We start from the raw sequence: 72,089 nt of genomic DNA on the forward strand, positions 1-72,089 counted from the left end.
GCACCCAGAGCCCATGACTCCTAACTTTCCATCCAGGACATTATCCATTCATGCTGCCAGTCTTGAAACAAACCAAAATGAACCAGTTGTTTAGAAAACAGAGAAAAAGTAAAGGTGGGGGTGGGGAGAGGTTCTCCTGAGCTCTGCTGTTTTGTCTTATAGATAATGGCAGACTACAAAAATAGACTTTGTACTTGACTTTTATAATGTACTAGATCAAGAGCTCAGGGTATATATTTTAGGAGCATAGGAACCTTTTATAGGGTTTCTTCCAGATATCCAGAAAATACTTGAGGACTGAGTATCCTATGAATATCTATTGCAGCAAATGTAATTTATGAAGAGGAGATATTACCTGATCTTATCAGGTCATATCTTACTCCTTAGATTTAGACATAGCACCAATATATTTCCATCCCCTAGCTAGTGGTGTATTCTTAAATAATCAAAGTTTACAATTATATTGTTATACATTCAAATGATCTATTCTCCAATATGCAATGAGGTTTCTCCCAAAATCATTCCTCAGACAAGTAGTCCTTTTGTTCTAATCCTTATAAATTCTCTCAGATCATGGAGGTACTCCTTCAATTGCCTTATTTTTGGGAGAGCTACATTAACCTGAACAATTTCAATAAACGATAGTTAAACTGACTAGAGAAGTTGCCTCATGAAAATTTATTTTTTAAAGGCTATTGATGTATATTGGTCAGTATAGAGTAAGCTATGCTGCAGTAACATTAATCCTAAAATCTCAGATGCTTAAAATATAAAAATGTACTATCATTCACACAAATGCCATGATGGGCCTGGGGTGACATTTCAAGTGGTCCTTCAAATGATGACTTCTCCTTAATCTTGTGGCTCTATCCTCCAACACAGGCTTTCTTAATTGCCAGTGTAGGGGAGAGAAAGTTGGAATGCCATGCAGGGATGTTTCACTGTCTCAGACAAAAGCAACACATGTGTTTCCACTCATATATAATTGGCCAGAATTGCCTGATTGCAGGAGGTTAGGAAGTGTCTTCAGGGAAAATGAATATGAAAAAAAGATCTAGTAAATGCAATGCACTCTTTTTCGCGGGAGATAAATGGTTAATAGATATTTAGTAATTATATGCCCTCACAATTGCAAGAATTGAAGGTCATTATTTAAAAGCTTCCTAAAAATCACTTTAAAAAGCGATACACTGGAGGCTAGAACTAGACATTCATTTGAAGGAGAAAGAAGACAACCTTTGCCTTAAACATATACAAAAATTAAATTGGTATGGGTCATAGATCTAAATTAAAAGCTAAAACTACAAAAGTTTTGGAAGAAAAGTACAAGAAAATCTTCAAACTTATGGTAAAGATTTCTTCAAAAAGTAAAAGTTACAAAAGAAAATATTGATAATTGTACTTTATCAAAATTTAAGTTTTGCTCTATAAAAGACGCTTCTAAGAAAATAATAAGGCACTATGTTGTACCTATACTACAACACTATATGTTAACTGTACTGGAATTAAAAATTAAAGACTTAATAATAAAAATAAAAATAATTTTTAAAGAAAAAATATTCCTTAGATTCAGTAGAATATCTAATATATCTATGTTGAGTATATATTACAAATACGTGTTACAGTTCATTGATAATAACACACACAGTCCAATTTATTTTACGGACAAAAGATTTGAACAGATATTTTCAAAGAAGATAAGCCAAGGGATGCCTGTGTCTGCCTGGGTTGCTCAACGGTTAAGCATCTGTCTTCAGCTCAGGGCATGATTCTGGAGTCCCAGGATCGAGTTCCACATCGGGCTCCCTGCATGGAGCCTGCTTCTCCCTCTGCCTATGTCTCTGCCTCTCTCTCTCTCTCTCTGTGTCTCCCATGAATAAATAAATAAAATCTTAAAAAAAAAAAAAAAGAAGATAAGCCAATAGCCAATATGCAATGAAAAGATGTTCAGTATCATTTTTCATGAGGAAATACAAATCAAAATCCTAATGAACATGAAACCATAAAACTCCTAGAAGAAAACAGAGAGAGAACTCCTAGATGTTGGTCTTGGAATGATACTCAGGGTGTGTAACACCAAAAACGCAGGTAACAAAAACAAACAAGTGAACAGCATCAAAGTAACAAGCTTCTGCACAGCAAAGGAAATAATCAACAAAATGGAGAGGCAACCTACGGAATGGGAAAAAAAATTGCAAACCATGTATCTGACAAGGGATTAATATCTAAAATATATAAGGAACTTTGAAAACTCAGAGTCAAGAAACAAATAACTCAGTTTTTAAAATGAGCAAAGGACATGAATGGACTTTTTTTTAAAAGACATAGAAACAGGTAACAGATATATGAAAAATTGCTCAACTTAACAATCACAGAAATGTAAATCAATGGGATGCCTAGGTGGCTCAGCAGTTGAGTGTCTGCCTTCGGCTCAGGGCGTGATCCCATGATCCCAGATTGAGTCCCACATAAGGCTCCCTGCGAGGAGCCTGCTTCTCCCTCTGCCTATGTCTCTGCCTCTGTGTGTGTGTGTGTCTCTCATGAATAAATAAATAAATCTTTAAAAATGCAAATCAAAATCACAATGAGCTATTACTTCATACCTGTTAGGATGGCTGTTATCAAAGAGACAACAGACAACAAGTGTTGGTGAAGTTATGGAGAAAATACCTTGTACCTGTTGGTGAGAATGTAAATGAGTACAGCCATTTCAGAAAACAGTATGGAAGTCTGTCCAAAAATTAAAAGTAGAACTACCATATGATTCAGTAACCCCACTTCTGGGTATACGTAGATAGGAATCTGGTTGATTTCATGCAAGAAGTTGTTTTGCTGCCCAAACAGAATGGCCGTTGGATTTCTTCAAGGAGCCAACTCAAAGCTGTACATTGCAATTACAATTCCATTTAGCATAGAGTTGATAATACATGCAATCTCACAAAATTATTCTGTGAAACTATTAGTACCCCTTTCATTTGTGCAGCACATTAAAAGAAAAATGGCTTGCTTTTACAAATCACTCCCATATCTGAATTGAGGACAATTTCACTACCCCAAGGAGACATTAAATTCGTCTGTCCAGTTGGCAAGACTAGAAGGCCAAATGAGTAAGTAACTCAGCATCTCTAATGCCACTGAACTAGCTAAAGCGGAATGTGGTTGGCACTTGCTAAAAGTGAACTAATTCATTTATCATGTGGACCATCAAGGTGCTAGGACCCCACCTCCAACCAACTCCTTCAAATCTTTCCTAATTCGATATTGTTAGGGAAAATTCTGCTTGTTAGAATTGAAGAATTGCAGCCTCTACTGGCAACCTACTGAATCATATAACTAAGTATTCTCACATTTAGAGAGACTCATGTTTAGAGAGGCTAAAGTTGTCAGTGGGGTAGAAAAGAAAAATGGACACAGGACAATTTTAAGAAGGTTGAATTTACAAGATTTGGTTTTGAGGGAATATGGGAGACTGTAAAGTCAAAGACAGCATCTGGATTTCTGGCTTGGATGACTGGGTGTCACTCACCAAGACTGGAGACACCAGAGAAGGAACAGAGCTTCTTAAGAGTTCTACTTTTGCTTCCACCCACTCCTCCCATCCCTTAAATGTGTTGTTCCCTGGGGTACTTAATTTGACCTGTGTTGCTTGTCTTTTGACACATCTGATTTCAACGGCGTCAACCCTCCCCCACATATACTAACAACCTACTCGAGGTCCCAAAGACACATCTAACTCAGTTTGTGATCTTTTTCTCAAAATCTACCCTACCTCAATCTTTCAGTTAATGGAATCCAATCTATTATCTACCTGTGCATTAAAAGGAGAGACCTAGAAGTCACCAAAGAGTTTAGCCTCTCTCTTATCCCCATATGAAATTAATCACCAACCCTTAACTCCCTACTCCTCATGTTGCTTATATCTGCCCCCTCCTCCCAACCTCTTGGCTCCTATATTAGGCCATTATTGCTCACCTAAGTTATTGACCCGAGTCCTTATGTTTTCCCTATCACCACTCTTGTTAATCAACCTTGGCCTGCCCCCCATGCCCTCCTCTTCCTATGTGTAAAGTTCTACTTCTAAGACACAAATTTGATTATGTCATTCTCTTGTTTGATACTCTTCAGTGGCTCTTGAGCATTCCATTTGAGGTTTTCCATAGCCCTACCCTGCCTACTTTTCCAATCTCATCTCCTAGTACTGGCCCAACATACTTTGCATTCTTGTTTCCTGCCAACTTTACCAATCTGAATAACAACATGGACCAAACAGTAATCGCAGGCATCCTATACAGCTTTTAGTTCATTGAACCCTTACAGGGCAATTATCTCCCAAATTCAAAGCTTCTTATTGGGTCCCCAGTATATTCAATATTGAAGGAATGAAATTCATTAGTAGAAGTTTGTTGACTACCTTTTTTGTGGGCAGTGTTCCCTAGATGCTCTGGGACATTTATTCTGTAAACTTTATTCTGTAAAATAAACTTTCCTGATTTTTTATTTTTTATCTTATTATTTGAGAGAGAGAGTGTGTGAGCATGTGATCCAGGAGAGGGGCAGAGGGAGAGGGAGAAGCAGATTCCCCGCTGAGCAGGGAGCCCTACATGGGGATCAATGCCAGAATTGCAGTATCATGACCTGAGCCAAAGACAGATCCCTAACCAACTGAGCTATCCACTCGTCCCAAAGTTTCCTTATTTGAAAGCCCAGGAAACACATTTAACTTCTTATTCTTTAAATTACCACCACTTTTTCTCATAGCCCAAAATAGAAAAGATCATTGAATCCTACGTTTGGAGCAATGTTTATCAATATGGTGTTAAGTAGTTCCTATGCATTTAGTTTGCCACTCCTGGAAAATGATGCTCAAATACATGTGTATTGAATGAGCAAATGAATGAATGAAGCAAAGAGCTAGTGAGTGGCAGAGCTGGTATCAAACCCAGGTGATCTGACCAGAGAGTGGCTGCTCTACACTCATAATAGAAAGCCCAGCATAGGAGAATGTCAGCTGTTAAGAGACCTGACCATGTTCCTCTTTTGCCCACTCTTTCTGGGCTTTCTATATGTGATTTGAGAGAGTAGAAGGGAAGAAAACCTAACCAATCTCAAAAGGGTGTTGAGAAGAAAATTTAAGAAACATTTTATGAAACCTTGTAAATATATAACACTAGAAAAAAATTAAAGATGAATCCTAGTATCAGCATTTAAGGTCTATTCTGTGTTTCATTATGGATGTTGAATATACATTCTTTTCTAGGATTAATGGAACAAATGAGCAAAATACCCTTGCTTCATCTGGTATCATTCTCACCATTTCATGTCACTCCACCACCACCACCATCAGGGTTAAAATGGTGAGATGAGTGATTCTTATGTAACCTTCTGAGGGGTTGTTACGAGGTCACACAGATCCATACATGTCTGATAGATTTACATCGAACACCCCTTGTGGGAAAAATTACATTAACTAAAATGAGGTGAATTAGGTCCAGCTTTAGGCATTGCCTATTAAACAAAATCTATTACACTGTCAAGGACACTAAATTGTTTAATTCAACATTTTAAATGTGAGAAGTTAATGTTGGTGGAAGAGTTAAGCACATTATACATTTATCACCCAAAAGACAGAGATATGAAAATGTCTAAACCATTAGCCATATAATAGCTTCAAATGCTTTATTCTGGTAACCTTAAATTGGTTAAATTATGAAACTACAATCAAGAATAATTATTATCCCTGCAGTAGTCAAGTAGATGTAGAAACCCCAAGAAGCAGACATTTTGGTGCAGTAATACATCAGCTTACAACCTGAATCAACCTGAATAGTGATAGAATCATCAGAGCTATGTTCCTCTAAGAATGTTTCACAATGCATCAAAAGAGTTTGTGGCAATAAGCAAAGAAAAATTGGAAGATCCAAATCCAAACCTGTGCCCATCTAAAACAGGAAGTGAAAATACTCCAGAAATCTTTTTGTTTGTTTGTTTAAATTAACATGGATGATATTAAAGTCTTTACTTATATTGTAAGTCATCCACTTTATGAAACTATTCTGCAGTCTTTTAAAAATATTTTTGTGTCTGTAGATTTCAATAAATAAGCCAGTGTTTTTAAGTTGATGAGAGATAACTGATTATATTTTTGGGATCTGAATCTTACTTCCAAAAGTCTCCCTTCAAGGTCTGTCATGTTTCTTCTTTTTTCCCCCATAACAACTGTGCCAAGTCAAATCCAAATGGTGACCACTCAATAAACATTTGCTGAGGGAGTGAATAAATAAAGGATCAAATGCATGAATGGCAGATCTCACCAAGACACCTGAACAAGATCCCAGAAGTTTTACCAACTTCCCAATCTTTCTGCTCTCATTCAACCCACAGACTTGCCAAATTAAGCTGGCTCCAAATACCACTTTCCATGATCAACCTCTTGCCCAAGAACTGCCAACTCCTTGCATAATGGTGAGATTCCATCTCACTTCGTTCCAGCTGACTGGACTTGAACCTTTTGAGCACATTGGTCCCCTTCCTATAAACGAGCTGTCTGCTCAGCTTCTGAGGGATCGCCCGGCTTCCCATCATGTCAGAGCACAAATTCAACCTTGGGCCATCCCCCTTATACCAAGGCCTCTCATTCCAAAGGCCAGCAATGAGGTCTTGAAACAGAGCTGGAAACATGCTGACATTGCATTAATGCAGCTGCACTGATGTGCTCTGAGGTTTTATTAACGATAAATATTTATCCAAGTGCTTCTCAAACTTTAATTAGCTCAAGAATCACCTGAAGGCCTGATAATATGCATTTCCAACAAGCTCCCAGTGACATTGATGTTGCTGCTGTGTAGACCACACTAAGTACCAGGGACCCACAGCAGGGCATATCATACTTGGTTGCACATTGGAATTATGTAGAGTGTTTTAAAGATACTAATGCTGGGGCATGCCTGGGTGGCTCCGTGGTTGAGCATTTGCCTTTGCCTCAGGGCATGTTCCCAGAGTCCTGGGATCAAGTCCCGCATCGGGCTTCTTGCATAGAGCCTGCTTCTTCTCCCTTTGCCTGTGTCTCTGCCTCTCTCTGTATGTCTCTCATGATAAATAAATAAAATCTTAAAAAAAAAAAAAGAAAGATACTAATGTTGGGTGGCTGGGTGGCTCAGTTGAGTAAGCCTTCGGCTCAGGTCCTGATCCCAGAGTCCTGGGATTGAGTCCTGCATCAGGCTCCCTGCTTCTCCCGCTATCTCTGAAATAAATAAATAAATAAATAAATAAATAAATAAATAAATAAATAAATAAATAAATAAATAAAATGTTTAAAAACAAATAAATAAAGATACTAATGCTTGAGACCAACCCTAAAGACTCCTTTCTGGTTGGTCTGGGTGCAGCCCAGGCATTGAGATTTTTTAAACCTCTGTGATCATTCTAGTGTGCAAAGTTGAGAATCACTGCCTTAGATCAGGGTTTCTCAAACTTTTTTCTTCATTATTTCACCCCTAAGGAGAGTTTTTCAAAATTTTTCCTCTAAATATTCCTCATGTAATTTTAATATCACAGCTTACTGCATGTCAGTTTATATACTATATGCATACCTGGGTTTTATACATAGAAATATAATGTTTTGTTCCCCGAGAAACATTTTGCATGCTGTTGGGAGTGATATCCCCCCCATTCAGAATGCATGCTTTAGGCTATGCCTACAAACCTGATTTTGTAAAAGCATCCACATGTCTGTCTCCATCACAAATCCCTTCAAGTGGAAGCTGTAGATCTCAAGCACTAAGGCCAGGCTGGAGAGAGACGACAGGAAGGCCATCAGATCAATGCAGCCCCCATCCCTGCATCCTAAGCCATGGCTGGCTGTATGGCCTGTGCTTTTTACCATTTTGTAGCCACAAAGGACAGTGAATGTCTTTACCTATTCAAGTAAGTCAGCAAAGGTGCTTGACAGTATATCCCTATCTGTGTTCACAACCCAAGCCTCCTTTATATTGCCTGGAGACAAATGGGCTGTGTAAAGCAAAATGTCTATAGGAAAACTTTTTTTAATTCCAGTATAGTTAACAGTTTTATAATAGGTTCTGGTGTACAATATAGTAATTCAACAATTCTCTACAATACTCAGTGCTCATTGTGTAAGTATATGCTTCATCCTCTTTACCTATTTCACCCATCCCCTACCTATATCCCCTCTGGTGAGCATCTTTTTGTTCTCTACAGGTAAGAGTCTGTTTTTTAGTTTTTCTATTTTTTTCCTCTGTTCATTTGTATTGTTTCTTAAATTCCACCTATAAATGAAATCATATGGTACTGGTCTTTCTCTAACTGACTTATTTCGTTTAGTATATAGTACACTGTAGCTCCATCTATGTTGTAAATCACAGGAGTTCATTCTTTTTTTTTTCTTTTTTTAAAGATTTTATTTATTTATTCATGATAGTCACACAGAGAGAGACAGAGAGGCAGAGACACAGGCAGAGGGAGAAGCAGGCTCCATGCAGGGAGCCCGACGTGGGATTCGATCCCGGGTCTCCAGGATCGCGCCCCGGGCCAAAGGCAGGCGCCAAACCGCTGCGCCACCCAGGGATCCCAGGAGTTCATTCTTTTAATGACTGAGCAATATTCTAGTGTGTGTGTGTGTGTGTGTGTGTGTGTGTGTATCACATCTTTATCCATTCCTCTATCAATGGACCTTTAGGCAGCTTCTTATTGTAAATAATGTTACAATAAAACACAGGGGTGCATATATCTTTTTGAATAAGTGTTCTCTTATTCTTTGGGTAAATACCCAGGAATGCAATTACTGGATCTTAAGGTAGTTCTATTTTTGATGTTTTGAAGAACTTTCATATGATTTTCCACAGTGGCTACATGAGTGTACGTTCCCACCAACAGTACATGAGGGTTCCTTTTTCTCCATATCCTTGCCAATACTTGTTTCTATAGTAGATGCTTTTTAATATATGTGCTAAACCATAATACTCACTCCAGTTACACCACAACTTGTGTAAATCGCATAGGAGGGGTCACAGCTGTCAGAGGAAGATAGCAGTGCTGTTTCTAATTCTAAAGACAGAAAGCTAGACTCTGCTCCATGTGTAAAGTCCCATTTACAGGGAAGGCCAATAAAAATGTGGTAGCACAAGGGGGCAGGGGTGAGTTAAAAAAAAAAAGGGGGGGGGGGAAGGAAAAAGAAACTAGCCTTATCACGTGTCTCCTTTGTGCTATGGGATGTAGGTACATTATTCCATTCAACCTCCATGATGAGTCTGCAAGGTGGTTATCTTTCTCCCATTTTACAGACAAAAGCCCTGAAACTGCCCAAGGTCTACTCTTAGGAAGTGGAGCAGCCAGCATTCAAATCCTTTTCTACTGGTGGTGGGGGAAGGATTCCAGGAAGCGGGGAAAGACTGAAACATGGATGGCTCGAGAAAAAAAAAAGGTAAGTTATTCGCTTTAAAGAGGAAGGCCCTGAGCTGACAGCCCTGTGCTCTACCTGGGGCCTTCCAACCCCGGTGTGGGGCTAGAAGAAAGAAAAATTGTGGGCAAAACTTCTGGGGGTCTAAAATCCAAGATTCACTCCTCGGAGAAAGAAGACAGATTCCCCTCCACTCTTCACCCCGACCTACAGCCTGACCTCACCAGAAAAAGGCCTTTTTCCTTCCCTCTGGGGCAAAACCAGAGAGGCCTCAAAAACTCTACATGGACTTCTCACATGCACCCAGGGACACAGAACCCACAGTAAAGCTAATCATTAACATCTGTTTTTCTGCCTTTATCCAGGAGAATATCTGCTTCCCTCTCATTGGCCTTCCTTCTCTCTGTCTAGACCATGTTGTAGCCTGAAACCCATCCACACCATGATGGATCACTCCTGGTAAGTTATAGGGCTGGCCCACATCTCTCTAAGGGGATTGCAGAGAGGAAATCCTCAGGGTGAACCATTTGTCTCACCATCACCAACTGTGCTACTAACTACAGCCCCCCTCTCTTCCTAGCAACACCACAGGATATAGTCCTATGCAAGGGAGACCACTTCCTGTGGAAGCCTACTACATCAAGTTACTTTTCAAAATAATGCATTTGTGGAAAAATTAATTTTTTTCAAATTAAATGTGGTATAACTTGAATAATACACTGAAAGCTGGGGCACCACCTGGGTGGCTCAGTGGTTGAGCGTCTGCCTTTGGCTCAGGTCATGATCCTGTGGCCCTGGGATCAAGTTCCACATCAGGCTCCCCAGAGGGAGCCTGCTTCTCCATCTGCCTATGTCTCTGCCTCTCTGTGTGTGTCTCTCATGAGTAAATAAATTAAAACCTTTTTTAAAAATATGCTTCTAAAAGCCAAAGGCCTCCCAACATTTTCCACTCATAACCATCCCAAAATGGAAATCACTCAGGGACATATGAGCTGCCATAGGTAGGGAAGAGACCCACACACCCACACTTCACTTTTAGCCATAATAATCTGAAAATGCCTGAAAGTCTACAGATGTTCTACTGGAGGCCCTACCCACAGAAGTGAGACTCAAAGAACCACCATGTAAAATTTATCTCCTCTGAGAAATTTGGTCAGATTATTGCCACAGTATTTGCAAATGGCTGGATGGACTAAGAGCAGATTTATCGCCAACACTCACCAGAGTTGGATGGCTGACACGTTTGGATCAGGTGAAATCAGTCCATAGGGCAGAGGAAAAAGAATTACCCTGTCTAGAGGAAGTAGGGAGGGGGTTTGCATCCTATCTTTGCCTTACTACATCAATCAAGTTCCTAAATTTGTTTAGCTCCACAAGCTAACCAGTTGATTTCCACTCAACATGTTTATTAAAATATTGACTAAGAATTGGCAATGTCGGTAATGATGGCCTGGTAGGAGAATCCCCACATGGTGTTTTGACAAGAGCAGTTCAAAGGGTCCCTGTGAACTGGCATCACAGAAGTTTGCATTCCCAGGATTAGTGAAGTAGAAATAGTTTATTTGCTGAGTATTTACCCAAGCACAATTACACTTGATAGGCAGATTCTTTCCAAGAAGCGAACTTGACTTTGAATTTCTCACTAAAGTTGACAAGGGCATATCTGCACATTTTGAGGAAAGACATCTGCCAGCAGAGACCTGTCGCTGTTTGGCATAGGAGTATTGTACAATAAGACCACATTTTTGGTAGTTGTTCAGTGAGAACCTTATGGCTCAGCAACAAAGATCAAAAATATCTGAACAGATCAAGATAGTAGCAAATATCTAGCGAATTTACCAACTGTGAAATAATGAAAAAGAAGGTAGGAGGGAGAGAAGGAGGGAAAGAGGAAGGAAAGAAGGAAGGAAGGAAGGAAGGAAGGAAAGAAGGAAGGAAGGAAGGAAGGAAGAGAACTTAAAAAACAAGAAGGAGAGAAGTCCAGCACAATCTTACTAGTCTGAACCAGTGAACATTCCCCAGATTCACCATTCTATAAATTCATTGAGTAATTGTGCAAATCCCCTGGACAACTGTCAGATAGTCTTCATCTCCCCTCCCTCCCAACCCCCCATGGAAAATCTCATTACATTAAAAGTGCAGGATTAAGTTAAAAGTGCAGTAGAGAATGCCACCATGTTTTTGTAAAAAAGCTGGGCATCAATATGCATTGCATTTGCTTGTATTTTCGTGGATACCCAAACTGGAAGTATAACAGGTAACCACAACAGTGTCTATCAGGAGTGGGACACAGGGCTAGTGGGTGCAGGGGTGTGGGCGAGACAGGGTAGAAGGGAGATTCTTCCTTGGATGCTTTGTTTTTTTTATATCTTCTGATATTTGAGCCAAGTGAATGTGCTGCCTACCTAAAAAATGAAATGAGAGAATGAGAATATTAAAAATTATTATTTTATTATAGTTCAATTTGCCAACATATAGTATAACACCCAGTGCTCATCCCATCAAGTGCCCTCCTCAGTGCCTGTCACCCAATTATCCCAACCCTCCGCCCACCTCCCTTCCAGCAACCCTTTGTACGTTTCCCAGAGGTAGGAGCATCTCATAGTTTGTCTCCTTCTCTAATTTTTCCCACTCATTTTCCCTCTGATTATTTAAATGGCAGCCAGCAGAAGCCCTTTGGTCCTTCATCAGATTGAGAGAGAAAGTGGAGAGGAGGTAGAAGGAGACAACCTCCTTCCCTCCATTCCAGCCTCCTACTTTTTCCCTTCCCTCTCTGAAAGTCACTACATCTGACATCTCAGTGCTCAGCAGAAGGTGAGGCTCTGACAGCTGCCTGGCCCTGGGAATGAGAATAGGAAAGCTCCAAACTAGAAACCTGAAAGCAACCTTTCAGTGAAGATAGGAAGAGAAGCACTTGGCAGGGAGAAGCACCCAAGGGTCTGTGAAGTGTACCAGTTAAGAGCAGCTGATCTGTGGTCAAAACTTTAAGGTAATGCCTCTTCCTCTTGAGCCTTGTTTCCACATCCCTGAAGTTGGCATGGGGTAGACCCATTGATAGCAGAGACAGCACCCAGCCCAGGCCTAGAGGAGGGACAGAGCTCAGGATGTTGTTCTGCTTAACCTCACTCTGTGGCCACTGCTCAAAGCAGCCTTTGCCTCCAAACAAAGCATGGTGGAAAAGAATCATAGACACAATAGGATTTCAGCAAGCTCTATAAATGATCATTGGACAATCTGGGATGTGTTTCTGTCCTTTCAAGATAGCACAATGGAGGGAGGAAAAAGCCTGCTTTGAAACCAGAAAGACAGGCTTCCTTCCCAAACTTTTCTACATGCTAACCCTTCAGACAGATTGTTTAGTCTCTCTGCTCCTGAGTTTCTTCATTTACTAAATAGAAAGACCCCAAGACCTACCTTTTGAGGCCTGCATGTGTGTCATACTGGGCCTGGGCGAGAGGTGGCACCCAGGAAAGGGAACTCTGCATTAAAGTGCAAACCTAGGGATGATAGTTACAAACCAGAATCCAAGTAAATAAGTAACTTCTTCCAGCCAATATTTTGCTAGCTACTATCATCAATTTTACATTTAATTCTTTGCGTTAACCAGAAGCTATGATTTGTTGTTATTGTTTGTGCATTTTATTTGTTTTAGGCATAATATTTGCACTAATGTTGGCAAGAGTGCCACGGGACCAATGTTGAACACATCTTACTCTCTCCCAGTGAAAATAGTATTAACCACGAGCATTATTCCTCCAACTCTCAGGAATCTGACGTACACCTCAGAGAGGACCCAGTATATTTGATGCTTGCAGGATATCATTTTTTAACACTTCCTTGTCCATAGTATAAAATTAGTGTCAGTTATACTCATGTTGTATGAGTAATGACCATTATTTTTTGATGTATTTGTTATCTTTAGGTGTTAAACAATTAACTGAAAAAGAAGAAAGTTCTATTTTAAGCATGTTATTCAAAATTCAGTAAAATATTTCATTTGAGAACTAATATTTGCATTTACTGCGCAAAAGTGTTATGTTTTGGAGTTACTGTTTTAAATTTCAAGCCCCAAATCTCCAAGGGGTCTCATGGGGTAACAATTAAAATAATTTGGGCTTTGAGTTTTCATCTTTAACTCACTAAGCTATCATTGTTTATTTTAAATCTGCTATTTAAACACAGACTATGCAGTATCACAGGAGTTGGAGACACATACAATGCCCAAAGCCAGCTTGAACAATTCCAGACCATTACACATTTACTCTCAAAACAAACATGTAACTGAGTCCATGCACATTGGAGATCCACTAAATAACAGAAGGAGTCTCCAAATTAACTTCCATGGAGAATATAGTCCTTACTAAAGAGTAAGAAACAAAACCATTCTAATTTGAAACTAACGTATGTATTATTATGTATTTTTAAATCTCAAAAGTAATTTTAATAATCATTTAGAATATAGACAAGCAAAAAGGTGTTTTTGGTTAGAAGTATTTTATCACTGACATGGTTTAGAACTGCCCAACCATGGTGATAACAAAAAGCAAACCACCTTTTCATTGCTTTTATTGTTTTAAAATTCTCAACAGATATTGCTTGCACCCAGAGCAGACCACTTCTACCCATATCTCCCTGTATATGGGCCCTCACCCACCCATCAATCCAGCCACCAGGGTCCCTGATTCTCAACTTTAGCACATTGAAAGAAGAGACTCATGTTCATCAAAAGAGCACTTGTTGTTGAAGCTATTCCCATGCTCTTCTTTTCATATGTCAGGCCATTTGGCCTTGGGATTGGTTTATATGCAATCTATAATGTCTTTGTTGAAATTTGAAACAAGAGGATGTTGCCAAGGGAAAGCTGACTGGTTGACTGGCAGTGAAGTGTCTCATTTAGCATGGCATTAGATTGAAGAATTTACTATGTCTCAAGTTTATTTGACAGCCTTACAGGTCTAGAAAGTGGGTTTTTCCACTACTCCCAGAGGAAGTATTGAAGATGCTTCAGTATTGAAACCAATGAATAATACAGAAGGGTCAGTGTATTCATTACAGTGGGGAACACGGGATTCCCATGACCACAAGGCCAACTCATCTGTAGGGGTTTTTCCTTGTGTTGGATCTTTGCTACCCTTTCCATATTTGGAGACTTTTCTCTTCAAGAGTGGCATCTCTCAAGGTAGGGTCCAAGAGCATGCTTTCCCAGATACCCTTGAAGCTAAGGAAAATCCATGGAACCTAGACTTTTCTAATCAGACTGAGATTTTTGACCTAACACTGCACAGAATCTGATTTTTTTTTTTAAGAGGATGGCATTGAGGGTGCTTTTAAAGCAATGGTGCCCAATGACTGAGTATTTGCTTTCCAGTATTAATTGTGCACTCTCCCATATCTCTAACCATGGTGACAATAGTGGGATTGTCTCTGGAGCAATCCCATCATGAGATCTGCTTCAGGCTGCAGAGCACTCCCTCTGGCCCTCCCAGACAGTATGTGAGCTACTCCAGATCCTGTAATGATTTAGTTGGAATGGGTCTTGTTATTTCCAGTATCCTAAGAAGTCAGGTTAGTGATTAGAAGGTCAGATATGAGTATATATGTAAGTAGACAGTAGTAAGGGATATTTTATGTGAACAAGATAATAACTGTTTATAAGAAAGTACCTTGCTATGATTTCACTATGTCTCCCAAATAGATATTCTACACCAAACCATAATACACATGTATTGGCAGATTTTTATTCTCTTAAATCCACTTTTTATGCTATAATAAATATGTTCTTTCTTGTACTATATTAATGTCACTGGTTAAATTACAAGTCAAGCAGCTGTTCCCATGGGCTGATATTTCCCATTTAATTTTACTTGAGTAGTCTAATTTATTTCTACTTAATTCTGCAATCTTATTTCTAGACTCCCATGGGCCAACTCCTCCCACTTAATTTTATTTAATTAGTCTAATTTATTTCTATTTAATTAATCCACATTATTTATAGGTTATTGGTGGTCATCTCACTGGTACCTTCATATACCATGTACAGTTGATATGAGTTTTTGAAGTCTTTTTTTTTTCAGGATTTCTAAAGACAAGATGGATTAATTTCAGTGTGAACCAAGGCCACCACTCAAAGCAATCAGGTTTCCCCATTCTCCCTCTCACAAATTCACTACAAGCTCTTTAATAGTGCAACACATTCAATGACTGGAACACTTTTAATTAAGGCTGCCATTTTGTATCAAAGTAACAGACCTAACCAAAAATCAAATGTAAGTCACTACAACATTGGCTAAAACTTACTCATCCACCTCCAAAGTTGTGTCATATACCTAGACATTGACTGATAAGAGGTTCTGCTGAGCAAAAACGACTCACTGTTGGTCAATCAGCTCCTGACAGGCTGTTTTCAAGCAGCCCTGGCAAAGGCAGAGAGATAAACAAATTTCCCCTTGAATTCCATGAATTCTGAAATTCCAGATCAGGCTCCTATGGGACGGACCTTTATATAACTGGATATACTTAAGTTATTTTGTTATCTTACCAAAAATTATTGCCAGGCAAAGTAATTGTGGGCCATATAGAATACCAAACTTCTAATACACATTTTCTGTTAATATCATTTTATTTATTGTGTGGTCTGTCTTTGTTCTATTTTAGCTTTACAAGGTGAATCAAAGTTTACCTAGAAAGATGCTTTTGATAAGTTCACCGCATTCAGAAGATTTGTCAGCTGTCAAAAGTTTTCCCTGAGCTTTCAAACATCCTGCTTTATTTTTGACAAGAAAATGTTCACTAAGCCATTTAAATCATAGACCAAGAGTAAGCCAGATGTTTAAAAGGGAATATTCTACATGGAGCCAGGATGGAACTTCCTTTAAAAAAAATAATATACTTAGGCTAGAAAAGAGTTTTTCTTGTATCACGTATAAGAAAGAAATTTTGAATGAAAATTAATTGTTCTTTCCATTTTGACATAGCAGAATACTTAAAAATGAAGTTTTCCTTCCATTATTTTTTCCTATCCTAGATTTCAAGAGAATGACTAAAAATTTTAAACTCCTAAAATTATTAACTACCAGACCCAGGAACCTTGTAGAACACTATAGTGTCCATCAGGTGGTATTATCATAGAAGCACATTGTAACCAAAATGTCTCCATGGCCATTATCTTGTCCAGTATTACCCAAACTTCAATAATTCACCTGCCACTTCAGTATTTTTGTCATATTGTGAATTATCTACACTTTTTTTAAGTATCTTTCTATAAAACAACACACTTTTTATACTTATGTAAAATTGACTTTGCCTTAAGTATTAATATCCCATAGAGTCAAGGACTTGATGTATGTGATGATGACTAGTTAAATGCTCATCAATTTAATTTTCTCTCCTTAGTGACACAGGAAGACTGCCTTTCCCAACCTCCCTGCCTTAGGTTGGCCCCATGTGACTGGATTCTGACCAATGCAATCTGGGCAGAAGTGAAACACTTACAAAACTGGTCCCTAAAACATCCTACATGTTCTCCTTTGCTCTCATTCTGCCACCTGTGTAACTGGAAACAAAGGATTCTGAAATGGCAGCATTTGGCACCCTAATTGCTAATAGGAGTGTTGGCCAGAAGAGAATCCAGCTCTGCACCAGACTTTACATGAACAGAAAAAAAAAAAAAAAGGTTATTGTACTAAGCTGCTAAGAATTTTTTAGTTGCATTTGGGGTCCCCAAAACCACCCTGGATTCAATGATTCAATAGAAGGACTTACAGAACTTAGAAAGCTGTCATATTCATAGTTATGGTCCATTATAATGAAAAGATAAAGAATCAAATCAGAAAAGGATAAGGCACACAGGGCAGAGTCCAGGAGAGATCAGGCACAAGAATCCAGTTGTCCCTTCCCAGTTGAGTCCTGTGACCAGCATTCTCCCATCACCGATAGTGACAACATGCATGAAGTACTACCAACCAAGGAAATTCACCCAAGCCTTGGTGTCCAGGGATCTCATTACACAGGCATAGCTGATCTCCCATGTGGCTGACCTTAGTTCCATCTCCTCCAGAGGTCAAGCTAATAGTCTGTGGCCTGAGATCACACTGTGAACATAAACTACCTGATGTGGCACAGGCCTCAGGTAAACAAAAACACTCTTAACAAACAGGTTGTTCCAAGGGCTTAGAGGTTATCAACCAGGAGCTGGGAAAGAAGCAAAACTTTCTTTGGAATGTAGAGTTTGAACTACCCAGACCTGCTGAGTTAATCCTTTATTGTATATTATCCTATTTGTTACACAGCATGGCCTAACCTACCCTGACCAATGTAACATATAAATTACAGGTTTGTCTAATACAAAATGAAAATACTCAAAGGGTGAAATAAGTGTTTGCTCTTGTACTTTTTAATTTTTTTAATTTAATTTTATTTTTTTGCTCTTGTACTTTTTAAAATTATCTTGTATACCTCCAGTAGTACACATACCATACTTTGGGAAACATTGATCTGATCTAATCTCAGTTTATTGATTTTTTTATAATAAATTTATTTTTTATTGGTGTTCAATTGATTTTTTTAAGAGAGTTTTTTTATTTATTCATTTGAGAAAGAGAGAGAGAGTGTGAACAAGAGCATGAGTAGAGAGGGAGAGTCAGAGGAAGAGAGAGAAGCAGACTTTCTGTTGAGAAAGAGCAGGGAGCCCAACCTGGGGCTCGATCTCAGGACCCCAGGATCATGACCTAAGCCAAAAGCAGATGCTTAACTGACTGAGCCACCCAGGTGCCCCAACCTCACTTTAAAATGTATGAAAGGTAAAATAAATAAATAAATAAATAAATAAATAAATAAATAAATAAATAATGTATGAAAGGTAAGGAGACCCACTCCATTGTTGATCTTCCTCCAGGAGGAGGGACAGTAGTATGGAAGGGAACATTGTTGAGGAAAGTGGGATCCAATAAGTTCTCCCACAGTTCCTTCAGGAAAGATGTACAAAGACTATGATAAAATGTTTCCAAGAGCTCTCGGCATCTGACTCCCATCAATCACTGGTCTCTGGATTGTTTAGATAAACTTGGTACATCCTGCTTTGAAAGATTTATTATAAGGATTGTGATAGTTAATTTTATGTGTCAACTTCACCAGGCCATGGAGTGCCCAGATATTTGGCTATAAACATTATTTCTGGGTGTGTCTGGGGGTGGGTGGTTCTGGATGAGATTATTATTTGAATTGGTAGGCTAAATAAAGCAGGCTGTCCTCCCCAGTGTGGGTGGGCCTCTATTGAAGGCCTGTGTAGAAAAAAGGCTAATTAAGAGAAGTTTCTGCCTGGCTATCTTGAGTCAAAACATCCATCTTCTCCTGCCTATGGACTTAGACTCAGACTGTAACTTACACCATCAGTTCTCTTGATTCTCAGGCCTTTGGACTTAAACTAGAATTATACCATGGGATCTCCAGCTTACTGGCTGCAGATTGTGGAATTCCCAGCCTCCATCATCATATGAGCCAATGCCTTAGTAAAGATAGATGATGATAGATAGATAGATAGATAGATAGATAGATAGATAGATAGATAGATACATATATACATACATACATACATGATAGATCGATCTCCTATTGATTCTTTTCTCTGGAGAACCCAGACTTGGTGTCAATAAACCAAGTGCTAACCAAGCCTCAATACTCTTTTTTTTTCTTTCTCTCTCTCTTTTGCCCCCTTCCCCTTTCTTTCTGTCTCTCTCCACTTTTTTCTGGAATACACTTCATTAAAATCTCTTCTGTGAGGATCATCCTCTTGATTTTTGTTCCTTTACAGCCTGCTAAGGTGAAGAGAAGGCAAGGGTATGACTCTGGCCTAACCCGATGTGACATTACAAACCCAGAGTCCTTAACCACCTGATTTAGGTGGTTTCAGTTTCTACGTCTTATGTTCAAAATCCAAGAAAGAAAAATGAGGTCCAGCTTGACCCAATGAGCTGTGACTATAGGATAGCAGGGAAGGTGGTCAAATGACATGAACAAAAGAGATGGGGTGGGCGAGATGTTGATAAGTGTAGCTAGTATGATAGAGAATCATGAAATAATAGAACAAGGACTGAAAACCCATCCTCCAAGTGAACTACAGATGTTCCAGAATGAGAATCTGTCCCTCCACTTGAAAATTTCATTTTATCTAAACTAACCTTTTCTTCAAAGGGTCAATCCAATTACTTGGGACAAACACCAGTGGCTCTCTGACACTCCCATCAATCCTCAGAGGAGATATCTGAAAGGGGGAGGGGAGATGAAAAGAGAAGTGGAGTCTCAGTTTCATGGGAAGTCCAAATGGCTGCTGTGCATGGGCTGCAGTTTAGAATTACAGTTCGGGGACCTGGGTGGCTCAGTCCGTTAAGCATCTGCCTTGGGCTCAGGTCATGATCCCAGGTTCCTGGGATCAAGCCCCATATCAGGCTCCCTCCTCAGCACTTCACCTGCTCAGCAGGGAGCCTGCTTCTCCATCTCCCTCTGCCCCTCCCTACTCACTTGTGCTTTCTCTCTGTCTCTCAAATAAATATCTTTAAAAAATAAAATTACAGTTCAATGGGCCTGGATCCTATTAGTTCATGGGATACTCCTGATATTCCCACTTCTCTGTATTTGAGAGGCCTGTGAAGGGCTATTATGGTTCTACTACCAGTTTGTTCTCAAAGCCATTTTCATTTCCTAAGTGCCAAGTGTATATAAATTTGGCCATTGACCAACAACAGCAGATTTCTGTTTCTGGTTTTGTTTTTGTTCTTTAACTCCAGCTTGCTCCATTTCAGAGTTCCCTGAGAGAGAGGACAAATGTGTGCAAACTCTCTCCTGGGAGCCCACATGATACAGTTCCTTAGCCAAAATTATGAAATCCCAAAGCTCTGAAAATGAAAAATTTCACAAAATAGGTGTAGAATCATTTGGCAACCAAATAGTAAGGCCATTCGTACTTTTATTTATCCTATTTAGTTTCAATGTTGATGTTTCACTGCTGAAATATTAATGGATTTGATTACAGGGTGCTGCTCTAGACCCCACAGGGAGTATTAAGTAATATATGGAATATGCATCATGTCCCCATTCTGTACCGTACTGAATTTCAACACACATCTGGCCTTTTTGATAAGAAATCAAGGACTTATTCAATAGAAAAAGTAAGACTTTCGGCTCGGACAGACAGACCTACATTTGAATGAATCCCTTTGCTGGTTGTGTAGCAAGTGACTTAGCTTCTCTAAACATCAGTTTCCTTTTCCATGGAGTAAAGGTCACAATCATAGCTACCACTTGGTCCAAGTGGGAGGTGTATCAGATGAGACAAGTTGCCTAAGGAATTTGACACTCTTCCTGGTACTGGCCAGGGGCACAACAAAAGCTTCTTTTCTTCCCCTAATAACACCCCCTCCCTTGCCACAGAATCCAGGCACTGTGCTATGAAAATCAAAACACAGAAAGTAGAGAAGAGAAAAAAACTCACTCCCAATAAAAAAGAGGGCACGAAAGCAGAAAGTGACAGGATAATTTGTCAGAACTGTCATCCTGCTAATAAAGAGTAAGGTACTCAAATGTGGCTGTGAATGAAGACCAATAATAACCAAGTTCTACTCTATGTATCTCTTTATGCTTCTCTAGGATTGATTTTTTTTATGACCTATTAACCGATTCTAGCAATTGGTGCAATTATGTGGGCGGGTGGGTAATTTCCTTTCTCCGTTGGTCCTGTCCATCCTGGTAAGTGATTGGTTGTAAACAACACAGCACTATTGACCATATTGACTTTCAGAATCCCACACTTTGCTTTATTATTTGGTCCCCTTTTGAGATGAATTTTTTACTTAAAGACTTCACCACACTGCAGCTAACAGCAAAGGCCATAAAGTGTCAGAACATTTTCTTCTTAATGTGAAATCTATGTACATTGAAAGCACAGGAACATGTATATTAGTTTAATGAACTTTGCTGAAACCTTAAAGAAAATCAGGAAGCAGTTGTATACAGAGTTTTGACTTCTATTTTAATGATATTTTTAATAAATTGAAGTTCCAAAAAAGAGTCTTTGTGCTTTTAGTCTTCTCAAGTACAAACCATCGTTGATTGCTACCTTCTATGTATAGTTTAAAAACAGGGTGAGGCAGCCTTTCCAATCCCCAGAAAGAGTGCTGGGATCTATTAATCATGCCTTCCATGGCACAGAGTTTGGAAATGGCACCACGTATGCCCCAAGTTTGCAAATTCCACTTTATATTTTTCAAGCATTTCTCTGTATTCATCAATCTACCCATGCATGCATGTATGCATCCAACCATCCATCCATCTATCCATCCAGAGTCTTTTCTCTGTCAAGGTGTGAACTAACCTAGGGATAAAAAGATGAGTAAGACACAGTCCCCATTGGGTGAGACAGATGAGCTTGAGTTCATTTGAGTTCATGATTGACTAAAATAATGTTTTCTTATTATATTAAAAACCTCAGGGCAGCCTCTACCTCTGCCTCCCTCTGTCTCTGTTTTATGAATAAATAAATGAAATCTTTAAAAACAAAAGTGAAGCCTCGTCAGCATTATTGGAGCTCAAACGCTGCTCCTTAAGGAGGGTGAGATCTGTTACCTGGAGGCCTCTTTGTTACTGAGAGAGCTGAGATGGGTATGGTACTCAGGGATAGAGGTAGCTGGTAGGACACAATGAATTCTGTATAATAAAAGGACAGGAAGTATGAGGCTTCTGAGGGAAACTGAAGAAAATAGAGATTGGCACCAGCAAAACTGAGCTCTGAGTGAAGGGAAATGTTGAGAACTCCAACACCTAGTAGCTGTGTGGGAAAGGAGAGTTTCATGGGATGAAGTCATGACATCTAGGATCAGAGGAGGTTTAGAGGTGAAGTAGCCTTTGGGCAAAGGTTTAAAGAAGTTCTAGTTACTACTGTTGCATAATAAGGCATCTTGAAACTTAGTGGCTTAAAACAACAATTATTATTCCTCACAGTTTGTGCACAACAGGAATTTGGGGAAAATGTGGTGGATGGCTTTGGCTCAGGACCAGATGGTGGCTGAAGCTAGAACAGTGTAGGTTGAGGGGAAAGGAACTGAGAGTGGCAGGAAAATGCTCTTCATATAGCCCTGGGATTTCTCCATGTGGTCTCTCCATGTGAGCTAGTTTGACCTTCCTTACAACATGGCAGCTATAGGGCAGCTGGGCTACTTATAAGGTGGTCCAGGCTCCAGACTGAGTCTCTGGTCCAGTGCACAAGATTTAAGTGGCATTGCCTCTCATTATCTAACCTTGAAATCATACCACATCAACCACATTCTATTAGTTACAAGAGAGTTATAGATTTGCCCAGATTCAGAAGAGGGGATATGATGGGGGAGTAGCAGGTTTCCAAAGAGCAGGAGGGATGGGGGGTATTGTTATGTTCACCTTTGGAAAATGCATCTATCACAAAAAGTGATGGAAGTCGAGGGTTGAGAAATCTGACCCTACTTGACTACTTGAGTGCTCACTGCTCCTGCAAGCAGCCAAACCAACCAACTCCTGGTCTCACTGAGTGAGAAATCAGAGAGAGAATAATCAGGCACCTCTTCACAGTATGCACCCACTGCCACCATCAATAGACTGCCTCACTTTCCAGCCCCTCTGAGCCTTCACTGCTACCTGTAGTCCAAGTTCTGCTCACTGTCACCCACTGCACTGAGGCTGAAGCTGATTGCCTTTTGTTTACTGTCCTAATTTCCTACGACTTCCATACCAAAATCATAAATTAAGTGCCTTATAGCAGTAGAAATATGTGCTGGATGCCAGGAGTCTGAAGTCAAGGTATAGGCAGGGACATACTCCCCCCCCGAAGCTTTTGAGGAAGAATCCTCCTATGCCTCTCCTTGGTGTCTGGTGGTTGTTGGGAATCCCTGGCATTCTCAGTTTGCAGCTGCCCCTTTCCATCTCTGCCTCTGTAACCACAGGAGCCCTTCCCTCTTTTCATAAGGACACCAGTCACTAAATTAGAGCCCACATGAATCCAGTATGATCATATTTTAACCTGATTATATCTGTGAAGACCTCATTTCCAAATAATATCACATTCAAAATACTAGGAGTTAGGATTTGGACATATTTTGAGGAGAAACACCAGTCAACCCACAACACTTGCCATTGGGCCATGGAAGTTCTAGAGTCACCTCAAGGCACTAGAACTGTCTCTCCTTCCCAGCCTCAGCCCATATACCCCTTTCAAAGTAAAGCCACCACCTCCTCCCAGAACACAACTTAAAGAGACTCTTTTAGTCACACGTAGTTTGGCAAGAACTTCATCAATCTCTCTGCCACTATCTTTTCTTTATTTCAACATCTCCTACAGCATTAGTGTGTGGATTCACACACGTACATATGCTCACACTTGATAGAGGCACCTGATTCCTGACCACAGAGAATGGGGTTCAGAGCCACACACAGGGATTATTGATTTTCTCTCTCTTGGCTTTTTATTAGTGCCCACAATTGCTTTTTGTCCTGATGGCTTTCTTTAGAATGAGGTTTGTTAGAAGAAGAATCCCTACTTTTTTGTTTAGTGCTCATGGAATCCCAAGAGGCTTTCTGGATCACCTTACATTGTCTTAGGACCATCAGTCGAGAGGGACTTTCATGAGCCCGGAGACACGCTCTGCAGAACAAATCCTAACAGGCCTGATTTCAATCAAGAGGCACAAGTCTATAGATGAAAGACTAGCCTGTATTTTTCAGGTTCAACCTGAAAAAGAAATAGAGCTAGAAGTCCAGTTTGTGGATGTCCCAGCGTTAATGAAGATGAGACTCACTACATTGTGACAGACTAGTCTTTTTAAAGGGCCACATTCAGACCCTTCTCTGGGAGACCCTGCCTGCCCCTTGTACTATCCTGCTCTGAGATAGAAAATCATCCACACGTCAACTTGTTCACAACCATGACCTAAGCACATGGCCCCACAAGAAGGGATTAAGCAATCCTTACTTAGACCTCATTTATGTGCATATTACAGCTGATATCCCAAAATAAAGTCATTACAGCACATTTATTTCTGCAAATGGAATAACTATAGCATTGCAAATTTGTTAAAGTAGTTTTCTTCATGTCTAAAGAATTCTCTACTTGCCTGGATAGTCCTGTATGGAGTGAGTATCAAGTATTCCTCCTCCCTTAACTTGGAAATTGAATTCAAATCATAATTGATCTGAATAGAAATACAGAACACCATTGGAGAAATAGAACTCAGCCATGACAACAAGCCTAACTCATATCTGTTTAAAAGAAAAGGGGATATCAGTCATAGGGACTTAGAAGTAGGAGTTACAGCCACCCCATCCACACCAGCTCTGCACTGGGTTCGTAAGGTGGTTTATCACCATTACAGGCTATGAAGCCTGATGCCACCTGAATCTGAGGCATATTCCTGCTATACTTTGCCCTGGTCCATGCCATCCCATGACTTTCAGAAAGTCTGGTTTCCTCTCAGTTCACACATAGGGAGAGAATATGCTGAGATTTCTGAAATAGGTTTTTGTATCAGTTAGTTTTCTTAGCCTATTTTGTTTTTACATAGAGCCAGTGGAGTTTTTGAAATTCCTAAACAGAGATAGGTGAAAAAATAAAATCTTATCCAGGTGAGAACTATTTCTTCCCCTTTCAAAGTCATTAATGCAAATTACCTTCAAGTGAGTTTTAATATTTAATTCATTGTATATACTGACAGAGGAAACATGATACTTACACTTCTGATGATCTTCTCTATCACCTGGCTTTGAGAAGATCTCAATGGTTCTCCAGTTTTTAATGAGGCCACTGAAGCTCTTAAAAGCACACTTTTGCATGTACGGATTATCACATATTTAATAACGCACTGAGAGGTTGGACAAGCCTATGTTTAAGAACTCAGATCACAGAATCAGCCAGAATTGGATTTGAATTTTAGTTCTGCAATTTGGTAGCTGTGTGACTTTTGAGAAATTACTTAACTTTTGTGAGTTCAATTTCCACAGTGCTAAGTAGGAATAATAATGACTGCCTCCAATGGACAATGGAAAACTTAAATGAGATAAAATGTGTAACTTGTATCCATCAACTATGTAACTAACAGCCCTAAAATCTCAGTGGCCCAACAAAAACATAAATAGAGCATTGCCTCATGCTCCATGTCCAACTCAGGACGTGCTCCTGTCTATGCCACCTTTCCTCCAGAACCAAAGCTAATGAAGCCACCATGATCTAGAGTGTCACCATTCACCACAACAGGGAGAAGGGAGCTTGTAAAGTTGTACACTAGCTCTGAAAGGCTTCCAGCTGGAAGTAACACATGTCCCTTCTGTTCACATTTCACTGGCCAAGCCTAATCCAATAGCCATACCTATCTGTAGGAAAGAAGTGTAATCTGACCACATGCCCAGAAGGTTGAAAATCAGAACTGTTAGCAGCAACACTAATGTTGGCCATACATGCTAAGCACAGGCTCTGGTGATGTAGGATATTTGGATCCTTCAATTTTAACTCAGTGGACAACCTGGCCCTAGAGTATGATCCAAGTAAAACATTGGTGCTGTGTTAACAAATACAAACACTTTAATACAGAATCTGTTCAACCAATATTGGTTGGGCCTCCTACATGCCAAGCTCTCTTTAAGACCCCACAGACTGAGAAGTGAGCCAAACCCTTTGGAGCTAATATTCTGGCCAAATTGGTAGACAACTAAATAGATAGATATAATAATATCAGAAAATAATGATTCCTATGAGAAAAAAAGAAGGGAAGGAGGTAGAAAGTGAGTGGGTAGTACAAGTTCTCCCTGAGGAGTGATAGTTGGTTGGGGCTACCATGAAGTGAAAGTGAGCTAGGTGATAACTACAGGAAGAACATTCCAGGCAAAGGAAGGGCCCAAGTAACATATGCTTGGTCTGTGTCAAACACAGCAAGGAAGCTGAAGCAGCTGGAACATGGACCACAGTGGGGAGGAAATGAGAGCACAAGGGGTCAAGTATCAGGCCATGGAGGGCCAAGGGCTCAGCAAGAACTTGGGCCTTGAGCTGAGACAGTACCCCTGAAGCCTGATGTACAGAAAGGAGGCCTGAGTAGCACCAACAGTAAGGAGCAACCTCCAGTAAGTGAATTTAACTCCTGGATTAGTTAAATGATATCCAATTTTTTCCATTTAATTTCTATCTTAATAAATTTGTTTTCATTGAAATTAATTTTTCTTATAAAATTTACAGCATAAAGAAATTTACAGGATAAATTTAGCCCACTAATTGGCTTTATATCCATATCAAATTTTACAAAATCTAGTACCTGCCATTGTGACATATTTGTTGTTATTTTGTCTGGTCTTTCTGTGACCAATATTTTTCCCAGATTCATTTTTTTTTCACAAATATTTGATTTTTCCATCATAATTGCTCACTCAAAAAAAATTACTGTGTGGAATTTTAGCCATTGCCTTTTTTTTTAATTTATTTTTTATTGGTGTTCAATTTACCAACATACAGAATAACCCCCAGTGCCCGTCACCCATTCACCCCCAACCCCCGCCCTCCTCCCCTTCCATCATACCTAGTTCGTTTCCCAGAGTTAGCAGTCTTTACGTTCTGTCTCCCTTTCTGATATTTCCCACACATTTCTTCTCCCTTCCCTTATATTCCCTTTCACTATTATTTATATTCCCCAAATGAATGAGAACATATAATGTTTGTCCTTCTCCGACTGACTTACTTCACTCAGCATAATACCCTCCAGTTCCATCCACGTTGACGCAAATGGTGGGTATTTGTCATTGGACATCCACATGCAGAAGAATGAAACTAGACCACTCTCTTTCACCATACACAAAGATAAACTCAAAATGGATGAAAGATCTAAATGTGAGACAAGATTCCATCAAAATCCTAGAGAAGAACACAGGCAACACCCTTTTTGAACTCGGCCACAGTAACTTCTTGCAAGATACATCCACGAAGGCAAAAGAAACAAAAGCAAAAATGAACTATTGGGACTTCATCAAGATAAGAAGCTTTTGCACAGCAAAGGATACAGTCAACAAAACTAAAAGACAACCTACAGAATGGGAGAAGATATTTGCAAATGATATATCAGATAAAGGGCTAGTTTCCAAGATCTATAAAGAACTTATTAAACTCAACAGCAAAGAAACAAACAATCCAATCATGAAATGGGCAAAAGACATGAAGAGAAATCTCACAGAGGAAGACATAGACATGGCCAACATGCACATGAGAAAATGCTCTGCATCACTTGCCATCAGGGAAATACAAATCAAAACCACAATGAGATACCACCTCACACCAGTGAGAATGGGGCAAATTAACAAGGCAGGAAACAACAAATGTTGGAGAGGATGCGGAGAAAAGGGAACCATTGCCTTTTTTTATTTTGTGTTGGTTATTTCTACTTATGCAAATTTTCCCCAGGTCGGTTTTTGCAGTTTTCTACATAACTACCTAGATTAATGCTTTAGTAAGACTGATACTTTAGCTAGCCAATTGTTTTTGCTTTGTTTTGCATTACTTACATATGCCAGTAATATCATGAATTCGATTTAAAAAGAAAAAAAAACAGTTCCTACTGATTTCTGCCTTAGCCTGTTTAGGCTGCTATAACAAAATACCACAGGGTGGGTTGCTTATAAACAACAGAAATTCATTTCTCACACTTCTGGAGGCTAGAAGTTCAAAATCAAGATGTCAGGAGTATAGGTTCTAGTGAAGGCCCTCTTCCAGTTGTGGACTGCTGACTTCTGACAATGTCATCACATGCTAGAAGGAATGAGCTAGCTCTCAGAGGCCCCTTAATAAGTACACTAACCCCATTCATGAAGGCTCCACTTGCATGACTTAAGAACCTCCCAAAGGGCTCATCTCTTAACATCATCATCTTTGGGAGTTAGGTTTTCCATATACAAATTTGGGAGGACACAAACATTTAGACCATAACAGCTTTAGAGCAAAGAACAAAGTGAAGGATCTAGAACCAAAAGGTCAAAATAATGGAGTGAAAGCCTCCTGCTTTTAGCATGCATCAACTGAGCAGAAAATGATAATCATTATTGTCTCATGTTACAGGTGAGGACTACACATCTGCATTCCCACTTATGTACTCCAAAGTAAAGATTTGTGTTTATGTTTTTTATTGCTAATGACAAGCATTACCAGCCTGAGTAGGACTCTATGACTTAATTTCACTCATCAGTACAAGAAAGTGTCTCTGAACTGAAAAACAAAATATGGAAAATCAAATTTACCCACAGAATTTATTTTATTTTTACTCATAGGTACAAATGATTTTAGTCAAGGTTGATATAAAAAGATAACCTTTTCAGTCACAGCCCTAATTAAATGGCTCAGCGTTCTTTCTTGATACAGAGTTCAGGGCTTCATCTTTAACCTGTGATCGTCATACTGATCTTCAAGGATGCTAAGAGATTTGAGTCTACAGAGTTAGAAGATTCCTGAAGACTCCACGTCTTCTCCAGAAGTATAGGGGAGGAAACCTAAAATTATTCAGCACTTATATAGGTATTTTGTGTTTATCAAATCATCTATTATTCAAAACATCCTGATGAGGCAAGAGTTTGTCCCCCTGTTTTAGAGACAAGGAAATCAAAGTTCTAGGAGATACAGTAACCAGCCCAAGGTCACATGACTGGTGCATAATGGCAGAGTCAGGACATAAAATCCAGAGGCTGACCTGCCCCTAGAGCTCCTGTATTTTAATACCACCTAGCCCAGCTTCATAAAGATTTGTATTTCATAGCACCAGAGGGTACCTTTTCCTTGGAGACTCTGCTAAGCATTTCCTACTGCAAACTTCCAACCCTACATCTTTCTTTCCATGTCAGGAAGGATTATTATGAAATGACAATGTCCACTTGCTCACTTTTGAGCTAATGTAGGGTACTCATGACCAACAATGGAAATTTGAGGTATGTATCTCTTAAAATATATATATTCTCAGAACTATCCCTAGGCAATGGAACATTTACAAAAGCATTCCAGACATGCTATTGCACTCTGTGACACACTATAGTAAACACTATTGTGCACCCCTGCATAGTGATTTCTGAGCCACCTTGTTCTAGATTTGCATTTCAAGAAAATAAATCCTAATTTTCCAGGCTCTGTGACATACATGCCATGTCACATAACCTGAAGTCTCCTATATCATTTGGCCTATTATATATATTACAACTCAAGTTCACTCACTTTGTCAAAATAAGTCATTCTTTTGAAATCAACTGCAACAACTTAAAAAAAGTAACAAAGAATCTTTTTTTTTCATGCCTCTTTATCCAACCAGGGAGATCTATTTTAAACAGCCACTCAAAATGTATTAATAATAAAAGCCAACAAATGTGCTTTCTTTGACTTAATGATCTGAAAAGCTCCCAGTTAATGGCAGTCACTGATTTTCAGCTTTCCTCCTTGGTAGACAGAGAAACTGACCATCAAGGACTGGGCCTGGCCCATCTGATTTATTGATACCATTGTATGCTGTCACTTACTCATAAGCATTGCAAATGCTGAACATTATATGAAGAGGACCAGTACACTAAATTATAGATGGCCAGTATGGAGAAGTATAATATATGAGGTCCCATCAGCACAGTGTCAGAGCAACCTTTCAAATAAAAGTCTCTGCTTTAATGAGCACCAAAGGCCCATCCACATTAGGCATATGAACTAGAGAGAAATAAATCAGAGGATCACAATTTATAATCCAAAAGAGGTGCATCAAGTTTGGGAGGAGACTAATTGCTGAGTTAAGAAGGCAAAGCAGTTCAGCATGTTAAAACACAAAATCACCAGATAGTACTTGTCTAAGTATCCTCATGAAGTCTTTGTATTCATCTAAAAGTCCACTATCAATAGAATATAAAAATATATATAAGGAATGAGTAAGCTGAAGAATAGTGTGTTGGGTGGATTCCCTAAGGCACTAACCTGAATGATTTCTCTGGCCTGGAGTGGAATGAAGGAGCGGGGGTGGGAGGAGGTTGGGTGTAGAACCATCAGAAAGGCAATTCTGGGACCTCTTTGCATTGTGTATATAAATCATTAAACATCAGACAAATGATTTAACACTAATACAAACATGGGTTCCCAGAGAATTAAATTTTCCTTCCCACAAATGAGTCAGAATAAAAGTGAACTGACCACACCATCGTCTACCAAGTGCCAGGAAGTATGATGCCAGTACAAAATATACCTTGTCAGGATTGATGTGACTGTATTTAAAATCATCCATGCACCCATAAAATTCCTGAACCCAGTCAGTATCTTTCCAAAACAGAATAATGAAGCCAGCTCTCATCTGATACACAGGTCCCAAAGGCCACATCTATGACCTGGGCTCACCATGAGGGAATTTGAAACATTTTAGAGCAAAAGCAAAGATGAAGATTACCCATGGTGCTCCTTAAGAACTTAACCTTTAGTCTGAAATTATACTCTTCCCAATAAATGGCACAGAATACTTCTCCTTTTAAAATAATGACATTCGAGGGAGGGGCAAGATGGCAGAAGAGTAGGGTCCCCAAGTCACCTGTCTCCACCAAATTACCTAGATAACCTTCAAATTATCCTGAAAATCTACGAATTCGGCCTGAGATTTAAAGAGAGAACAGCTGGAATGCTACAGTGAGAAGAGTTCGCGCTTCTATCAAGGTAGGAAGACGGGAAAAAAAGAAATAAAGAAACAAAAGGCCTCCAAGGAGGAGGGGCTCCAAGAGGAGCTGGGCTGAGGCCGGGGCGAGTGTCCCCAGGACAGGAGAGCCCCGTCCCGGAGGAGCAGGAGCTGCACCAACCTTCCCGGGCGGAAAGGGGCTCGCAGGGAGTTGGAGCAGGACCCCAGGAGGGCGGGGGTGCCCTCGGGTTCCCTGGGACACTAACAGGCACCTGCGCCCCGGGAGAGTGCGCCGAGCTCCCTGAGGGCTGCAGCGCGCACGGCGGGACCCGGAGCAGCTCGGAGGGGCTCGGGCGGGCTCCGCGGAGGGGGCTGCGGGGCGGGAGCAGCTGGGGGGGGCTCGGGCAGAGGAAGAGGCTCCGCGCGGAGGGGGCTGTGCTGCCGGGAGCGCGAATCCAACAGCACAGGCCGGGAGCATAGGGCGCCGGGACACAGCCCAGGATCCAGCCTCCCCCCGGGACAGGCAGAGGCCGGGAGGGCCCAGGACAGCAAGGACGCTCCTGCCCCGAGCTGAGCAGATCAGCGGCCCCACCCCGGAGCCTCCAGGCCCTGCAGACGGAGAGCTCCGGAGCTACTGCAGTTACTGCGGGAGCTGACGCCAGGGCTCCAGAGCTGGCCCCGCCAGTGGGGTTGTTCCTCCTGGGGCCTCACGGGGTAAACACCCCCCACTGAGCCCTGCACCAGGTGGGGGCAGAGCAGCTCCCCCAAGTGCTAACACCTAAAAATCAGAACAGCAGCCCCCTCCCCCAGAACCAGCTAGACGGACAAGTTCCAGGGGAAGTCAAGGGACTTAAAGTACACAGAATCAGAAGATACCCCCCCTGTTTTGGGTTTTTTTCTTTTTTCTTTTTTTTTGCTTTTTTTTTTTTTTTTTTTTTTTTTTTGCTTTTTGATTTCTGTTTGCTTCCCCCACCCTTTTTTCCCCTTTCTTTTTCAAAAACCTCCCAAGACACCAAAGTCCAGGGCCAGATGGCTTCCCAGGGGAATTCTATCAAACGTTTAAAGAAGAAACCATATCTATTCTCCTAAAGCTGTTTGGAAAGATAGAAAGGGAGTACTTCCAAATTCGTTCTATGAGGCCAGCATCACCTTAATTCCAAAACCAAAGACCCCACCAAAAAGGAGAATTACAGACCAATATCCCTGATGAACATGGATGCAAAAATTCCCAACAAGATACTAGCCAATAAGATCCAACAATACATTAAGAAAATTATTCACCATGACCAAGTAGGATTTATCCCCGGGACACAAGGCTGGTTCAACACCCGTAAAACAATCAATGTGATTCATCATATCAGCAAGAGAAAAAGCAGGACCATATGATCCTCTCATTAGATGCAGAGAAAGCATTTGACAAAATACAGCAACCATTCCTGATCAAAACTCTTCCGAGTGTAGGGGTAAAGGGAACATTCCTCAACATCTTAAGCAAATATTCTCAATAGGGAAGCACTGGGAGCCTTTCCCCTAAGATCAGGAACAAGACAGGGATGTCCACTCTCACCACTGCTCTTCAACTAGTACTGGAAGTCCTAGCCTCAGCAATCAGACAACAAAAAGACATTAAAGGCATTCAAATTGGCAAAGAAAAAGTCAAACTCTCCCTCTTCGCCGATGACATGATATTCTACATAGAAAACCCAAAAGCCTCCACCCCAAGATTGCTAGAACTCATACAGCAATTTGGTAGCGTGGCAGGATACAAAATCAGTGCCCAGAAGTCAGTGGCATTTCTATACACTAACAATGAGACTGAAGAAAGAGAAATTAAGGAGTCAATCCCATTTACAATTGCACCCAAAAGCATAAGATACCTAGGAATAAACCTAACCAAAGCGGTAAAGGATCTATACTCTAAAAACTATAGAACACTTCTGAAAGAAATTGAGGAAGATACAAAGAGATGGAAAAATATTCCATGCTCATGGATTGGCAGAATTAATATTGTGAAAATGTCAATGTTACCCAGGGCAATTTACACGTTTAATGCAATCCCTGTCAAAATACCATTACCATGAACTTTCTTCAGAGAGTTAGAACAAATTATTTTAAGATTTGTGTGGAACCAGAAAACACCCTGGATATCCAGGGGAATTTTAAAAAAGAAAACCATATCTGGGGGCATCACAATGCCAGATTTCAGGTTGTACTACAAAGCTGTGGTCATCAAGACCGTGTGGTACTGGCACAAAAACAGACACATAGATCAATGGAACAGAATAGAGAACCCAGAAGTGGACCCTGAACTTTATGGTCAACTAATATTCGATAAAGGAGGAAAGACTATCCATTGGAAGAAAGACAGTCTCTTCAATAAATGGTGCTGGGAAAATTGGACATCCACATGCAGAAGAATGAAACCAGACCACTCTCTTTCACCATACACAAAGATAAACTCAAAATGATGAAAGATCTAAGTGTGAGACAAGATTCCATCAAAATCCTAGAGGAGAACACAGGCAACACCCTTTTTGAACTCAGTCACAGTAACTTCTTGCAAGATACATCCACGAAGGGAATAGAAACAAAAGCAAAAATGAACTATTGGGACTTCATCAAGATAAGAAGCTTTTGCATAGCAAAGGATACAGTCAACAAAACTAAAAGACAACCTACAGAATGGGAGAAGATATTTGCAAATGATATATCAGATAAAGGGCTAGTTTCCAAGATCTATAAAGAACTTATTAAACTCGACACCAAAGAAACAAACAATCCAATCATGAAATGGGCAAAAGACACGAAGAGAAACCTCACAGAGGAAGACATAGACATGGCCAACATGCACATGAGAAAATGCTCCGCATCACTTGCCATCAGGGAAATACAAATCAAAACCACAATGAGATACCACCTCACACCAGTGAGAATGGGGAAAATTAACAAGGCAGGAAACCACAAATGTTGGAGAGGATGTGGAGAAAAGGGAACCCTCTTACACTGTTGGTGGGAATGTGAACTGGTGCAGCCACTCTGGAAAACTGTGTGGTGGTTCCTCAAAGAGTTAAAAATAGACCTGCCCTACGACCCAGCAATTGCACTGTTGGGGATTTACCCCAAAGATACAGATGCAATGAAACGCCGGGACACCTGCACCCCAATGTTTATAGCAGCAATGGCCAGAATAGCCAAACTGTGGAAGGAGCCTCGTTGTCCATCGAAAGATGAATGGATAAAGAAGATGTGGTTTATGTATACAATGGAATATTACTCAGCCATTAGAAATGACAAATACCCACCATTTGCGTCAACGTGGATGGAACTGGAGGGTATTATGCTGAGTGAAGTAAGCCAGTCGGAGAAGGACAAACATTATATGTTCTCATTCATTTGGGGAATATAAATAATAGTGAAAGGGAATATAAGGGAAGGGAGAAGAAATGTGTGGGAAATATCAGAAAGGGAGACAGAACATAAAGACTGCTAACTCTGGGAAACGAACTAGGGGTGGTAGAAGGGGAGGAGGGCAGGGGGTGGGAGTGAATGGGTGATGGGCACCAGGGGTTATTCTGTATGTTGGTAAATTGAACACCAATAAAAAATAAATTAAAAAAATAATAATAAAATAAAATAAAATAATGACATTCGGGTAGCCCAGGTGGCTCAGCAGTCTAGTGCCTCCTTCAGCTCAGGGCGTGATCCTGGAGACCAGGGATTGAGTCCCACATCAGGTTCCCTGCATGGAGCCTGCTTCTCCCTCTCTCTCTCTCTCTCTCTCTGTGTGTGTGTGTCTCGCAAATAAATAAAATCTTAAAAAAAATAATATAATATAATAAAATAATGACATTCAGGGACATTCAGGTGGCACAGTGGTTTAGCACCTGCCTTTGGCCCAGGCCATGATCCTGGAGACCCAGGATCGAGTCCCACATTGGGCTCCCTACATGGATCCTGCTTCTCTCTCTGTGTCTGTCATGAATAAATAAATAAAATCTATTAAATAATAATAATGACATTCAGTTTGTAGTCACCAAGGTCCTTTTAGTCTAATATCCTTGGTTCAGCAAAATAAAAAGTTAACAATTTTATGTTGAACACAATTTTTAGAAATTTATCAGCCCATAAGATTCAAAAATCTAAAAATAATCATTTAATATTCTAAAGTAGCCCAGCTCTATATATCAACATATACCCAGGTAAGGATGGATAAATGTCTTCTCTGTTCATTTTGCAACTTGAATGTGGTGAGAGGAAAGAGCCACCCGGTATAACCTAACTTAGAGGATTGGTCCTGGCTTCAAGCTTGGTGAATCCTGTAAATGATGATCTCTCAAGCATTCATACTAAGGCAAGTGATTATCTGGAATACAATGGTGACCTCCCTTTGTTTTCTATCTTGTCTTAGTATCTCAGACAAGTTGAAGATTCTTCCCACACCCTGGACTAATAGTTTCTTGACCTTTTTCATTTAAGTTCTGTTCCACATCAGCTACCTAAAGTCAATGAACCTCGTTTTCACTTGTATGATGGAACTCTCCTTCCTTTGATCTCACAGCAAGGCAGGGAAGCCCAGTAACTGAGAAGTGATGATTGGACATGACACCTCCCAAGGCTTGGTCAACAGAAGAGGGCTTTGAAGTGAACCTCACATTCCAGAAGGAGAATTTTGATGGACTTTTTGCATAATGTGCAGTCAAGGTTATTACTAGTGGGGGCCATGAGTCTCTTATGCTCAGATGAACTGCATGGTGAGATAGTGGACCATTTTTAGCAACTTAATCAAGATCAAAGGGAAAAATTAAAAACCAAAACAAATAAAGATAAAAAAAAAAAAAGTAATCTTCAAACCAAGAGCACATCCCAGGCTGGGGTCAAAGGGACTTCAAAGTCACAGGAGGAGCCTGCCAATGAGAATGCACCTGTCTTTATTTTAGCCATTCCTCTGCCTGTATACTGTCCCTCCTCCATCTCATTCTGTAAGTTCAAATTCCCCCAATTCTCCAAGGCTCAGCTAGAAACTATTTCTCATAATAAGCCTTCCTGGCCCTCGGTGACAAATTCTCTCTTCCTCTTAGTATAATCACAGTGCTGAATTATATTTTTCTTATCAGAGGAATGCCCATAATTTCCTACTTCGTATTATTGGGTTTTTTTTTATTTTTATTTATTTATGATAGTCACAGAGAGAGAGAGAGAGAGAGAGAGAGAGGCAGAGACACAGGCAGAGGGAGAAGCAGGCTCCATGCACCGGGAGCCCGATGTGAGATTGGATCCTGGGTCTCCAGGATCGCGCCCTGGGCCAAAGGCAGGCGCCAAACCACTGCACCACCCAGGGATCCCCGTATTATTGGTTTTAAGAGCACTATTTCTCTTACCATTTTGAAAGAATCACAAGACCAGAATCATGTTTGATTCATCTTTGTATATGGTTGATGTTCAATAATTACTTGTTGAATGCAAATATGAATGAATGGATGAATATAAAATGGCATATATTCACTTTAAACTTCCTCCAACTCCACAATGGCATTTTTAATTCTCTGCTTCCTTGTATTTCCTTACATGGCATCAGTAGGCAACTCTGATGTCTCTGGGAAGACAAAAACAACTAAGTTGTTGATGATGCTGGTAAGGGGCAATTACAAAAATTTCACCTTTGGTTCCTGTAGCCACTTCTGGATTTTCCAACAGTTTTCACACACACACGCACACACACACACAAGAAAAGAAAAATCATTTCATTTATTCTAACTACTACCCTGTCATGGGAGAAATAGAAGCAACAGAGGAATATACTCCCCATACAGCAGGTGGAAAAGCTGAGGTTTTACGAGATGTGGTAACTTATCTGAAGTCACATTAATGACAAGTAGCAAACAAAGTTTCAAATAGGCTTAGTCTTTTGGAGAGAAAACACATCTGGGGATGCTTACCTCGTGGGATCCAGTAGTAGAGTGGGGTCAACAAGATAAAGGAAGCCATGTTAAGAAATGGTCTTTGAGAGAGGAAGATAATCCATGTGAAATAAACAAGGACTGTATTAATCCCCCCCCCAAAAAAAACCCCCACCAAAATTTGCTGACATGCCCATAATTGTAAGGAACCCAAGTTTTGCTTTTGAAGGCTGTGGTTGGCATGTCCATGTGAGGTACTCCTCAAAAGTCCCAAGGCATTTGAAATAGAGGAAGTCAAACTTCAATGTTGTGGTTCATTCATTTATTTGGCAAGCATGATTTGGGGGATTATTCTACTAGAAGTTGAAGAGATAATTCTTGCTTCTGATTCAAGGACTGCAAACCAATAGACACTTTAGCAGAAGGAAAGGGAGAAAGGAATTCCTTTAGAGGGAAACAGAAGTTTCAAAAATCAAACTTTTTTCAACTCAACATGGTGGATCCAGGTTTGGAATACATGTTTCTTGACTCTTTAGTTCTTGGTTGGCTCTCTGCTTTTGTTGGAAAGGGGAACTGAGGAGAATGAGGTTGACTTAAGCTCCACATAAGGTCATGGGCAAAGAAGAGCTAGGGGTTATGAGAGTTAAATCCCACATCTAATGTTTTAGCCATTAAACAAAGCTTTCTCCTAGTGATAGCAGCCATATTACTTTCTTTCCCTTTACACCAAAAAGGCCCAAAATTCAAAGCCCAGTCCTGCTGTAGCCCTGTACCAAAGCAGCACCCTTCGCCATCTGCAGTGCTTCTCTGGGGCCAGCCTATACATTTGCAAAGCAAAGCTCTCCAAACCAGAATTGTATAAGTTCTCACCAATAGACCAGTTTTCATCTGCCTCAAATTCAAATTACTAATTGTCTTTTGATCACATATCATGTGGTGGGAAAATGAATTCTGAAAAAAGTATGCTCTGTTAGCAAGCAGCAAAACAACAGGTGCTCAATTCACAAGTCATAATCTGTTTTTCATTGCATATCTGAAAGCTCTTCACCCAACTCTAGGCTTTTAATACATAGACAGACTATTTTTCTGTTCTTGGTGTTTCCCAACAGAAGGAGAGAATGATGTGTGTCTTGCTCACCATTGCATTCCTCACACAGTGGCTGGCACGTAGCAGAAGCCCAATAAATATTTGTTGAATATTGGTGTACACACATGTGCATGAAAAAGCCTGCAATGTAACCGCAATCTTGCAATACTCATTCCTCATGGAAAGACCCTCTGGATTTCCACAGAAATTCCCTTGGTTTAGGAGGGCAGAGGGCAAGGGTGGGGGCTGCTTGCTTCTGTTTTCCCAGAAGTCCCAGTGACAGTGCACTTGGATGTTGGACGCCTATGAGGACCTAAATATGTCCACTCACACTGATGAGCATGTTTGTATGCAATTGCCTCCTTTAAGAGACATTTAGGCAATTGAACCAATTGTATCAGCTACATGAAGGCTGCCCTTGGGACACCTGGACACTGGGCAGCTTGCGGAAATCTGCTGCTGCTTTAAGTCACTATCTAGGAAAAGGAGCAAATTTCTCTACAAACCCCCAAGACTGTTTTGCCCTGGTGCTGTGACAGGGAACAGTGACAAGGAAGAAAGGGCATGGAGTCACCATCTGTTGAGTGCCTGTTTTATGACAAGCATGTCACTGGCTGTTTTACCTGCATTATCTCATCAGAAATTGGTGCTGTCATCCCCATATCAGAAATGAGAAAGCTGAGCCTTTGAAAGGTCAAGGTAGTTTGCCCAAGGATTTTCAGTTCAAAGGGGCAGAACTGAGATGTAAACTCAGATTTGTTTGAAGCCAAACCCCATGTTCTCTCCACCACCTCATTCTGTTTGCTGAAAGAAAAACTAGATTCCATATCCAACTCTTTTCTTGCTTTCTGAGAATAGCACCTTACCTGCAGCTGAGCATGTGGCCTTCCTGTTTCAATGATAGCTTGCTGGTCTAGTAAAATAAGCCAGGGAAGGCACCAGAAGTCAAGGTTGTGGCACTCCCTTCGATGTACACACCTGCTCCCTCCCTTTCCCCCTTTTTACTCTCTTTATTTTTCTTCTGACTTTCTGTATCTTTCTGCCTATATCTTGGGTTTGCAGTGACAGCCCTTTGACCCTCAAAGCTAAAACATGTGCCAAGTCCTGGCACTGAATAGCTTAATTTAATTAGGTCCTGAGATGACCAAGTTCACTGCTGACATCATTTCTCAGAATCCCGTGGGGCACTTTCTGTTGCATTGTGATGCCTCAGGACACAGTGTTAGAGTCCAGAACCAGGAGATGACCTTGCACACAAGGGAGCTAGGTTCCAGTGGGCCAAGCCTTCCATAGGTGCTGGAAGTCCTCTCTGGAAAGCTGAATGTACTGTCAGGGGGCAAAGCAGTAGAGATGTGACAAAGCAGGCAGCATCAAGTAGTTCAACAGAGGGAAAATGTGTTCTGTCAATGTGAACAGAGGACAATGATAGGAAACCAGTTAGTAGACAGTGCTTGGAGACCACCCAGGAGTCAGGCTCAGGGATGTCTGTCATCAGGCAACAGGGACCCAGGGATGCTCAAAACTAAGCCTTTGAGTCCTAGAGGACATGGCAGGAATGAGGCAGAAGCCCAAGGGTACAGGGGCCATCAGCTGAGCAAACTAAAAAATAATCTGGACTTGAGCAAGAGGTTCAGGCAGCAGAACCAGAGTTCAGGGTGAAGACCACATCTACAGAAAAGGACTGTTAGGTTTTTTTCCTCACATCAACCAATTCCCTAATTCTCCAACTGGATGTCCTACAATTCAATTCAATTATGACACTTCCTGGAGTTAGCGTCAGAACCTACAGGTTAAGGCCTTAGTCCCAGAAGACTGCCCTTACTTCAAAAGTCCCCACGTTACCCACATGCTATCTGACTTGGCTACAAAGTCAGGGGCTCCCAAAATCCCGCCTGGGTCTGATCCTCAGTTTTGGCTCACAGAAACTTGAGGAAACATTATATGTACCATAACAGTTTGTTTTAAAGTACAAATAAACAGCCAGATGAAGAGAAACTATGGTGAGGTCCAGAGGAGTCCAGAGCACAGGAGCTTCTGTCCCCTTGTTGTTGGGGGTACACCACTCTCCCAACACATGGGTATGTTGACCAACACAGAAGATCCTCAAACTTCATCATTTGAAGGGTGGGATGGGGTTTGGAGGTTTCATACCATACCTGTGATTGTGGTCACTGGTGACCAGCTTAATCTCTAGCCTCTCTCTCCTCTCTGGAAATCAAGATGTGAGGTTGAATGCTCTGAGCTTCTAATCATGGCTGGCTTCTCTGGCAAGCAGCCCCCATCCTGAAGCTAGCAGCCCCCCAGCCAAGAGTCATCTCCTCAGCACACCAAAGACATACTTACCACTCAGGAGATTGTAAGGGTTTTAGGAGCTATGTGTCAGAAACAAGGGGCAAAGACCAAACACTGTGTTATGCCACAGAGGTGAGTGTCCAACTGTAAGAATACAGGTAGGAGCCACTTTGGTGGCCAGGACGACCAACAACTGTATCCTCTACATTGGATAGAGCCTCAGTTTCTAGAGTTGAGGCCAGCTATAGAGTAAAAGGCTGAAGTGAACCTATAAATATGAGGTCCCAGAAGATATGGGAGAGAAAAACACTTAGCCAGCAATAAGACCAAGAAAAGATATCTGGAGAAGCCCCTGCTACTTATATGGCTTCTGAGCTCCTCCAGAGTCATGACTGTCACCATGGCTTCTCTGCTTTTTCCCAAGATACTTTGTAAAAATCAACTGGGGAAGAAAAAAAAAAAAAAAAAAAAGCTTAACTCATAGAAACAGAGAGTAGAAAACTGGTTCCCCAGGAGTTGCCATAGGGGAAATAGGGAGAGGTTGGTAAAAAGGTACAAACTTCCAGCTGTAAGATGAATTAGGTCTGAGGATCTAATGTATCATGTATGACCATGATTGATTACATTGTATTATATAATTGGAATTTGCTAAGAGAGTAGAACTTAAATGTTCTTACCCTACCTCCCACAAAAAAGAAAAGGAAAAGTAACTATGTGAGGTGATGAATATGTTAGTTACCTAGGTGGGGGGAAGCCTCTCACAATGCATAATAGATCAAGTCATCATATTATACACATTAAATATCTTAGTTTTGTCAGTTATACCTCAGTAAAGCTGAAAAAAATCAATAATAATTATTAAGCTCCTTTAATTATGCTCTGGAGTTATGGGGGATTAACTCTTAGAAGTAGTTCTTGCCTTCAAAGTTTATTCTAGTCAAAGACATGAAAGTAATATACATGAAATAGAGAATTATAATATTTTAGCTCTAGAAGGAATCGTACAGTTTGTACTTGTTTCTTGTTGCTGCAGTAAAAATTACCACAAATTTAGTGGCTTAAGGCTATGCTACATATTTGTTACCTTATAGGTCTAGAGGATGGGAGGTTAAAACTGTTCTGAGCTAAAATCAAGGTGTTAGCACAACTGCCTTTTTTCTGAGGCTCTACTGGAAAATCTACCTCCTTCTCTTTTCCAGGTCTGAAGGCCATCTGCATTCCTGGCAAAAGAAAGCCCTCAACCTCTGCTTCCATTGTCACATGTCTGGCTTCCAATTCTGATCCTCCTGCCTCCCTCTGGGAAGGATGCTTGTGATTACACTGGCCTCACCCACATAATCCAGGATAATCTTCTCTGAAGATTCTTAATTTAATCACATCTGCAAAGAACCTTTTGTCATGTAAGGTAACATATTCACTGGTTCCAGGGTTTAAGAAGTGATCATCATGGGCGAGGGGGGCAGGATGTAATATTCTGTCTTCCAGGGAGCTCTCCTAACATAGCCAGCCCCTGTTTTATTTTTATTTTTATTTTTTTAATAAGAAATTTATTTTTTATTGGTGTTCAATTTGCCAACATACAGAATAACACCCAGTGCTCATCCCATCAAGTGCCCCCCTCAGTGCCCGTCACCCAGTCACCCCCACCCCTGCCCACCTCCCCTTCCACCACCCCTAGTTCGTTTCCCAGAGTTAGGAGTCTTCATGTTCTGTCTCCCTTCTGATATTTCCTACCCATTTCTTCTTCCTTCCCTTCTATTCCCTTTCACTATTACTTATATTCCCCAAATGAATGAGAACATATAATGTTTGTCCTTCTCCGACTGACTTATTTCACTCAGCATAATACCCTTCAGTTCCATCCATGTCGAAGCAAATGGTGGGTATTTGTCGTTTCTAATGGCTGAGGAATATTCCATTGTATACATAGACCACATCTTCTTTATCCATTCATCTTTCGATGGACACTGAGGCTCCTTCCACAGTTTGGCCATTGTGGACATTGCTGCCAGCCTCTGTTTTAGATGCACAAGGGTAAATGAGTCACCCAGAGCCACGAGTTTAGACTAGAGCCCATGTCTGATTCCTATCACATTTCCTAGACAGGTGCTCTTTCTACTACATTAAGCTGCCACAAAATACACAATACAAATCAGTATAACAGTAAGTGTGCCTCACAGTATATGTTTATAAATACACAGGATTACGGGGTCAGAGAGTTAGTGCTCAGGGGACTTTAGAGGTCTTCATGTCCAATAATCTGATCCTAGCTGCATCCATATATTTTATATCTCCAGTTAAGGGGAACCCCACACCCGCCAAAGCAACTCACAGCCTATTTCTGCCCCTGTGAACTATAAGTAGAATATTCCTGGAATGTCTGGATCGCCAAGCTTCAGAGTTTGGACAATCCACACTATACATCCCAGCAGTGACCCTAAAACACTGGAGATCCCACAAGCCTAGATAGACAAGAAGTGAAGTCCCCTTCCTGGGGACTCGATCCTCTGATCCAGGCAAGAATACTGATGGAATTTACTACCATCTCAAGGGCAGTCCTGTGTGCCCATCTCTCTGCTAGAACCAGAACCCAGATAGCACTGCACAAACACTGCCAGACAAGTTTCCAAACATTCTCTCCTTAGTCACAGAATTTAACAGACACAAGACCAGCCTGCATTTCTCAGACTTCCTTGCAGTTAGGTGGACATAAGATAATTTTTTCCAATGGAATATGAATAGAAATAACGTGTACCATTTTAGGACCAGGCTTTCTAAATCAGGTGCTTCTTTTTTCTTTGTCTTCCTTCTGCCTAAACGCTGATGTCTTTGGGGGTCTAGTGAAAGGTACTTTTATTTCTGAATCACTGCACAAAGGAGAGAGAACCATTGACCAGCAGCAGCCACTTTAGACTGCTTTATGAGTAAGAAATAAACTTCTATAGCATTTAAGCCATCCTAACTTGGAGTCTAATTTGTCACAGTAGCTTAGCTTACCATAACTACAATAATACCGCTTAACTGCTGCCTGACCAGTGTCATTGCCACTGGTCATAGCCAAAGGGCAAGTTCTAATTGTTCCTGCCAGCCAGGACACTACCATTCCAGCCATGGAGGCCTAGGGAGGTGGGATGGGAGACTCAGAGTGGCCCTAAAATCCCCATTCATACCCCGATGCTTTCACAGAGACTACATTTTCTTAATACCATATAAGGCACTATGCCATCTCTGACACACTCCACTCTCCAATGAGATGGCTGTCCCAAGCCCCTTCCATGTGGAAATTCCAAACCCTGCACTGGTCACAAATGATACTCAAGTTGTCTGTAATGGAATTCTAGTCACCACCACTGCCACCTGCATCATGTCACCAGCTCTGATCACGTCACCCCACACTGCCATAGATCTCAGCTCACTCTGTAAGAGTTCTTTGAACATAGAGGACCAAGGTACCCCCCACCAAAGTGATGCTGAATGGCCCACGTGGGATAGGTTGAGCGAGCCACCCCTCATAGATTCAAAAGCACTGTTCTCTTTGACCACCTAATACTATGCTAAGGTCAAACCTCTGACCTCATCTCTTTTGATTCTTGTACTGAGTTTATTTTAGCTATCTTGGCGATGACCTTTCCTGTCACTGGATCTATCTTAGGGCCACTTTTTCTACCCTAACAGCTTTCAATTACTTTGAAAACTTCCTCATATCAAGTTTCTCTGTAAAACTACAAAAATAAAGAAGAAAGGAAAAAGTTCTACCTCATTGGATGTCTCATTCCACTTACATGAAATTTCTGCCTCTTGGTAACTTAACCCACACAATCCTGATTACACATAGGACTGGGGTTCTAAAGTATCTAGAACAAGAATTTCTCTACGTGGTAGTCCTCATAAAAACTAAGAATAACTCCCATGACCCCAAACAAAGTCATCTTTTTTAGGTCAATATTCTCTATTTGTTTGACTAGCTCTTGAGAAATTAAATAAGAAAAATGTAAGGGACACCTGGGTGGCTCAGGAGTTTGGTGCCTGCCCTCAGCCCAGGGCATGATCCTGAAGTCTCAGGATTGAGTCCCACATCATGCTCCCTGCCTGGAGCCTGCTTCTCCCTCTGCCTGGGTCTTTGCCTCTCTCTCTATCTATCTCTTTCTCTCATGAATAAATAAAATCTTTTTAAAAAATGTAAGAGGAAGCACTCTATGATCCCTTGAGCTCCCAGTAAATGCTAGTCAGTGTTGTGGCTGCTGGACGCAATCTCAGTTTTCCTCAATCTCCTTGCCTCACCTCTCAACACTCCCACAGGAGGAGGGAGACACCGACAGATGGAGTGGAGAACAAAGCTCCCTGGAGAGGAATCTGAGCTGGCATTTGAGGATGTATGTCATTATGCATACAATAGGCAAAAAATCAAAGTGAGAAAGAGAATATGAGTAAAAACAGGACCAGAGAAGGTTCTGGGTTGGTTAGGAAGGTTAAGAGGGCTGTGCGCCCAATTCCACCATGGGACAGGTAGGAGGTTTCCCACACTCACAAACAATGCTCCAACCCCAGTTAGGTGTTCTACAATTCAACTCAATTCTATCACTGTCTATTTGGAGTTATGGTCAGATCCCACAAGTTAAGGGTTTAGTCTTACAAGACTATCCCTCTTGCAACTTCAGACACCAATCTCAAATTCAAGTTATTACCTGTGCTTTTGACCAACCAGCTGTAAATTGGAGGTCGCCACGACCCCCTCCTCACATTTGCTCTCAGCACTCAGAGAAACAGGGGCTCTTGGGTGTCTCAGTGTTTGAGCATCTGCCTTTGGCTCAGATCATAATCCTGGGATCCTGGGATTGAGTCCTGCATCAGGCGCCCCACAGGGAACCTGCTTCTCCCTCAACTGTGTCTCTGCCTCTCTTTCTGTGTCTCTCATGAATAAATAAATGAAATCTTTAAAAAAAAAAAAAAAAAAAAAGAACTCAGAGAAACACTTTACTTACTAGATCACCAGTTTATTATAAAAGGATATAACTCCAGAACAGCTAGGTGAAAACAAGGAATGGGGAAAGGAACTTTCAAGCCTCCCTTCAAGAGCACTACTCTTCTAGCACCAAATATAACGCTCTCTAGCCCATCCTTTTGGATTTTTATGGAGGCTTTGTTATATAGGCAAGATTTATTAAATCATTGGCCACCGGGGATTGATTCAACCTCCAGCCCTTCTGCCTTCCCTGAAGGTCATGAAGGTGGGGCTGAATCCCAGGATTGGTCCCCCAGGGAACCAGGCCCAAACCATAGGAGTTTTTCAAAAATTGCCTTACTAACCTAACAAAAGCCACCTTTATCACTCTTATCACTTAGGAAATTCCAAGAATTTTAGGAGCCCTTTGCCAGGAGTTGAAGACCAAATATACATTTCTTATTATAAATCACAATATCGCAATGGCTGATTAGGAAGTCAATTTGCCTAGAATTGAAAATGGCTATATTTTGGAAAATAATAAGTGGAGGATCTTGGAAGTCAGCAGGAAAAAAATTAATAATGTACTGGAGAACATTATGACAATGGATTTGGGGCAGGTGAATGCTGTGATGTCATCAATAAGGAAAATATATTTGGCATCAGTGTTGGCTGGGAAGGAGGGGTAGGAAGCTATGGCAAGAATTTTGAAATGAGGAGGTAAGAAAATTAACTAGTGTGGTAACAAGAGAACCTCAGAGGAAAGGATGGATGTTAGACAATTTTAGGGATTTGGTGACTGGTTGGATTCAGAGATTTATCCATTTACAAAATTTCACATTTGGATAACTAGGACAGTAATTGTCCATTGGCGGAAATTTGAAGAGGCAGGGCTGGTTTTGAGAAGAAAATGAGTTCCTTTAGAGATGTTGAGTTTGAAGCAAAAGTAAAATATCTTCATGCACCTGGAGATGGGGAACTCGACTGAAAGATCAAATAGAAAGTCAGGAGTCATCAACACGCTGGTGATAAGCAGTAAACAAAAATGAATGAACTTTCCATCCACTGGGTCATATGACTGATTGAATGGTAAGAGAAGACATGTGATCATTCATTCAAAAGTCACAAGTGTCTGTTATGAGCCAAGTACTGTCCTAGGTGTTAGGAATGCAGAGCAAAGCCTCATTAGCCTCCAACAGAAAACAGACTGATTCTGGGGCAAAGAGTCCCAATGCCCAGCTATGGACAGGCCACTGGGCAATCACTACCAACCCACTGCATCCAGACCACTGGCTGAATTAGAAGGTAGGTGAGCTCCTATGGTAGGTAAATGATTTATTTAAGCCTCTCAAAAAGGCATATTTCCCTCCCCCCCCAATTTTCCTTATTTTTCTCAAGCTTTGGATTTTATCCAATGTTTTTAAATTCATTTTTTTTAAAAAGAATTACCTTCCAAGAAATGTCTTTCAGAAGAGTACACATTTAGAAGTTTAAAATAACTGTGATACATCTATTCCAGTTCACATCTCTCTCTGTTGGGGGGAAGACTCCCACTGAACAGTTTTGTGTCAAGAGTCAAGTGGCAAAAAGTCATTCCCTGCTGGGGGTAGAGGCAGACAAGTTAGAAAATTGTGAGAATTTGGCCTTTGGCCTCTGAGTGGCAAAAAATAAATTAAAAAAAAAAAAAGAAAAGAAAAAGAAGAGCACTAAGTTTCCATATATCTATATGTTAAAAACTACAGAGTTTTGTTTCTTTATTAACATTTCTCTTTGCCTCGTGATCTGAAAAACACTACTACATATTACACAGATGTTAAATGGAAGAATCTTTTTCACTTTGGTGGCATTTCTGCTATAGAAAATGTTGTTTCTTTCCTTCTCAAGTTTGGATTCCAGTTCAGTAAGTTGTCGGCATTCCGCATGGTCCGCCCATTAGTCCTTCACAATCTTCTCGCTGGTTACAGAGAAGCAGGACCTATTGGCTCACTGCTAGGGTGACAACACCCCTGAGAACTTCCTGACAATGATAATAGCACTCTCATAGAAAGAGATCCATTACTTATGCATATTTTGGTTCTCTTTTTTTTCAAAAAGCCAATTTAAAAATGCCTTTAAAAACAGAAAGTAAGTCCTTGAGTTTTTATCTTTGCAACAAATAGTCCCTGATGTTTTTCAGGAGGCCAATATTAACATATTCTCAGGAGAGTCCCTAGTGATCTGTAGTTTACTTATTTAGTATAGATGATGTGTGCTTCTGTGACTAATCACAATTCTGAGTTTGTTTAAAGATAGAATAAGAGGCCTTGGTAATCATCATGATGACTGTGTATTTGGCCAAGGGACTTTTTCCAGTGGACATACTTTTTAGAAAACGAAGCGCCAGGTTAGAATGCGCTTAAGACAATGAAAACAGGGCAGCCCTGGTGGCGCAGCGGTTTGGCGCCGCCTTCGGCCCAGGGCCTGATCCTGGAGACCTGGGATCGAGTCCCACGTCGGGCTCCCTGCGTGGAGCCTGCTTTTCCCTCTGCCTCTGTCTTTGCCTCTCTCTCTCTGTGTGTCTCTCAGTCTCTCATGAATGAATAAATAAAATCTTTAAAAAAAAAAAAAAAAAAAGACTGAAAACAGGGCAGCCTGGGAGGCTTAGCAGTTTAGCGCTGCATTTAGCCCAGGGCGTGATCCTGGAGACTGGGATCCAGTCCCACATCAGGCTCCCTGCATGGAGCCTGCTTCTCCCTCTGCCTGTGTCTCTGCCTCTCTCTCTCTCTCTGTGTGTGTCTCTCATGAATAAATAAATAAAATCTTAAAAAAAAAAAAGACAATGAAAACAAATTTTTCTCTTTATTCAGTGTTGCTTTTACCCATTCAAAGAAAAATGTTCTTCCATCAAATTAGTGTTTTCCCACAGGAATTGAATCTTGGGTCCTACAACAGTACTACAAAGGGGTTGATCTACAAGAAATGTAAGAATGAATAGCTAGAAACTTTCACACTGACACAACATCCAAGGATGTGATCAGTGACTTGTCTCTCTGAACAAGGTAGAAGCCAGCTTGAATGTCTCTTCTCAAGTTGAGTTGCATGTGGTATGAGCCACATAGTGGCACAGGTCTATGATGGATTGGAAATGTTTAAAATAATAATGATGAAAGAAGAAAAGAAAGAAAGAAAAGAAAGAAAGAAAGAAAGAAAGAAAGAAAGAAAGAAAGAAAGAAAGAGAAATAAAGAAAGAAAGAAAGAAGAAAGAAAGAAAGAAAGAAAGAAAGAAAGAAAGAAGAAAAGAAAAGAAAGAAAAGAAAAGAAAGAAAAGAAAAGAAAAGAAAAGAAAAGAAAAGAAAAGAAAAGAAAAGAAAAGAAAAGAAAAAAAGAACTGGTCCTTTACCATAGATAGTTTGAGAACCACGGGCCTGCAGAGCTATTGGTTACATGTCCATATTCTGATACACTTTGAGGCTTCCAGAATTTCAAATTATCTGAGTTAAACTTTCAAAGTGTTCAAAGCCAAAAAAGAAGAATTCAATGAAAAGTTTGTCCAGGGAAACTGAGAAACTAAAAATTGTAAAGCCAAAAGAGTGAAAAGAAATTCTGAATTATTCCAGTGTTTATTTGTGGAAATTTTTAGGGAATATAGATGGTTTTGCATTACACTGTATGCAAAATAAGTTCAGTGTAGGGCAAAACAATGTATTTCCAAAGGAACTCATGGCAGCCTGTTTGTAATAGCACAAGACTGGAAACCACCTACATGCCATCAATCAGAGGCTGGTTAATTCAATTATGACACTATCATGCAACAAAATGTTTCACAGTTGTTAGAAACATTGAGATATCGGGTGCCTGGATGGCTCAGTGGTTGAGTGTCTGCCTTTGGCTCAGGTTGTGATCTCAGGGTCCTGGGATCGAGTCCCACATCAGGCTCCCCACAGGGAGCCTGCTTCTCCCTCTGCCTATGTCTCTGCCTCTCTGTGTGTCTCATGAATAAATAAATAAAATCTTAAAAAGAAAAAAAGAAGCATTGAGGTATCTCTACATGTCCAGATATGGCAAGATTTCTAAGACATATTATTAAGTTAAAGAAAAAAGAGAAGGCACAAAATAGCATTAATACAATATGAAACGTTTTTTTATAAAGGTGAGGACACACATACACACACACGTTTCAATGCATGGATTACATCGGGAAGGAGAGAGTTGCCTCAGGGAGGTAAACTGGATATCTAATGGATAAGGAAAGGGAAGTTGCCTTTCTTTTTACCGATGCCCTTTAGTATCTTTCAAGTTTTGTACTATGCAAAACTAGTATCTCTTCCCAACAACATATTAAAAATAATAATTAAAAATATCAAAAAACAAACATGAGAAATAAATTATTCATGCTTAACCATACCCATAAACTGAAATGACATCTGCCCTTAAATCTTCCTGCAGGGTTTGGCACAGTGCCCTCCACTCAATATTTTTTAAATTGCTAAACTAAAAGTAATAGCTCATACAGAATTTAACAACATAACAAAACAAAAGGATCATTCAATATTTATCACTCAAACTTGATATGTTTTCAAAGAACTAAATCATTTTAGCCAAAATGAATAAAGTCCATTATAAAAACAGATTAAATCCCTTAAGTTGTTAAAAGACACTGGAATCAGCTTTAGAATCAAAAACTTCCTGAAATGGAATAATTTACCCTGATAAGTTTAATCAGTAAATTAAGCAAATCATGTATTAACAGTTACTTTTTAAGTTGCTTAGAAAATATAGGAATTAGATGTCATCCATGAGCTGCTCTTCAATCTTTCATTAATTTGACATAAATCTTCGGATTCAGCAATGTTATGTCATGTTTGTTTAGATGGAATCTGAGAAAATAACATTGTTTTGGATAAAATCTGAAAATTATACTCTTCAGAATCAAAGACATAAAAAAGCAACATTAGAAACTGTTATAGGTAACAAAATAACTATTAGCCTGAACTTATTTCTCAATTTTTTTCCTCTAGGTATATAGCTTGGCATGTCTAGGTACACAATAACCTATTATGATCTCGGGCTTGTGTTTGTTCTTTAATGTTAATTCTATGCAATCTTATATTCCTCAAACAAGTTTGTATCCTCATTATTCTCAAGATTCTCCTAAGAGGCCCAATTGTTCTCCCAGAAAAATTGCTTATTTACCCAGTCATTCCATTTAGGAAATAGCAAAAGTGTTCAGCAAAAATCTTCATGCAATTCCCCACTGCCACTCCCACATCCACATGTGTTGCTATGGGTCATTCAATTCCCTTAATGAGGAAATAAAATTAGGTTACTCTGGAAAGAATAAAGTGAAGACTTATTTTAATTTAAAAATTACTCCTCTCCACATAAAGACAAGGTTTTAAAACAGATTAAATAACCCAAAGCATGTAATGTCAATCCCAGCACAAATAATTTAGGAGAAGTTCAACATTTTAATGGAAGAAATTCACTCCTTATGCAAGGAAATTCATGGTGCCCTCTCATTCTCATCTGAAAAGCCCTTCCAATAAAGTAGAATCTTGCTTCAGGAAGTCCCAGATTGCATCATCTGCCAGAGATATATATACGAACCTGTACAGGTCTCCCAATTCCCAGAGACCCAAGGCAGTGACAGAGGTAAGGGAGAAAGAGCTCATTTCAAACATGTTTCATTTTTTGTTTGTTTTAAATCCCTGGGGTTTAGATGTATATAACCCATTCATAATATCAATACCCAGTAAGTACTTTCAAAGAAAACCAGCCCTAGGGAAAGGGCTTTTTCCCTCTCCGCTTCTCACATGTCCCTGCATAGCTCAACCTTTTGGGTGTTCTTAATGAATGATCAATTGAACTTGATTTCACTTACATAAAAATACCTGGTATATCAGTTAGCCATTGCTGTGTAATGAAGTGCCCTCCAAATTTAGCAGGGTCTGAGAAAGGAGAAAGAAATATATCAGTGCTTCCTCAAGCCTTGTAACATTTGTGTTGTCCCATCGACTAAAGTCATGCCACCAAGCCCAGAGTTCAAGTAGAAGGCCCCCACCAAAGAGCTTCAATACAGAGAGATGAAAAAAGGCATCCATCTATGTAATCAGTTTCCATGCTTGGAGATAAGCAACACAGAGGGCGGGGGTGGGGGTGAATGGGTGATGGGCACTGAGGGGGGCACTTGACGGGATGAACACTGGGTGTTATTCTGTATGTTGGCAAATTGAACACCAATAAAAAATAAATTTATTATTAAAAAAAAAGAAACTCCCCAAAATGACTCCAGCCCCAAATCTTCTATTCCAGTCACTTGCCCTTACTGTATAGAGTAAGTTGCAAGGTTGGCCACTGAGTAAGAACTAGGGCCAGCCTTAGTTTGTTTAGGTGCACATTGGCTCAGGATAGAGATGGGATAATTTCCTGCCACACCAAGGCTGGTAATTGGGGTACAGCATGGTTTGAAATGGACAAGAGAAAAATGGTATCATAGCCTCAGCTTCGAAAACTTGATCAGTTTCCTAGGCCCTGGACCAGAAGGAAATTGAATTCCATCACATTATACAGAACTCAAAACAATCTGCCTTGCTCTCTTCTTAGCCTGACCTCTCTTGTTGTCCTCCCTTGGGATGTATCTTTCCTCCCCATTGGGCTCACTATTTCCTGGACCAAGTACTGGGAATCTCTTCCTAATCACTGGGAGGAAGGGTCTTCCCTTGAACTCTTCTGGCCACATTCGGGTGTATGACTCTACCATCTGCCACAGCTAATGGGCTCAGGGCTGGACATATGAACCAAGCCAGGGCAACCAAGTCCCTCTCCGAAGCCTGGAAGTAAGATCCAGCCTACTTGACAAGGATCCTCTCAGGAAATCTCTTTCTGCTTATACTGATTCAAAGTGGGTCTCTGTTACTTTAATTCATGGGGAACTTGACCAAGTCAGGAGTTCATCAAAAAATCCTTGGGGATGTTCAAGAAGCAAAAATCAAATAAGCTTTTAGTTAATGGGAATATGTTCATATTGTGTTACTGGACAAGGAAGTGATCCTAATGTCTGGAATTTTTAGCAGAGATATTTCTCTATTACTCCAAAAGGGCTGAGTTAACAGCACTACAAAGACAACTTCCTCCAAGAGTCTTCAATATCAGTGATGAGTTCAGAAAGTTATGTAGATGTTTAAATGCAAATTTTACCCAAATATATTTGAGGTACCCAAAGCAAGTATCAGATTTTTTTCTTAAACTAAAATTAAAGTCATATAAGCAATTACTAATTAGACTTACTAAAATGTATTGTTTGGCTAATATAAAACTACATTAATTACAGTTGAATTAAAATATTCTTTAATGTGTTGTTTGGGATTTTTTCCCCACTATCATTATTTCTGGACAAACATTTTTATTGTCGTAGAGAAAACTCTACAACTACCAATAATTCTAGTTCATCTCATATCAAATGAGAAGAAGCCAGTGTAACTTGAACATCTCTCCAGTATATATTCAATTTAGCTTTAGTTTTACATACGTAGAAGAGGTAGGAAGAGATAGGTCTTGATAGTATCTATATACCCAGTTGATAGTGTAACCTAACTTTTTTTATCTTAGCACTTAAAAATGTTAAATGTCTTTTTAGATCTCAATCTCCTATTGGTTTTTGTTGCTTTGTTCTTTCCTGGACATTGGTGTTGCAGCTAGGACAGATTTGATTAGATGCTTCTTCCCATCTTTTGCTCACATGCTTTCCTCTAAGTGATGGCCACAGTGACCTCTTTAGAACTCAAGATGAGCTCAATCTCTCCAAGGGGCCTCAGCTAAAAGTATGGATCTCTTAGGTCAGCGAAAATTCATTCTCCCCCAAATTCCATATGGCTCTGCCCCATTAAGCCATTACTAAGCTGACTAGAGGCTGTGTTCTTAATACTTAAGTAGAATGTACAAGTGATTTGATATTGATTCTTCCTATTTTATTTTATAAAGCATTCCATAGGTTGCAAAGATACAGGTAGAGACTGGCTTCTATTCCAGAGATCACCAAATATACCCTTAGTCCTAAAAATTAATATTATACCCTAAGTATCATCTTTGTGTAGAGTTGCTACTGACCTGTGCTGTTAAGTGAAAATTAGAAAAAGTATATTGGTGCAAATGAGAAAATGTGCCACTACAGGCAGACACTGCCTTCAAGCACTGAGCTTGGCAAGCAGCCCAAGGGCCAGATTCCAGCCCCCACTCACTCTCTCAAGTCCCTCATCAATGGATGAACAGCACAGCCATAGACAGTGACCTGCCTTTGGGATTAAAAGGTATCTTTACCTATTTTTCCAGTTCTGCATTTAAGAGAGATGGTGTAATAAAAGTGTACAATTGCTGTTAATTCATGGACTTTAGAAAATAAAAAGGTATAAATGTTTGAGATCATCAGTTTTAAAGTTCTTTTCCAATAGCCACCAGGGCATAGACATGGAAGAGAGGTAAGCTAGAAGCTGCATTATTAGGAATTCTCTTTGGAAGGCAGCTTATACCTATATGTAGTAAAGGGCATAAAGTGTACTAATCCCAAATCTACACACCTCAATGGTTTTTACATATGTTTACACTCCACAACAACACCCAGTCCCAGATACAGAACATTTCCAGCACCCCATAAGATTTCTTCTTCCCACTTCCCAGAAAATCACCCCTACCCTATGGCAATCATGTTCTGACCTCCATTACCTTCGATTTGTTTTGCCTCTTCTTGGATTTAGTATAAAAGGAATTGTACTGCATTTATTCTCTTGTGTCTGGCTGCTTCTAATCAGCATGATGTCTGTGGGGGTCCTTCCATGTTGTAGTATATGTCAGCAGTTTGATCTTTTTGTTTCTGTGTAAAATTCCATAATGTGATGATACCACAATTCATTAGCTCTCTTCTTGATGTACCGGTATGTGGACTATTTCTAATCTGGAGCTATTATTAATACAAATACGTGTTCCTTTGAATTCATGGAATAGAATTTCATATTTTAACTCAGCATTATTCCACAAAGCTTGTACAATAAAATAATAGTAAAATAGGGAGACACAGAAAATTAAAATAAGGATAAAATACCAATGTGTGGGCAGATAAGCGCAATATGCAATCTGTCGGGTCTTTATAGTTGTGCTAATTGAGTTTCAAGTTATTCGAGTTAGACTCTGAGCTTCCTGGAAGCCAAACAAAAAGGGAAATATGGTAAGTGATATAACTTTTTTAATAGAAAAAAAAATACAGTCGGGGGAAGCAAAACTTCTGTTGCCACTAAGTTCCAAAGAAAGTTTTTCATGTGGAGCTTCATGAGAGGAATTATTGGGAGATGTAATGAATAATGTCCTTCACAAGAAATGCATGGACAGATTTTTAGATCGTTATTCTTATAGCGCTCATAAGACATGACTCCAGCCCAGCAGTTATCAAGCAGTATCATAAGTACTGAGGCATTGTGTGGGGTGGTATTTTTAAGGAGAGAAAAATAGGGGCACCTGGGTGGCTCAGTGGTTGAGCATCTCCCTTCAGCTCAGAGCGTGATCCCAGGGTCCTGGGATAGAGTCCCGCACTGGGATCCCTGCAGGGAGCCTGCCTCTCCCTCTGTCTGTGTCTCTGCCTCTCTCTGTGCATCTCATGAATAAGTAAATAAAATCTTTAAAAGAGAGAGAGAGAGAGAGAAATATTTTAGAATGTCAGAGGTTGGCAAACTACAGCCCACTGACTAAATGTGACCAGCCACCTGTTTTTGTAAATAGCTTTATTGGAACATAGCCATACCCATCTATTTACACAGTATCTGTGGCAGCTTTCCTGGGAGAGTAGCAGAGTTGGATGATTGTGACAAAAAACGTCTGGCCCACAAAGCCAAAAAACTTATTATTTGACCCATTACAGAAAAAAAGTTCTGATTCCTGCCCTAAGTTAGCAATAGAATAGAATTCCAGGTATGATTTTCTTCTTGGTTTCTCTTTTTATCTTTCTGTAGTCTCCAGTCCTGCAATGTGGGAAAAGGAATTTTGCAGGTTTCATTAAGGTGCCAAATCAGTTGGATTTTATGTAATCAAAAGAGATGCTAAAAAGAGAGATGGACCTGACTTAATGAGAGGAAAGTTCTAAAAAAAGGGACTGGGTCCATGCTCTGATCAAAGATTTCTCTCCCTTGCTTGCAAGGAAAAACAACTAATGTTTTTCTTTTTTAAGAAAAAACAGTGTGTTGTAAGTGTGCCTCTGGAGAGAACCATGTGGCAAGGAGCTGTGGGTGGACTCAAGATGCTGGGGGCCTCAGTCCAGCAACCACAAGAACCAACCTCTGCCAATACCCAGGTGAGCTTAAAAGAGGACTTTGAGCAATAGGGACCCCTGCAGCCCCTACCAACACCTCTGTTACAGCCCGGTGAGACCCTGAAACATAGTCTACCCGGGTCTGGACTCCTGGCTCATGGAAACTACTAAATAATAGGTGTGTTTTGTTTTAACCCACTATAATTGTAAATTTTTACACTGCAATAGAAAACTAACACAACTACGTATCCTCCCCATTTTTTTCTGAAATACACATATGGTTTAAGCATGAGAAACAACCACAATTTTTATAAAGGGTGCTTATATTTTAGAAGCATTTAAGGATAAAATGATATGATATCTGGGATTTGCTTCAAAAAGTGTGGAGGGGACAATGGGATGGTATAAATGAGATAAGATTGGCATATGTTGATAGTTCTTGAAGCTAAATAATGGATTCATGGGGATTTATTACACTGCTTCTTACACTTTTGTATATGTTTGAAAGTTTCCATAATAAAACAGTTTTTAAAAATTAGATTCATACATAAGGAATTAGCTAAAAGAATGTTTATAGTTTCTGATACAGGAAAACTAAACAATTTAAATGCCTACATAGGGAATTGGTTAAATTAATCACTATAGATATACAGTATGTTTATATGTATTTTTAAAACTTTGTAGAATAATGATTCCGTTAACATTCGTCTATGGTCTTATAAGTCAATGTGAAGTAAAGTATTTGTAAGCAACAAAACAAAATCCACAAAGCCGGTGAATTTTTAAAAAATTCATCTGAATAAATTCTGTTCTGTCAGTGACTGAATCCAGCAGCATAAATGGCTCCCCTTGATGGAAGGAGCATAGTAGGGCATATTGGGAGTCCCAAAATGAGGGGGGAAGGGAATCTGTTGAGCAACCCAGTGATCCCTCGCATCTATCACTGATCCCTCAGTCATCTGTTAGATAAGAGGCAACTTTAGGTAGCCATGCTCTGTTAAGAGTCTCTGGTTCTGCTATGAATGGACAGAGGTAGGGCAAGGAAGAGGATAGAGTCAAACAGGTCATTCAAATATTCGTGCATCCATATAATCCTGATTCTCAAGAAATTTTTGAACTGTGACCATCATTAGGGACTTCCAGTTTTTACTATGGCCTCAGATTCATATTATCACTCATAGGTTTCTCCAGCTTCTTAAAAAAATATAAGTTCTTCTGTATCACCATCTTCTGTTTCCCCCAGTTCTCTTTGTCAATAAGATTAAGGGACAAGCTATAACTATACCAAACTGATTCTTGGGCCCATTTTTTAGAATCATTATTCCAGATCACTTCAGGGCAGAATGTTCAAAAGGCAGTGAGGACATGGTAAATGTTCTGCCAAATTATGTGCAATCACAAAATGCCAGAGATGAAAGTGCCCTTATAAATCATTTAAAAAAAAATTTTTTTTACAAACTAGAAAAAAAAATGGAGACCCAAGACATCATGCAACAATGACCAACATCACAGGGACACCCAGAGTATCTGAAAGCAGGACCCATATGTCAGCTCTCAGACCAGTGCTGTTTGCCTGGGGCTGGGTGCCCTGCCTGAGTCCATTCTTTTCAATCTTAATGAAGTCTAAGTTTAAGTTTCACTTAGACTTACAGAGCAGTAGCACAAAACCTGCAATGTGGGTGACCAGTGAATGTAGGAAGGAAGGAGAAAGGGAAGAAAAGAGAGAGGAAGAGAAAAAGAGGAAGTTCCAATGGCCAGCAGATAAATTCAAAGGTGTTCAAGCTCATTAATCATCAGAGAACCACAAGCAAAATCCCAGTAAGATACTACTCCCAACCTATCAGGGTAGCCAAAATGAAAAAGACTGACTGTACCCAGTGTGGCACACATATGGTATGACAGAAACTCTCCTGTGTCACTTGTAGGGCTGTAAGTATAGTGCGTTGAAAGATGCAATTACTTTGAACAACTGGTTAGCAATCTCTACTAAAATTGAACTTGTGCCTACCTGCAAAGTCAGCAACTCCATCTCAAGGTATACTCCCAACAGAAATGTGTACATGTGCTTACCAAAAGAGGTACATACACCAAAATGTTCATGGCAGCATTATTTTTAATAAACAAAACTAGAAGCTGCTGCAACATCCATTGACAGTAGATGGATGATAATAGTGATATATTTATATAATGCATATGCAATGTGCAAATATGAATGAAGCACTGCTATAGACAATAACAGTGGAAGCTATAAAAATGTTGAATGAAAGAAGCCAGTCACAAAATAAATTAATTCCATTTTTTAAAAAATGTATTCACAAGAGACCCACATAGAGAGAGGCAGAGACACAGGCAGAGGGAGAAGCAGGCTCCATGCAGGGAGCCCCACAAGGGACCCGATCCCCAGTCTCCAGGATCAGGCCCCCGACCGAAGGCGGCGCTAAACCGCTGAGCTATCCAGGCTGCCCAAATTAATTTCATTTATAGAAGCTTCAAAAAGTGGCAAAGCTGATTAATCATGTGAGGAGTCAGGACTGTTGTGATTTCTGAGGAGAGGGAGGTGGGAATGACTAGGTATGATCATGAGAAGGTCTTTGGGGGTGCTGGCAGAGAGCTGAGTCTTTATCTGAGTGGTAAGTGCCAGAAATTTTCACATTGTGATCATTTATTGTGGTGTATACTTATAATTTGTGCACTTTTCTAAACATACACTATTTTTCAATAAAATAGTTTCTTTATATATATTTTTAGAATAAAGCAGCAGCAGTTATTTTGGTAGAAGTCCAAGGATCTCAAGATTCTTGATCAATGCAGCCTTCCTGAACTTCCTAACACCCAAGAAGGGCATTCATTCATTGAGATCTCAAACATCAGCCCCATTTCACCACTACAAAGAGAGATGTCTACCAGGCAGTGATACCAAATAAATATCATAGACCTCATGTTAAATCACTAATAATCTCAAAATAACAGAAAGAGACAGAGTCCAGAGAAGTTGTTATCTTGGAGGATTCTCCCAGTAACCCTTTACAACAGGTACTATTATTAATCCATTTTATAAAAGGAGGAACTAAAGCTTAGTGATTTTAAGGAATTTGCCCAAGGTCTCAAGGCTTCTAAATGGCAGAACCTAGAAACTAATCCAGACTCACTTTGCTCTAAAAAAAAAACCCAAGTTTTTCCATCATGCCCCACATAGCCCTGGACTATTAATGCCTTTGAGAATAAAGGGAAAGGAGAGAAATTGAGTGAAAATATCAGTGAGGGTGACAAAACATGAGAGACACCTAACTCTGGGAAATGAACAAGGGGTAGTGGAAGGGGAGGTGGGCGGGGGCTTGGGGTGACGGGTGATGGGCACTGAGGGGGACACTTGGCAGGATGAGCACTGGGCGTTATGCTAAATGTTGGCAAATTGAACTCCAGTAAAAAATAAAATAATAAATAAAATAAAATAAAATAAAATAAAATAAAATAAAATATTTGAAAGTTAAAAAAAATTAATGCCTTTGATTTTAAGCAACAGAACAATTTCAAAAAATTTGCACCCTTATAAATATCTCTTATAACCAAAATACCCTGAGGTGATTTCCTGGAAATATTATTGCGTTATACTCCGTTACCATTTATAACCCAGAAAATGTCCTACAGCCTTTACTCTTAATAAGAAAAAAAAATGAGATACAGGTTCCCTGATTCCCAAATAACATTTAACTGCCCATGACATCTCCAAAGTGCAGCCAAACCAGCCCAGCCCCCACCTAACTCATCCCTACCCCAGGATCTTCTGAAAAGGGGAAATTACCAAGGCTGTTACTCTTTTGAAGCTTTCTTATTATAGCTGTTTTATTATTCATATACTTTAAATAGCATCTCAATGATTGTTTTATAGACCTGCTATAGCTTAAGTTAATGCTAAGGACATTACAAGCAGCTCCCTTTTAAATTTTTAACTGGAATAAAAGTTTACCAAAAAAAACATAGGTACTCCAGAAATGTTAAGATCTTGTATACACGCAAAACAGTTTTACAAGGCAACTAACAGATTTTAGGGGAGCCCAGAGATATCTGCTGTCCATTAAAACTGCAAAATCCAAGCTCCTGGTGACTATTTATCTATAGGCAAATATGTGACACTTTTTACTTAAAGGCTATTTTCAGGAAGTGTCATAGAAGAAAATGAAGACAATAAAACATTCTATTTCTCTCCTTTTCATTAGACAAGAAAATCAAATGTTTCAGCAGTTGGAGTTGGGGTTGAGAGGAGGTACTAAACAGGAAGATGATAGAAGGTACAATATTATGCAATTATTGAGCGAATCTACTTAAACTGCCCATGTGGATGTGCCTGGTTTAGAAGAGGTTAATGGTTCTTTTATTGAAGAGGAATGAGTTTTATTAAATGTATTGACAGTGCTAACTTATTAATAATTGAAGCACAGAGCTTCTCCACTGCCCCATTAGACATGCGCTGTCATATATATATATCTCAATAGTGGAAATCCTCTCTATAGACAGTTGGGTTCCTGAAGAATCTTATGGTAGAAGAATCCCCAGCTATAGAGGGTAACCTGATGAGAAAAGCATGGTGGAGGGAATAAGGTCCTGAGTGAATCTTTGACAAATAATTTTATATTACTAATATGCAGTGAGAAAGCCAGCACAATGCAGTCAATAATGACATCTTTACATATCTTAATTTAGTAACAGTGGCCTCTAGACAGTTAACATTCATCCCCTATCTCTTGACTCCATGGATATTTATTAAGATGTCCATTCCTCAAGTTTCAAAGGGATGCTACTGAAATCACTTTATCTTTATAAACTACAAGATAGAAGGCACCTTTTCCTGTTTAGTTTTCCAGCCAAATGTCTTTCTACAATTCAGATTTTACAACTCAAGAGCTGTGGCTACTGCCCTCTCCCTATGCCTGCCCAGTCCCCAACCCCCTGCCTCAAACCCAACACAAATTATTTCAGGACTGCCTGCCTTCAGTTCCAGAGGTGCAGGGATTTCTTTCAAATGGAAACATCTTAGAATACCTGAATTGGCTTATGCATTCCAGGTTAGGAAATTGTTCTTCATTCTCTCCTATCCCAGAAAGATAGTCTCAATGTCAGCATACTCACTGGTCCTCCTGCCTCCTCGCCATACAGCATAGTCCACCTCAGGAATCTGTGATTCCTTTCCTTCAGTTTCCTTCTACTTCATGGCAAAAACTCCAACTTCATTTACTGCGATAGTTTTATGTATCAACTTGGCTAAGCTATAGAGCCCAGTTACTCTTCAAACACTAATCACGATGTTGCTGTGAAGGTACTTGGTAGATGTGGTTAACATCTACAGTCAGTTGACCTAAGTGGAAGAGAACACCCATGATAATTCAAGTGAGCCTCCACCAATCCAGTTAAAAGCCTTGAGAGAAAGAGAGGAAACTAAGAAAACTAAGGTTTTCCAGAGAAGAAAAATTTCTGCCTGAAGACTGCAGCATCACCTCCGGCCTGGGGGTCCAGTCTACTGGCCTGGACCACCGATTTCAGATTTTGAACTTAGCTGCTCCCACTCCACAATTGTGTAAGCCAATTTCCAACAGAAGAATGCCTACAATAATCATTATTACTGTGTCATAGGATGAGTGGCTATTGATTGAAAACTCACCAATAACAAATACTACTAATGAGATCATTCCACCCTCCATGTAATTTGTCAGGAGTTATAACCAGAAACTGTTATTGCTGTTTTTCCAAGGAAAACCCACTGGCCAACCCCAGTTGACTAAAGGAGTCCTTTGTAGAATTGGTGAAAATGAATCCTGGTGCCACTTGACCAATGAATAATAAAGTGATCTTTTTATAAGTTCCTCAGGTCATTAGTCAGAAAAAATATCACAGGGAACCAGGGTAGAGGTGAAGAGCCCCTGAGAAAAGGACTGTCCACACTGGTTACCAGCCGCCCCTTTACCACAGCCTCACAAGCACCAAAAACTCTGACAACATCCCACTTGAGGTCACTAAAATCTTCAGGCCCTTAACAAATGGCATTTCCCAGCCCAATGCTGATGCCACCTCTGATGGGTGAGGCAGGAAGATCTTTACTCTCCCTCCCCATCCTCTCCCCACTCCCCCTTCCCCTGTGACTACCATGGATACTACAGGAAAAGGAAGCCCGAATCTCCACAGATGCTGATCTGCAGAGGCTAAGTCTGAGGTCTCATGCTGCATTGACCCCCATCATTTGTCACTGACTGAAAGAATCTCAATTAGGAACAGCTGAAGAATCAAACTGGCTTGCATGAGGCTGAAACAACCATCATGCGGGGATTAAAAGCAATCTCATGTTTGCAAAGCCCTGAGCACTAGGCAATGCGTGTAGAATGATTTATTTGAATAATTACTATGAAAGAAACATTATACTTTATTATATAAACATGAATGAGTCAAGGTCCTCAACCTCAGGGGGCTTATTTCTGGTGGAGAAGACTGGCAAGTTCAAAGCTAAAAGGTGGGGGATGAAATTTGAAATTTGCTTAATTGAGGGTGACAATCCTATAGAAACCCACAGGCGGAAACAATTAATTTCAACTAGGAAAACTGGGATAGGCTGCCTAATAAATTACTAGAAATTAAGGTGGTTTCCCCTAGAAGCTCAAAAAGAAGGAAATTTCTGGGGTTCTTGAAACTCAGAGAAGACAAGAACTGGAAAGATGTGACATAGAAGGAAAAGTGACTACCAGCAACCTGGCAGTGGGCAGAGGCTCCAGGAGATGAGAAAACACTCTTTCTAGGCTTATAGACTGAGCTGTAATTCACCTCCTATATTTTTCAAGCCTTCAGTAGAAGTCTACAATGCACAACAATTCTCTGTAGAGTGTTTGGGGACAAAGATAGAAAAGGACTGGGTCAATCTTTAGGTCAGCAAGATAAACAGACCTTTTGCCTCCAAGATATATAAATCTTAGAAACTGTATTTGGAGGACTGTGCTTCAATATTAAAGAAACAGAGAACAGAGGACTTGGCAACACTCAGGTTTCACACATTAAAACGGTAAAGTAATAAATTTTAAGATGACAGGCAATGTGCGAAGGAAGGGAATGGCTTTCACGTTCTATAACCCTGAGCCAGTCAAATGACCCAGCATCCGTTCTTTCTCTTACTGCCCTGTTAATTCATGCTACTTCTTCCTCTGATAAAACATTTTTATAAGGGTCACCCAAATGCTACCTCCTCTAGAAAGACTTTCTGACTCTTCTAGAGAGACGTAAGCACTCCTACTCTGCTCTCATGCACTTTTCTCAATTAATTCCAATCATCTAAGAAATGCTTATCCACTGGACAGTCTCCCCATTAAATGGAAAAGCGGCCTCAAGAATAGAAGCTATGTGTCTTTTAATCTGTGTGACGTTAGGGCCTCGATACCCAACACAGTAACTAACACACATTTGATACTTAATCAAAGTCTCTGAAAAAAAAAAAAGAGAGAGAGAGAGAGAGAGGAAGGATGAAGATTTCAACCAGATTGTGAGGTTATGGTTATGATGTGATTAAATGTACAAGAGATTCAAATACATTCTAAGCAAAGGGAGCACTGAAAGGAGGGACATAAAAGGAATGTAAATAAAAACTTAAGAAATAAAATCTAAAAATAAAAGGAATGGACTGATTAAAATAGTGACCTGAATAAATACATGTGTCTGTACTCTCTTCTGAAATGCAAGACAGTTGAGGAATTTTTTTAAAACTATGAAGTCACAGGACATACAGCGCTAGTGATGTGAACACATTTTGGGGAAACAGGAAGTCAAAGTGTAATTAATGAAGCTGCAAAGGATGAAGACCAAGTGCCTAGAGAAAGAGAAGCCAAAGAGTAGCAGAAATGCATGCCTTAGAAACACATGCCTTAGAAATTCAAGAAACACATGCCTGAGAAGCACATGCCTAGAAGAGCCTGGATCTGAGACCTACCTATTACCAACCTGAAAACAGAGAGATGAGTCTGAATATAGAACTTTCTAGGGATCCCTGGGTGGCGCACCGGTTTGGCGCCTGCCTTTGGCCCAGGGCGCGATCCTGGATACCCGGGATCGAATCCCACATCGGGCTTCCGGTGCATTGAGCCTGCTTCTCCCTCTGCCTCTCTCTCTTTCTCTCTCTGTGACTATCATAAATAAATAAAAATTTAAAAAAAAAAAAAGAACTTCTAGAGCCTAGACCTTTCCTCCACCCAATCCCACCAGAAAACCATGATATCCCACCCTGGCATGATACTAGAAGATAGTTCTATAAAGATTTTGGATCAGATTTTCCAGATTTTCAGTGGACAAGCCATATCTTCTTAGATATACCATATATTAAATATTCATGTACCCTATACTTTCATACCCCTTACCCCAGACCCTTCAACAACATCAACCCCAGATCTTGAGGATCCCGTAAAAGAAAAGTGCAGTTGGGGGCCTGATCACCAGTAGAGTCCACTGGTTGGCAAGTTTACTCTGCACTCAGAACTTTTTTTTTTTTTTAAGATTTTATGTATTTATTCCTGAGAGACATACAAAGAGAGGCAGAGACATAGGCAGAGGGAGAAGCAGACTCCTCGCATGGAGCATGATGTGGGACTCCATCCACGGACCCAGGATCACACCCCTAGTCAAAGGTAGATGCTCAACTGCTGAGCCACCCAGGTGTCCCTGCACTCAGAACTTTTTATCACCTTTCCTAGTGACTCATAAGGAAACAAAAATTTTTGAAAACCAATACTATCACTCAATTTCCCCTTTTAATGCAAACGACTGTATTTACATCTCTATGTTTGTTTAAAAATATAAAGACTGTAGCCAAACAGAGAAGATGTCTAGAGGAAACAGAAGAAGCCATTTCCAAAATGATTTATTGTAGGTCAAGCATCCCCAGAGAGATGCATAGAACTAGAGTCCCTGTTAGAGCAGAACAGAGTTTGGTTTGTACTGAAGAAACTATTATAATTAAAAAACAGTTTATTTCTGTTCATGTCTTTTGCCCATTTCATGATTGGATTGTTTGTTTCTTTGCTGTTGAGTCTAATAAGTTCTTTATAGATCTTGGAAACTAGCCCTTTATCTGATACGTCATTTGCAAATATCTTCTCCCATTCTGTAGGTTGTCTTTTAGTTTTGTTGACTGTATCCTTTGCTGTGCAAAAGCTTCTTATCTTGATGAAGTCCCAATAGTTCATTTTTGCTTTTGTTTCTCTTGCCTTCATGGATGTATCTTGCAAGAAGTTACTGTGTCCTAGTTCAAAAAAGATGTTGCCTGTGTTCTCCTCTAGGATTTTGATGGAATCTTGTCTCACACTTAGATCTTTCATCCATTTTGAGTTTACCTTTGTGTATGGTGCAAGGGAGTGGTCTAGTTTCATTCTTCTGCATGTGGCTGTCCAATTTTCCCAGCACCATTTATTGAAGAGACTGTCTTTTGTCCAGTGGATAGTCTTTCCTCCTTTGTCGAATATTAGTTGACCATAAAGTTGAGGGTCCACTTCTGGATTCTCTATTCTGTTCCATTGATCTATGTGTCTGTTTTTGTGCCAGTACCACACTGTCTTGATGACCACAGCTTTGTAGAACAACCTGAAATCTGGCATTGTGATGCCCCCAGCTATGGTTTTCTTTTTTAATATTCCCCTGGCTATTCGGGATATTTTCTGATTCCACACAAATCTTAAAATAATTTGTTCTAACTCTCTGAAGAAAGTCCATGGTATTTTGATAGGGATTGCATTAAACGTGTAAATTGCCCTGGGTAACATTAACAGAAATCTCACAGAGGAAGACATAGACATAGCCAACAAGCACATGAGAAAATGCTCCATATCACTGGCCACCAGGGAAATACAAATCAAAACCACAATGAGATACCACCTTACACCAGTGAGAATGGGAAAAATTAACAAGACAGGAAACAACAAATGTTGGAGAGGATGTGGAGAAAGGGGAACGCTCTTGCACTGTTGGTAGGAATGTGAACCGGTGCAGCCACTCTGGAAAACTGTGTGGAGGTTCCTCAAAGAGTTAAAAATAGATCTACCCTACGACCCAGCAATTGCACTGCTGGGTATTTACCCAAGATACAGATGCAGTGAAACGCTGGGAGACCTACACCCCGATGTTTCTAGCAGCAATGTCCACAATAGCCAAACTGTGAAGGAGCTTCAGTGTCCATCAAAACATGAATGGATAAAGAAGATGTGGTTTATGTATACAATGGAATATTCCTCAGCCATTAGAAATGACAAAAACCCACCATTTGCTTCAACGTGGATGGAACTGGAGGGTATTATACTGAGTGAAATAAATCAATCGGAGAAGGACAAACATTATATGGTCTCATTCATTTGGGGATTATAAAATATAGTGAAAGGGAATAAAGGAGAAAGGAGAAAAAATGAGTGGGAAATATCAAAAAGGGAGACAGAACATGGGACTCCTAACTCTGGGAAACGAACTAGGGGTGGTAGAAAGGGAGGTGGGCGGGGGATGGGGGTGACTGGGTGACAGGCACTGAGGGGGGCACTTGATGGGATGAGCAGTGGGTGTTATTCTATATGTTGGTAAATTGAACACCAATAAAAAATAAATTTATAAATAAATAAATAAATAAATAAATAAATAAAGCTAAGGTAAACTTGAAAAAAAAAAAAAAACAGTTTACTTTCTAAAGAAGCTTAGAAACCCCTACAGGGATTAAAGGGGACTCCTGAGCAAATGTCAAACTGGGGCTAAGACCAAAGATTTGTCTTTTAATTCTTAAATAGAATAATTTTTTTAATTAAAAAAATGTTTTACCCCAATTCTAGTCAAGGAAAGTGATGTAACTCTGCCTTAAATTTCAAAATTAAAATGAAGGAAAGCAGCAAATGAAAGAAAGAAGATTCCTAACAGATTTAAGAAGTCTCAAAGGTAGATTGGGAAAAGATTTACAATCCTTTATTTCCTCACATTATAGACATCCTTACCTTTTCTCATGTGATGTTGCTGACCTCTACTAAAGTTAGATTTGGCCATGTGCCTTTTTTGGGTCCACAGGTTGCATTAGCAGTCATGATGCAAATAGAGACTTTATGCTTGTGTGATGCAACTTGGCTTTTTATGCTATTGGAATCCTACCAGGTAGCAATTCCCTTCCATTGTGATCCCCAGAGTGAGGATATGAAGCATCCCTGAAACCAGCTGCAAGCCTAGAATCCAACCTGGCCCAGCTAAGCCCAGCCTGAATCAGACAAAGTGGCTTACTGTCAGATGCCTGAATGTGAAGATAAATATTTGTTGTAAGCCACAGATCTTGCAGTTGTTTGTTGCACAGGAAAAAACTATTATAAGCTCTTAACTCAATCACTACCTCTTAGAAGCAATACTAAGGGAAGATGAGTAGATAAAATGTTCAAATGTGCACATTACCCACTAATGTGAAGAGATGCAAATTGAGTAAGTATACAGGCAGCCTACAAAAGTGCAGAGAGGAAATCCTCAAGAGATGAAGCATTTATCTGCCCTTATAAGAGGTCAAGACCTCACAAAAGGAAAAAAAATAAAACCACCAGGGCTAAATTAGAGGATCTCTAAAGCCTGATCTTCCATGTTCCTTGAGAGTAGTACATGTTAAGGCAGAGAACAAGGACTCCAAGAAAAGCTTCCCAAAGCCCCAACAGAATGTTCCTCCACTGGCCCAGCCACACACCTCCAACTCCACATGTTCTGGTTATATAAAAGCAACAAGAGTGCACAGAAAACAATATTCAATTGTCAGACTACAAGACAAAGACAAACAGGTCCTACAGAGTCTGAGAAAATTCATATACACTACATTATATTGACTATAAAAAGTGGGCAGAGCTGCTCTTGCCAAACTGGGTCACAATAAAAAGAAATAGCATAGCAGCTAAGCTAACACTAAAGCACAAGAAAAAAAAAAAATTAAGGGGGATAAAAGGGAAGGAGGATGGAGGAAAGGAAAGAAAGCGGCAGATAAAAGACACAATCAGAAAGAAAATATAATCTAACATAGAGAAAACAATTCCCTGTGAGTACTTCTTGTAAAAAAAAAAAAAAAAAAAAAAAAAAACACCTTAAGAAAAATGTGGATTTAGTAAAACAATAATCCAGGTCAAAATGAATAAGTAATGAAGTGAATGACAGGGAGATTGTGGAACTAAGGAAATTAAATAAGGATCAAAACAACATCACTATAGAAATAATAAGTAAAAATCGTGAGGAGAAGAGAACAAGCCAAAAATAAATTATTGACATAGAATAAGGCCTTAGTTAATCAGGTGAGAAAGGAAAAAGTTTTCCTTGACCTTCTTACAGTCTCCGGCTGGGGTAGAAAATTAAACTGACAAAAACTGATTAACAGGAGAAAGCATACATGTTTTATTGGATTCTTGTGGGTACATGGGAGACTTCACAAGAGAATGAAGACCCACAGAAATGACCAGAGCAGGAAGCTTTTACACCTTTCATACAAGGGAACAATACATTTGGGAAGAACTGGCAAGATAAGAGTTTTGGAATAAGGGTACTCCAACTAGGGCTAGGTGGTCCTTACTTCCTTAATTAGGAAGAGAAGGGTTAGTTTGTTCTGAGATTCCTCTGGCACCTTCTCTGGGCTAATAAGAGTCAGTCACTAATCAAAGGAGAATTTATTTTCTGCCTATAGGCAGAAAAGAAGCTTTTTCTGCATTCAACACTTCTTAATCATCTTCAGTTCAAAACAATTTTATGTCAAACGGGCATATACTGGGGTGACATATTCTGGTTTTCTTTCAATAGCAAATGAAAGCAAAGGTGTAAAAGCAATTGAGAGGATATGCAAGAACAAAAAGGATGACATGTGTTCTCAAGATAAAGAACTTCTCAAGACAGAAAAGGTGGTAAAAAATAAAGTAGAAGAAAACTTCTATGACATGAAGGATGAACTAAGCCTGAAGCACAGAAAGGGCACAAAACTGATATAAATGATTAATACATGACATGTCCTCAAGAAGATATTAATTCTAACAGTAGAGAAAGAATCCTTCAGGCAGTGGGGGAGAGGGGGGGACAAGGGGCAGTTAGATACTCCCAAGATAAAAATAAAGCTGTGCTCAGGCTTCCCAAGAGCAATATCCAATGCCTAAAAGGAAAGGAATAATGCCTACAAGGTCGCCAGGCAAAGAGAGATCCCTCCAAGTGTGACAGACACAGCCAGGAAAGCCCTCCAGCATGAATACAGGTGGACATTTCCCAACAGGAAAGAACAGGAGAAATGTAGCAGTTACACATCACAGAAAAAGTGGGATTCTTGACCCAAAATCCAACCAGCCAAAAGACACACAAAGAAGACGTAACTTTAAAATTATACCCCAAAAATTAAAAATAAAAATTATGTATCACTTGGTAGGAAATGTAACCCATTATATGTCCAGACATTTTGTCCTTTGAGTATGATGCTGAGAGACAAATCAGAGACTAAAAATCCTGTAAGTCCTTCTTGAAAATATTTACTAGGCAACTTAGTAAGAGAGAAATCAAAACTTTAAAAAAAGGAAACAGAAATGGAGAAACCTTGATTTAAAAAAACATTGGTGGTAGGCATTAGCCCATCTATTGAAACATCTAAGACCAAAGGACCCACAGGTAATTGTGGTGACAAAATAGAATGTAAATTATCAGCCTTGACTATTTAAAATCAATCAAATGAGCAAAGGGAATTCAGGCAGGAGAAGTGAAAGAACACTTACTTCCTTATCTGTTGGAGTAGGAAGTCAATTGCTCCATCCAAAATTGAAAACTGGACTTTCAAAAGCAAAAAGATGCCCAATCTTTTCATTTTCTACCCACCCCCTTCTAATTTCACAGGAAATATTTTAGGAACTATTATCACTCGCTGTGAAGAAGTGTGTGTCTGGAGTTCAGTAGCTCCTGCAATCTTATTTCAGTTCATTCCTTCTGTCAAATTCAAGTAAAATTGAATTTACTATATTTTTAAATATAGCTTTCATTTTTATAAAGATGCTTTCATCTATATAAAATTAGATCTCTCTTTTTTCCTCTAGGGATATATTCCCAAAGACTCAAGTGAGAAGGAAAGGGAAAAAAAAGATTTGGGAAATTATGTGCACCTAATATGAATGATGGTTACTCTGCATAAAGGGTTAGCAACCATACCCTGACAGCCATCTGGCCCTAAATAAAGTTTTATTGAAATACAGTCATATCTGTTCATTTACCTTCTGTCTATGGCTGCTTTCCTGCTACAATGGCAGAAGTCAATTGTAGTGTTAGAGACCAAAGGCAAAGATATTTACTACCCTAAACATTTGCAGAAAACTTGGTGACCCCCACATAAATGATGGGATTGGGTGTGGGGTGCTTGAGTTTGGATTCTTACTTTCTTTTTCATTATTTGTTACATTTTGCACAAAATTCATAATTAATGTTGTAATTTTTAATAAAGCAATGAACCCACTTCCATATTTAAAAAAGACTACCTTCCACATGTAGGATTTAGACTAAGTGACCCTGTGGATCACCTACAGCTTCACACACTCCCTTCTAGAGCAACATCTTTCCACCCAAGAGGCTGGTGTTTTCATAGAGAAGATTTAACACAAAGCTGGCTGGTGGCTGTGGAACTCTGGGCCAGCTTGTTAGGTGCCTGTCTGAAGAAGGCAGTTGTGTCACTGGCTTTGGCAAACAATTTGAAAACCCCATCCAAATAATAAGAGGATGAGTAGGGGAAGACAAGGGGGGAGAACGGTTTTGGGGTTTTTTTTTTTCTATTTAGCAGTTGCCAAAATCACAACCTTCAGCAAATATCACATAACTCATTAAAAGATTCCTCATTTACAGAAACTAAAATGGAAATGGCCCAAGAATCAAAAGAAAGAAAAGCTAATCACTCTTGCTCGCACATTTAAAATCTATTTCTCAACTGCATGCTAATTTTCCCATGCCCAAATAAAGGCCTTTTCTCAACAATTCAAGTTAGAAAATGTTTCAGGGCCCAGACAATTCAAGGGATAGTCAGAAATACTATCTGATGGATTTGTAAAAGACCTTGTCACACCCACAGCTGTGAGGAAAGGAGGCTGCAGAAATGCGTCCCCCACTGTGAGCCTTTGCCCTTCAGCCTCTGGGCTGCACTCTGCAGTCTTTCCACCAGGAAAATCCTCTGATGATTTAAGCAGCTAAAGAATCCCAGCAAGGAATGAACGCCTGTCCCTGTACTATCACTTCCCCAGCATAAATTATTAATTAATTACAGAGCATTCCAAGGGCACAGAAACATAATTCTATAGGATGAGTTATCAGCCATTAGAAACAAGGAGAAAGATTAAGACCCATGAATTAAAGGTTTCATGATTCAAGATGTTTTCTGTCTTAAAATAATTAATAATGTTGATTTTATTCCCTATTGAATAAATGTACTTATTCCAAGAACAGTAAATCTCCCAAGTTCAATAGCAACCAGAATGCAAAGGTCTCCAGCAGAAACCTTCTGCTTCCTTCCTGATTAGAAAGCAACTTTATTTTTTTAGGAAAAGGAAAAATCTATCTTAAAGATTTTTACTAAAAATGCTAAGTGATCAACTAATTATATCTAAAAACAGAAACTACAAAAATTTTTCTTCATGCTTCTTCAGGTTTCTTACACCCAAAGATTTTACAATTTTTGCTCAGATTTTATAGTTCCTCCTTATTTTATTATCAGTCATCCAGATGTTCAGTAAAACCTAGGATATTCTCTCAAATACAGAAAATTATCTTATCTGCCCTACACTGATCAACTACCTCATCCCCAGTCCCCCCAAATCCCTTACTGATAAACAACCCTGACTAACATGATAATTTGCATTTTTTTAAAAGAAGGAGTTGAAGGGTGCCTGGGTGGCTCAGTCAGTTAAGAGTCAGTTAACTGACTCTTGATTTCAACTCAGGCCATGATCTCAGGGTCATAAAATTGAACCCCAAGTCAGGCTCTGTGCTCAGTATGGAGTCTGCTTGAGATGCTCTCTCTCCCTTTTCTTCTGCCACTCCCCCTGCTATAAATAAATAATAAATAAATAAATAAATAAATAATAAATAAATAAAAATATTTTTAAAGATCAAAATTAAAACAAAAGAGTCAACTCTTTTTAAAACTCAGATACGGGGCAGCCCAGGTGGCTCAGCGGTTTAGTGCCTGCCTTCAGCCCAGGGCGTGATCCTGGAAACCTGGGATTGAGTCCCATGTCGAGCTCCCTGCATGGAGACTGCTTCTCCCTCTGCCTGTGTCTCTGCCTCTCTCTCTCTCTGTCTCTCAAGAATAAATAAATAAAATCTTAAAAATAAATAAATAAATAAATAAATAAATAAATAAATAAATAAAACTCAGATACGTTTCAAAATATCATCTCTCTGCTGAACCACAAAATGCTGAGATCCAGTTAAGGAGGCCAGTTTGTCTACAGAGGCACATTTCTCCACAAATTGAAAAACATCAGCCAAGACATTAAGAGCAATTCAAAAACA

The 72,089-nt window shown here is 39.9% G+C and overlaps 1 long non-coding RNA gene across 1 annotated transcript; it reads right to left on the reverse strand.

Moving 5' to 3' along the window:
* Positions 1-10,984: 10,984 nt before the first annotated feature.
* LOC140620015 (uncharacterized) lies at positions 10,985-39,211 on the reverse strand. Its single transcript, XR_012019783.1, has 5 exons — positions 38,928-39,211; positions 36,456-36,670; positions 19,591-19,673; positions 12,826-12,912; positions 10,985-11,816 (listed from the first exon to the last, which is right to left on the reverse strand). It is a non-coding gene; the product is annotated as an uncharacterized lncRNA (long non-coding RNA).
* Positions 39,212-72,089: the final 32,878 nt, after the last annotated feature.

This window comes from Canis lupus, chromosome 1 (genome assembly GCF_048164855.1).
Source record: "Canis lupus baileyi chromosome 1, mCanLup2.hap1, whole genome shotgun sequence".
Lineage (NCBI taxonomy): Eukaryota > Metazoa > Chordata > Mammalia > Carnivora > Canidae > Canis > Canis lupus.